Genomic DNA, 57226 nt, shown 5'->3' on the forward strand with positions numbered 1-57226 from the left:
ATTAGGCTATTCGGCCCATTGAGTCTGTTCTGCCATTTAGTCATGGCTGATAAGTTCCTCAACCCCATTCTCCTGCTTTCTCCCCATAGCCCTTGATCCCCTTGATAATCAGGCACCTATCTGTCTCAGTTTTAAATTTCCTGGCCTCCACAGCATTCTGTGGCAGTGAATTTCACAGATTTAAAACTCTCTGGCTGAAGAAGTTTCTGCAAATCTCCAATTTAAAAGGTCTTGTCTTCATTCTAAGGCTGTGCCCTCGGGGCCTCGTCTCTCCTACCAATGGAAGCATCTTCCCAACAACCATTCTGTCGAGGCCATTCAGTGTTCTGAAAGTTTCAATTCGATCACCCCTCATCCTTCTAAACTCCAAATGAGTATAGTCTCAGAGTCATCAACCGTTCCTCATATTTTAAGGTTTCCATTCCCTGGACCATTCTCGTGAACCTCCTCTGAACATGTTCCAGGGACAGGACATCCTTCCTGAGATATGGGCCCAAGTCTGCACGCAGTACTCCAAGTACGGCCAGACCAGAGCCTTATAAAGCCTCAGAGGTACAGCCCTGTTTTTAGATTCATATCTTTTCACAATAAATGCCAACATTGCATTTGCCTTCCTGACTATATAAGGCAAAAATTAAAGACATTTCAAACAAGCACTTGCACCCAGAAGTGGCTTCATCACAAAAGGACCATTGAAATATTTAGTGTCAAATCCATAAGACCATAAGATATAGGGGCAGAATTAGCTCATTCGACCTCCTCAGTCTGCTTTGCCATTCAATTCTGGCTGTGATGTTTCTGAAGCCCAATCGCCAGCCTTCTTCTGAAACCCTTGATCCCCTTATTAATCAAGAACCCATTTCTCTCTCTATCTTAAATAGTCCGAATGACGTCGGCTTCCTGCAATGTTTTCCTCAGATTAACCACTCCCTGTCTGAAGAAATTCTTTCTTACCTTAGTTCTAAAGGTTGGCCTCTTCACTCCGCGACTGTGCCCGCATGTCCTAATCTCTCCTCCTAGTGGAAACATCTTCTCTGTTCCATGTACAATCCTTCCAGGCCTCTCAGTATTCTGTAAGTGCCAATAAAATTCCCTCCCATCCTTCTAAACTCCATCCTAAACTGAACCAAAACCCTCAACCACTCTTCAGATGACAAGCCCTCTCAAGTTTTCAAGTCCTATTCAACTGGATTTGTTAAACAGGCAACATTTCTGATGTATGTAACTACAATAGATCGAGATTTGTTTTTCCCTTCCAAGCTCTAACAGGTGGTTTGCAAGTGACAGGAGTTGAGTCTGGAAGAGGAGCTGGGGGAGTTGCAAGGAAGAAGGGATTTCAACTTTCACACAAGTTCTCAAAGCACAATGGTCTGGATTTTTTTGGGCGATGCGGGGAGGTGGGACATGCAATAACACTGCAAACAGAGTTAGAGAGTCAAGTTTTTCAATATATTTACCGGCAGTGCACAGTCCAATGTTTGGAAAAGAAATATTCCATTAAAGACTGTGTGTTAATGCATGGCCAATCATTCGCTGACAATTAAATTGGAGGTTGGAGTATTAGGAAAATGGCAGGGAGGGAGTTTACCACCTACACATTGCAAAGCTATGTGACATGGGCCAGTTCTCTTTTTCACCTGGGCTCTCCCTGACATCTAAGGACTGCCTCCCTCACTTTCCTGATGGCGCCCACTTACACAACCTCAGTGACAATCAGCATTAACAGTAGGGCTGAGAAAGGTGCTGATCTGCCATCCCTTTCACTGGACTAGCAGCTGTCAAAACTGAGCCAAACCGTCAACTGGTGAGTAACCCGGCAATGATCTCTTTGTTGGTCACCGCTGGAATCGGCCAAGGCCTCCAGGTTGCAGTTCCAGCAGGAGGCCTGCAGCATGAACCACAATCTTCCATCTAAAATTTCTTTTTACAACACTAAGAACAGAGCAAATATTAGAACAACAGCCAACTGTTTCTTTAATGTAAAAGAACAAACTACAGAAGCCGACAAGCTGAAAGAAAAGCAGACATTGCTGGAGAAACTCAACAGGTTTTGCAGCATCTACAGACAGAAAACAGAGTTCAAGTTGAGCCAAGCGACACGTCTTCAGAGATGCGAAGTTCTGAACATGGGAACCTCAACTCAAAATGCCCACTCTGCTTTCTCACCACAGATGCTGCTAAGTTTCAGGAGAAAGTCTCTAAATAATGTTCCTGAAAATGGCGGCCTCCAGAGTTTGCCCTTCACATAGTTGTATTCTGATTCAAGCATCATTTCCTCACGCATTGGATCAATACTTACTTTCTGATCTCAGCAACTGTCTCTAGAGGAATTGGATTTTCAAGCTCCTCACAGCTCGGAATGTTAGCATTGTTTCCGCTGCTGAAATTAGTTGTGAAGAATGTCATTTTAAACAAACACTTGTACCCAGTAATTCTTAGCTCATCGGTAGTTTCCTTTGTATTCCTTGTGCTCTGAATAAAGCAAACCTTAACCACATATTGTATTCAAATTTACTCTTTCATGACAGATTTTAGAGAGCATGGTTTCCCATCTACCTTGTAGTTTGCACCGTCAGGTGATCTGCAAATGGTCCTAAAAGTGTTATCAAGTAAATTTGAGGAAACATCCACATCCACAAGAAAATTATCTCCATACACCTGAAAGACATTGAGTCGGCATTTCATGCCATTGAGAGCTAATTTTCTAACAACGGGTCAAGACGCAACTACAGAATATGGTCATTGGTCTCCCCAAAACCCTGAACGATAGTTTACAGGATAAGACCGTGAGACTGGAGTGTGGTTGTAAAGACAGAGAGAGGGACAGAAGGATGTAACAGATTCATATCTTCAACATTTTATATTTGTTGTAAAGTCTAAAAATATCTCAAACAAAGAGCTCCTGGCCCAAATATAGAAGGGCAACCAACTTTCCAATGAAGAACTTCAGATACTGTCTGTACATACAGGGCTGAATGTCCCAAGTCAACTGGCCTTGGCCTGAGACATGACATTCCTGGTAAAGTGGAGGGGAGTTCAGGAGGAAAGCTGAACTCTCTTCTGCACCATTATACTGTATTGTCAGCGGTGGGCAAAGTAGCCGGCTTAACGACGCACTGGGCATGAATTAAGTCACCAGCTCAGAGCTGCACATGTCTGTCTCTCTGGCAAATATTGGAGCTCCTCAACTCCTACAGTGGACATTGGCCTGCAGATCTCTTTTGTCTCAGCTCAGCAATACCAACCGTAATGACAGCAAAGAAAAGATTGCAGCTCTGCCTCGATTTCATTCTTGGTCAACTGTTTTTATAAAATAGATCACCCTCCAGATGTACTGCGAGTAGGTTTTTCTTCAAAACCTTCACAGGAGATTTGAAAGACACCACAGGCAGACTGAGGGGAGGGGAGAAGGTAGGAACCTCAATTCTTCAACATGTTGTATCCTTAATTCAGAGCTCAGCTATCTAAATGTTTGGTGACAAATGGAGATCTGAATAGTGAATGGATGAGCAATTTTTCACTGAACACTTTTGGATCTTTTCTGTTGATACAACTTTTCTTTTTAAACAAACAAAATCTGTGTAGATTTTTGATACAATCAAGCAACTTTGTTAATGTGACTGCTGCTGTCCAGTGTTTGCTGCATTGCTGTGGGAGGAAGGCCCTCCATAGATCTTACAGGAAGTGCCAGCAGGTTTTTTAACATTGTTGTATTTTGGATGAAACTTAATTAAGTCACACATTAGACTGAAGCTTACTTTGTGCTCACTGAATCGATTACTGGAATCTCTTCTGCCTCTGAGGTGTCAAAGCTTCCATATCTGCAATTGGTCAGACAGCACAAACTAAGTGATTTTAAACAAGCTTGAATCTACAATTTGCATTCAGCCACTGAAAAACATCTGAAGGTTCAGGATTTCGGCATTTGAAGCCTTGATTACCGAGTTTGTTAATACTTTGCATTGAAACTCCAATTTGGCATTTTACAGCATACCTGCCACTTCCCATACAAGGAGGGAAGAGTAAAGCATTCAATGTGGTTCTGTCTCATCTGATCGTAACTTCAAATCTACATTCCTGCCTCTCCTAATGACCTTTCACCTCCTCTCCCTCAACAAGTATCTGTTTATCTTTGCATTTACAATATTCCAGAGCTCTGCTCTGCATTTAATTGCTTTCCAAATTACTTAACATGTCTGTACACGATCATTTTGTGATTCATGCACGAGGATACCCAGATTCCACTGTATCTCAGAGCAATGCAATCTCCCTCAATAAAAACAAAACTGCTATTCTTTCTGCCAAAATGGACTTCAAATTTACCATATACAACTCTATTTGTCAGATCATTGACGACTTGCTAAACCTATATTTCTCTGCAGTATTCTGAAGTCCTCTAAGGTTAATTTTTGAGCGCATCTTTGTCACGTCACCAAATCTGTCAGTCATAAATTCATTCCTTCAGAAGTCATGGACTGATCGTCAACACTTGGAAAACTTGGGCAGGAACAGATTTTTAAAATTATACTCATACTATACGATCCTAACCATTTTGAACTCAAGTTAATTCTCTGTCTCAAATAAAAACCTCAGTAAATGAGAACACTCAAGTAAAAAGAGATGAATTCCCTGGATCTAATTACAGAACACCAAAATAACTGTAGCATCTAGTCAGACGGTTTCTCCCTTTCACCACGGATAAAGGAAAATTTTGAAATGTAGGGTGCGTGTAAGGTGAACGGATGCTATAAACATCCGTTGAATTATGATGATCTTTTAGCCGAATTAAAATGGTTGGCTCAAACACTAATCTTAAACACAAAATCTGTCCAATTGGTAAAATGGGTTTGAACTTTTGAATGGCATGGAAGCCATTTTGTTGGTGACTTTTTAAAAACTCCAAGAATCTCCCTGCAGATGGAGACTTTCACCAAAAGACAATGGACAAGTTAGAGATCTAAGCAGCCAAAGTAATAAACAGCTACATTGTGAAAGGAGGAGACAGTAAATATAACAGATGATTGTCTTAACCATAGCTACCTTAGAGTTTAATGAGAACCAAACTCCTCAAATTTCAACAAACCACAGTTTGCTGAGATTCCTTGGTTTTACGAAATTTTCGCTTTACCTTTAAAAGAATACCATCATCTAAGATGACCACCAGCCTAACACAAAAGCAAATAAGAAAGTAATAACCTGCGAAGAATCGTTGTCCACTATCTCACCTCTGAGAGATAACATGAGACACATGAGTGAGCTGTGATGTTTCAAATTCTACGGCAAGTATGGGTCATCTTTTTTTAAAAACTCAGAAGCTTATTGCTGGAATTATTCTGCTGGAACATTTATTTAGTTGGGCAAAGAAAGAGAATATTTTGGCAACAGGCATAAAGAAAAACCCAAATTCACTTTTGAAAGGTCCAGCTGGATCGATTTCTGCAACCCATTGGGTTCATGAAAGCCAGCTCATCAGCTTACTGCTTTGAAGAAAAATCTAATCATCTCTGGTTATTTGCTGATTTTCTCAAATTTTATAACCATAGCACATTTGGGAAAATTTTCCTACCCAGGGATATCCCTCTAATGTCAGAGATACATCAATTGAAGGTCAGCAGTGGTGAGAATCGCTTTGTTCCCGAACTGAGTTTTGATAAATTACCCCAAAACATCATTTGTGAAGTACATAAACTGTTCAATCCTCACCCAACATGCAAAAAACTAATGTATAAAAACTGAGGTGACAAGAGAAACCATCACTGATGTCATTTGAAAAACATTTCACCCATTATTACAAAATTGTGGTATTCCTGCATATTTCAGTTGGAAGCAGACATTCATTTGACCAACATTTCAGTTTTGCAATGAAGGTTCCTCACCCTGAACTCAGCTTCCAAACTTTGATTGTTATGCCCAACACAGACTTACAGACAATTGATCAGAGATAATGGGAACTGCAGATGCTGGAGAATCGAATTAACAAAGTGTGGAGCTGGATGAACACAGCAGGCCAAGCAGCATCGTCAGAGCACAAAAGCTGGGTCTAGGCCTGACACGTCAGTGTGTGTGCTCCTAAGATGCTGCTTAGCCTGCTGTGTTCATCCAGCTCCACACTTTGTTACTACAGACAATTGATAGGCTTCTTTCAATTAAAATAACATTTTTCCATTCACTACATGCAGAAACTTAAACATTCCAAACATAGTTGTAGGAAGCTCCAAACTACATAAAAAGCATTGAAGGAAGTCAACGTCACTGTTTATCTTTAATACCAAGGTCTAGACATTGTCCTAATACATTCACCACACTTTTTAATCGTTGTATTGTACTGGTTCTCGATCGCTTCATTATTGCGAAAAAATAATCAAAAATACATTGCCACCTGTCTCAGCATTATGTTTTGTGAGTATGTTTTATTCACTTCTGTCCCAAATCACTAGCGGGTTGCTTAAACATGATTTGTGCCACCATTTGGGATCAGGGATATTGGAAAGCGATGGGGGCACAAAACAGGAGAGCTGAAGGACTGCTTTGCCTTGTTGCAAACAAACAAGCTCATCAGTCCCACTGCAGTCTCTCTTTATGAAGGACTTCAAGTCTAATTACTTTTAATCAAGTTATTCAAACTTATTATGACACATGACATAGGAGATAGAATTTGAATCTGGACCTTTTAGGCAGAAGGTGGAGGATAAAACCATCTGTGTGGAGGATAAAATCCTCCAGAATACTTTAAAAAATGTGGACTTTTCTGATGAAACTGGATGAAAGTTAAAGCCCAAATTTGCAGAGCTTAACGTCCAAGGGATTGGGGTGCAGGTAAGTTCGTGTCTTCAATGAACAAAAAATCGTCTCCCTTACTGAGGGTTGGATGGAGATTCTCAGTTTACTGAGAGTTTGTTTCCATCCGGCTAGTTTCAGCGATTCATTGCCAGAAGGATTAATAACAAAAATTACTCGACAGAACATACTTTTCTATCATTACCATTAAACAAAGGAGATGCTCATAAGATTTATGCTCACTTGTCCAGGAGGATGTACAACACACTTTCAGCAGTGGTATATGCTTTGTATGTCGAAAAGAATGTGCGGATGTAGAAACGCTCCTTGTTCATGAGAGCGATTACAAAATTTTCGACGAGTCTTTTTGAGGTCTCAGAGTTAAGAATTTGAACGTTGGGGGTATCGACAGTGAGATGGGATGGAAGCTCATCTCCTGATGCCTACAGAGAATACAAATTTAAAAAGTAAATGTGATGCAGGAACAATGTTTATTTGTATAGATCTCTGACATGGTAGAAATATTTCAAAATGCTTCACATTTACATAATCATTTAAAAATCGCTCCAAGATTCATGAAGCTAAAACTAGGGCAGGTCACCAAAAGCTTGGTCAGAAAGATTGGTTTTGAGGACAAAGAGGAGATGTTTTGGAACAGTGTCCCAGAACTGGGTAGCTGAACACACCAATGACAGAATAAAGAAGATCAAGCATGCAGGCAAGATCAAAGTGGCCGGAATTAGAAGTGCAAAGATATGAGCATTGAAGGGTTGGAGGGGAATACCATTGATGAGGAGATACAATATGTTCAATCCAATGATAAAGCAGCTGGTCACTTCATGTATTGCTTGAACCATTCAAAAAAAACACAAAGTTAAAGTCAAAACATCACAGAAACATGGCCAGCTAGATTCATGCAAAACAGAAATTTGAGCCTTGGAGTTATTTTGTATCGATCTCAAGAATATTAAACCATCATTTTAAGTAAATAAACATTTAATATTAAATCCCTCCAGCTGACTACCCACTATTTCTCAATTTCTACTTTAATCCAGTCATCAGACGGGCCAGAAAGTTTCCACAACAGAGAAAATGTGGAATTATGTGCAGCAACTTCTGTCTACAGCTCGAGGCCACAGCAAGCAACAGGAAACATGACAGTCTGGCTTCAATCCTGTTTGAATTCTCTGCTAACAATATCACTGACTTCACATTTCTGAACAATATTGTTTTGAGGAATCTAATTACTCTTGAAAGCAAGCTTACATAACTGGAAGGAAAGCAGAGAGGCGTAAAATGTTTGCTGACTTGGCGGAAAATAGAAGGAGGGAGAAACTGAAGAAAAAGGAAACCTCTGTTTTTTTTTGTTCCACAACTCATGCCATGCAAGGTTTCTTCCAATGTGCTGCCTAAGGGTTATCATACTTGATGCTGTGGAGTGTGCAAAAGAAATTAAGAACTCTCACAAAGAACTTCATAGTTCAAATCACATCAAGCACCCCTATATCAAATTCAGTTTCCTTCATGTCAGCAGATGAATATACCTTTGGGATTGGGCAGGGGTCAGGGTGGAGCATGTCAGCAAAGGAGGGAATTGGAGCACTCTTGAAGAAGCCTGATTTGAAATTTGAAATCCAATGTGAACCTCTCAACTTTGCCAGAGTAGCTGGCCGGTTCTGTCAGAATTATGAATCGTCTGTATTCACAGGAAATGTATTTCCAAGACTTGTTCCAAGTCATAGAAAATTGTACAAAATGTGTTTCAATTAAATGAAGTTGCCGTTTTAAGAACTTTACCCCACACAAGTATAAAAATGCATGACTGCAGAAAAGCATAACCTTCAAACAAAGATAACAAAGTGTGGAGCTGGATGAACACAGCAGGCCAGGCAGCATCTTTGGAGCACAAAAGCCGACGTTTCGGGCCTAGACCCTCCATCAGAAAAGGGGGAGGGGGAGAGGGTTCTGAAATAAATGGGGAGAGAGGGGGAGGCGGATCGAAGATGGGTAGAGGAGAATATAGGTGGAGAGGAGACAGACAAGTTTCGAGGCAGGAATGGAGCCAGTAGAGGTGATTGTAGGTGGGGAGGTAGGGAGGGGATAGGTCAGGCTGGGGAGGTCGAATAGGTCAAGGGGGTGGGATGAGGTTAGACAGAAGAAAATGGGTGTGTTGCTTGGGGTGGGAGGAGGGGATAGGTGAGAGGAAGAACAGGTTAGGGAGGCGGGGACCAGGTGGGCTGGTATTGATATGCGGTAGGGGAAGGGGAGATTTTGAAGCTCAAATTGTTTATGTGTCATCATATTTTGATCCAGTTAGACAAATAACATTAAAAATAAATTGATGTTTTATGACCATGATGACAATCTCAGTAAGAGAAATTATGTAATGTCCATCTTTAAATATTAAAAGAGCAAAACTATTGAATGTTTGCAATACATTACTAAAATAAAGGCTACCAGCTGTCAATACATTGCCTTCAACATTTTTAATGGTGAAATTTCTGTTCCTTTCTCTCACCCGACTACTCATTCCTTCCATCTGTTCTGCTGTTGTGGTAAGAGGCTATCAGCTCCCCTACTCAAATTTACTTCATAATCATTCATCCCGCTCCTTTCCTTCCCATTCATTGCACGGTGTAACAGAAGAAAGGGCAGGATATCTATGGAAGGATGTGCCCTCCAGTGTTCTAAGTTTTCACAATGCCAGCAAAAAGGAAACAAAAATACTATCGAGCGCAGTAAATCACGGTCCCTCAACGCACAGTTTTTGCGGCGATAAATCAAAACTGGTGTGTTTTCTCAGTATATTGTACACATGCAGTCAGCAAGCAATCAACAGGCATGGAGGAAATCTCTCAAGCAGATATTAATATGTCAATAAAAGCAGGATGGAAGAGTTGAAGTTAATTATGCAGCGGAGAGAATCAACTGAAATGTGCACATTCAGGTTTCAAATATTAAGTGGAGTTCCACATGAACATTGTTTTATTTTCCTCTCGTAGTCAAAATGCCACAACACACTAGCTTGCCTGACAGATGACATGTTCTTTTCTTGTTTCGAATTCAGGAATTGGTTTGCAAATCTGGTTCAAATTTGGACTTTGTTCACTGAAGGTTGCCAGGCACAGCATGTGGCAGAGCAGTGGAAAGTGGCCAGTGATTGAAACACCATCTAATGCCCACTCTTAACCCCTATTAACACACTCCAGTTTGTGGCTTAAGTTAGTTCTAGTCATGATGATTGTCAAAAATTTATGAAAAACATGACAGTTATTTTCACCACCCCCACTACACTACATCAAGGGACACAATTCCTCTTCATGATTATATCGTTGCTCTATGTTCATCATGAATGTAAATTGGGTGACTATTCTATCTCAGTCTAAAATTGAAAAGAAGAATTTGCACATGTCGCTTACTTAATTAATGCCAATTAGAAAAGTTTGAACAGATCTCTATCCTAGTACATAGCGGACTTTTGTTACTCCATTTGTCTTACAGTTTGCTTGCTGAATATCTCAGAACTTAAACTATATTTTTTGAATTCATAGGAATAAGGTCTCTTGAGCTTGCTCCATTGTATCACATCATGATGTATTTCTCTCTTAACTCCATTTATCCATTTACTGTGAATACACTAGCATAACATAAATGGCAGTCTTGAAGTTCTGAATGAACCCAACAGACTCCAACTTCAGAACCTCCAATGGACAACATTTTTTGGAAAAACGTCTGTCGCCAGATTTCACACCCATCGGACGTAGCTCGGATTTGAAAAGTGCAGCAATAGATATTTCCTGACATAAACAGTCAGTGATTATCACAAAAAAACCCAGCTTGTCTGTTCCAAAGTGACCCACCTTCGAAAAAAAAGTCACCATTACCACACCACATCATTGGGCTGTGCTCACATGAGCAAGAGAGAGACAGACAGCTGGTGATTGTTTAACCAGCATGTCAGGCACGGGGAGAAGTTGATAAGGGCAAACCCTCATGGTGAACACAAATGTTTATTTACTCTTTCAATATCACCTTGCTCTTCCTTAGAACAACTGAAACTTTAAAAGGCCAAGTGAGCAGATGAGAGCATCAGCCTTCAAACATTTCAGCTCCCTCAAAATGAAACGGGACAAATCTGTGACCAAATATATAAAACATCTTGCACATCGTGGAAGAATGTGCGAGTGAGTGAGTGTTGGATGGTATATAGGAATATGAAGAATAAGTAATCAGGGGATTGGAATTTGTTGTGTGTGAAAAAGCAAGGGCAGTACATACCATTTTTATTCTGAGTAGTATGACGGAAATCTGACTGCTTCGGCAAGCTGACTGACCGGAAACAACAGTCAAATCTATAAGATAAATGAAAACATCATGAGAGACAAAACCAAATTCAACATGTAAAGAGAAAGACTGCCATAAAAAAATTAAATACTGGACCAAAAAAGATAAAATGCTGACTTCAGTGTAGTTACATGTGTCCATGATCTGTTTGATCTTCTGATATCATGTTGCTCTTGCTCAGAAAACACAACTTTAAAATCCTAACTGAGCCAACATGGACGTCAGGATTCAGACTTTTTCGGCCACTCAAAATAAAAATCAACAAAGCTTTCACATCAATATATGAATAAAAATCACTCTACACACCCTGGAAGCACTGTCTCAGAATCTAAAGGGAGTAACCCAGAGTCAAAGCAAGGGAGGCTGCCTTCATGCAGGATAGGTTCACCAAGAGCAGTCTCTGGCATTAATACAGGGTAATGGGCTCTGCCAGATGGACACCCAAGGCAGTCAGCTTCTCAGAGTCCACACTTCTGCAGTCCAGTGAGTGGGACACAGTCAGCCCAGTGGGAGACCGAACCCGGTGTGGGGAGTGGGGAGAAAACAGCTGGGAAACTGTAGAGACATCAGTTAGATGTCGGGTCACCTATTGCTCAGTCTGTCAAGGTCGCAAAAGGGGGCTGCCACATCAGTCCTCATTGTGCTCAGTGATATTACACTGAGAACTGTCTGACTCCAGGGTCAGGCTGCTGTCATTGATGCAAGGCTGACAACTACTACTTTTCACAGGTGTCATGGACCGCTGCTGTTTTAATCTCGTCGGATACGGGAGGCACGGTGGCTCAGTGATTAGCACTGCAGCCTCACAGTGCCAGGAACCCGGGCTCGATTCCAGGCTCAGGCTGACTGTGTGGAGTTTGCATATTCTCCCCGTGTCTGCATGGGTTTCCCCTGGGTGCTCCCACAGTCCAAAGATGTGTCGGCTAGGTGGATTGGCCATGCTAATTTGCCCGTAGTGTTGAGGGGTGTGTGGGTGAAAGGAAGATGGGTCTGGGTGGGATGCTTCAAGGGGCGGTTTGGACTTGTTGGGCTGAAGGGCCTGTTTCCACACCGCAGGGAATCTAATCTAATTTAATATGTCACAGATGAGTATGAGAAAATGGAACAAAGGAGCAGGAATATTTCCAAGAAAACAAAGTGTGGGGCTGGATGAACACAGCAGGCCAAGCAGCTGCAGTTCCCTGCTGTGTTCATCCAGCTCCACACTTTGTTATCTTGGATTCTCCAGCATCTGCAGTTCCCATTGTCTCGAAAGGCAAATTTCCATGTGAGGTCTGGAATAAGTGAGTCGATGCCTGACTGAACACAGGGAGACAAGGAACTGGATTGAAGCTTGTGCTTTGTGAAAAATTAATGATAACTCATACCTTTCAGAATCAAAGTGGGTTGGAGTCTGAGGAATGAGAAAGGTGAAGTATCGTCAAACCTAAAAGACAAATGAAAACACCATAAAAGTAAAAACCAAATTCAACATGAAAAGAGAAAGAGTACGATCACACTTAAATACTAGACCAAAAAATATGCTGACTTCAGCCTCATTACATATGTCAAATATTCATTTGCGCCTTCACTGTCTACTTGGTCTTCCTTCAACAATTTAACATTTTAACTTGTCTGCTGAGCAGCCAGGACATCACCCTTCAGATACTTCAGTTCAAAATGAAACTCAACAAAGCTTTGCTCTAATCCAACACCTTGAACATCTGGAATGATTTCCCAAAGGGCCTTTTTCATCTAAATACTATTTTTTGGCTGCTGTAATGTCGGAAAGGCACTGGTTAATGTGCAGAAAGCACGTTTTCATCAATAACAATTGGTAATGATTAGCTTTTCCATTGAAACAACATTCACTGAGGGATAAGTAGTAGATGATTTATACGGGAGAATTCCATTCTTGTTTTTTTTTGCGAATTGTTGTGATAATGGGATCTTGTGGTCATCGAGATGAACATTTTTCCTGCTAATATCACCTTCAGCAAAGACCAGAAGAAACATTTTGCTCCATCAAAGAGCGGACACAAAAATGTGGCCAATATAATTTTGGTTTTGGCAAGTACTGGAACCATTGCGACCCACAACATACACACATTAATTCAATCGGGTTACCCCAAATTCACATCATTTTTCCAGTTTTCCCGTCTTTGAAATTCGTACTAAAATCCAATTTCTTTACAAATAGTGTCCAGTATATATTGAATTCAAATTACCTCAAAACTCTTCTCACAACCAAGAGTGATACCACGAAGGTATTGCTCCTTTCCCTCCGCTTCAATTCGTGTTAGTTCTAATTACACTGATGAGGGAGAGAAAAGAAATAAGCGATTCGCACTTGAAACTGCAGAGCTACAAGTCTGCAATGTTCACCTCACGTTGTCTCAACATGAAGTGAAGACACACAGCAGTTATTGTTTATTCTTGTTTGTGTTTATGACATCACAGGCAAACCATTGTGACGTCACTGGGCTTATTCTTTTTTGAAAGAAAACCTTCCTGAGAAAGAACACAAAACCTGTTCGAGCAGTTACCTGCTGTTTTCCACTTCATCTCCGTGTACGCGGTTGTCATGTGGGGAGGGCTTGTTTGTAAACGTGGGCATCATGTCATGGATGCAGTTTCCCATCTTCACCATCTTCCCTGAACAGCCTTCCTGGTATATTGCCCATGGAGGTGAAGGCACCAGGAGGCCTGCCCACATGTGACCAATACATCTATTAATTTATTTGGTGGCCAGACTGGCTGGTCAGCTGTCAAGAGGATGGATGGTCTCATCTGTCCTGAAAGTCCCTTAAAAACATCCCTGAAGTTAATTTAACCTTTATATTCACCTTCGAATCCTTTGCACTCCTCTCATCACAGTCACAACAACACTTCCTGTTATGTCCTGCATGTTCACCAACTCTCTATTCATGCTCATACATTACCTTCAGTTCCAGAGCCCTTCTCTTATCTATTAGCCACCAGTGTGACACCCTACAAAATGCCTCTTGGGAATCCAGGTGTTATGCAGCTGTTGGTTTCCTCTTTGCGACCTCACTTGTTTGACTATCAAAAAGGAATGAAATTGTCAAACATGCCTGGCCCCAGGGTGACCTTGAACTTACCTGCAACTGCCCTGTCTCCATCATGGAATGTCTTCTTCTGGATTGACCACGTTGATTTAATCAGATGATACGATTTTTGTTTTAAGTGCATTGCTGAAACATACTTAATGAAGAGACATTATTAAGCACTTTCCCAACTGATTGAAATCATGTTAACTGGCTTTATTCCTTATTTTTGCTCCTCCTTCTTTCTTACATAGCAGTGTTACAACTGCTAATTTCTACTGAACTCAGATTTTTCCAGAATCCAGGATGTTTTGGTAAATCAGAAACCAAAATATCTACAATGTCTGAAGCTGGGCTCCAGGCATATTCAGTTTCTTGGAAGGACTGACAAGAAGGAGGAGGTAGGTTAGCATTACTGGCTACGGAATAAAATTAATATGGTAATGACAATGGATATTAGTTCTGGTGAAATGGAGTCTGGGTACAGTTTAGAAACATCAAGGGACAGAAATTGACAGTGGTCGATGTATATACACCCCAGTTAACTCGTGTGGTAATTTTAGCAGAAGGCACTAAAAAGGAAATTGAAGACACCAGCAGAAAGGGAGAGCTCTAATTATGATAAAAGGTCACTGACTTCAAGAGTCCAGTGACTTCAGTCTGCATAAAGATTGGGCAAAGCAAATCAGTTATCATTGCATACAGGAGGAATTCCTGACGTACTTTTTAAATTCATTCACGGGATGAGGGCATCACTGGCTAGGGTAACATTTATTACACATTCCTAAATGTCCAGAGAGCAGTTAAGAGTCAACCACATTGCTGTGGGTCAGGAGTTACATGTAAGCAAGAATGCCAATTTACTTCCCTTAAAGGACAACAGATTCATGCTCATCATTAGACGCTTAATTCCAGGTTTGTATTGAATTCAAATTCCGCCGTCTGCTGCAACTGGATTCAAACACAAGTCCCCAAAGTACTATCTGGGTCTCTGGATTAACTGTCCAGTGATAACAACCTCAGGCCATTGTCTCCCCAATGAAGTGTGTGCTGTGCGGGTTTCTGGGTCAACACTTTGAGGAATCAACAAGCAAAACTGAAGTTTGAGGTGTGAAGACTGTGCTCATGCCCCCTCGGGGAAGTGAACCTCATTTTCACCCACAGAAGGAAACTAACAAGGACACCTTCCACCGAGAGTGCCAGAGGCTTTCGGAGAGAGCAACCCCCAGAAAGCAGAACTTCACTCACTTGGCTCTATTGTCCCACTCCAGACTCCAAAACTAGAACCTATTTACAGCAACAAATGGAAGTATTTGATGGATGCCCTGGGTTTGTGCTCCTCCCCCATTGCTCACCTACAGTTTTCCTGCTTCACCTTGTACTTCCAGCCAAACATCACTGATGCCAGCTGCTTCCTGCCATTCCAAATGCTCCTCCTCAAGTGGAAGGACAAACAGCAATGTGGAAATTCACACATATTTCTGGTCTGTGGAGGAAATGATACTGTTATAATTTCAGATAATTTTTAAAGGGCTCTTTTTGCCCTTTGAAGCAGGGGATGCACAAACACTATCACAGGCTCGAACTCACAACCACTTGTTTCTGAGAACAGTGCTCTGACCACTGAGCTGTGCAGCCAGGCACAAGACATGGAAAGAGGGTCTCATGTATTGGAAATAACAAAAGAATAGATAACTGGAGACTATTATATATCAAGACGTAACAAAACCGCAACAGAGCAGAGGGGCATCATGTGCAGAAGGTTGGGAGAATGCAAGGCCGAATCAGACAGTGTCCTGAGTGCCATAAACTGATCTTTCCTGCTGGTCCAGAGATTACGATTCAGTGCCTTCACTGTCGTAGCCTGTTCATGGTTATCATTTAAAGTAATAAATCTGAAATATTGACTGATCTTGAGAAGCAGAATTATGTCATTGATCAGTCAAAATCAATTCACTCCATGTTACAGTTCCACAGCAGCAATGCCAGCTGAAACTGCCTGAAGTGCAATCAGTTTAAAACAAGAATAGAGGGGAGGTCAGGAAAAGTGAAGGGCAATGGTAGTTTGTGAGAGGTGACTGGAGGCCAAGTGGAGCCAGGTTCAATGTGGGTGTTGAAGACCAGTCTTCACTGTTACCCTGGCATACAGATCACATTGGATCAATCACACAAGGATCCTCCTTTGTGTGTTGTCCTTTGCACATCACAACTCGGGTCAGTGCCTTGAGGGGCTCGGATATTTTTAATTTGGCAACTAACTCAGGTCAGTGGAACACAAACTAAGCTGTGTTGGGACACTATTTAAATGGGTCACCACTCATTGCAATGACCCAGAACTATGCAGAAAGAGGAAGAACACCAATACAAAATCTTCGCTTTGAATGGCTATCCCTGCAATTTCATCCACAGGTACTGACTAAACAGCAACACGAAGAGGACACATTATGCCCGAACACACTGGACACACTGCCACACATCAAGAACATATCAGAACTGACAACTCCTATGACCACTAGGAATTACGGTAGCACACAAGCCCAAAGCCATGCTACGACAAACATTCTCAAGGATTAAAGACACCATACCCACGACATGCAGAACTGACAGTGTTTACAAAATACTGTGCAACGATTGCCACAAACATTATATCAGACAGACAGGAAGGAAACTAGCCGTCAGTGTACATGAACATCAGCCGGCAGCAAAATGACATGACAAACTTTCCCTAATATCAGTACACCCGGATAATGAAGGCCATCAGTTTAACTGGGACAACATAACCGTAGTAGTGCAATCCAAACATAGCCACACATGGGAATTCCTAGAGGCATGGTTCTCAATCCATAATGCAGTCGGCAAACATAAAGAATTGGACCCCATATACAACCCATACAGAACAGAATGCGAAATGACAGAAGTTGCCAGAACAGACCGGGCAGGATAAATTTCAAGTGGAGGAGAACAACATCGCTTCTTCGGAAGTCTCACTCATGACGTTACCTTGCGTGGTGACGAAAAGTCTGAACGAAAACAAGCCAGCTGGGCGAGCAAGTTTCCAACTTTACTTGTTATCTTTACCGTTTAATGTGTGGCTCAGTGTCAGTCTTATACACACAGTGTTCTACCCGCTTCTCCTGCTGTACACAAGGTTTCCCAGCAAAAGGCAGCTTTGTGTGGAACACATGCAGTTTCTCCTGACAATGGGTACTGTTGCCATGAGGTGGGATATGAAATATACAATGAGCTGAAGTAGCCCCACACTCAAGTTACTCATTTACCTTTTAATTTCAATTTTCAATTTCCAAAACCCAGCAATCCATTCACTTAAGCTGCTGGGAACCTGACAAAAACAGCGTTGGCCAGACATTCCTCTTCGGGAGTGTCTGTCAATTTGCAAGGGTAGAAAAGCTGTCAACTTCACTCGAGTGAGAGAGGATACAATATTCCAAACTTCCAATTCAAAATCAGATGCCGTATCAATTACACCACTGGCTCCACACGTCTTGCTGCAGCTTTCATCCTGTCGATTGCGATGTAATCAGGGATACTGGCGGAAAAACCATTTGCAAGGTGAATATCCTGCAAAATAATCACCGTCGCTGCTGTACTTCAACGTTCTCCACTTTGTGAAGCGGTGAATGTCACTTGCAAACGAAACACATTAGCCCTCACATGCCTGGCTGTCACCTGTTTCTTTGCCACCTGTTTCTCTGCTGGAACTTGCCATTGCTTTGTTCACAGTCACTGCAAAGTTCTGCCTTGCATTTTTTTTTATTAAATTATCTCCTCCCAACTTAAAAACATTCCCTAGTCTTGAAATCTCCCATCCTTGGGAAATGACGACCACAATTCATACTATCTACATGTCTCATTATTTTATGAACTTCTAACAGGCCGCCTCTCAACCTCCTAAGCACCAGCAAGAAAAGTCAAAGTCTATCCAACCTTTCTTTATAAATCAAAGCTTCCATACCAGGCAACATCCTGGTAAACCTCTTCTTAACGCTCGCCAGCTTCATGATATGCCTCCTGTAATTGTGTGACAGAAACCGCACATTGTATTCCAGAAGAGGTCTCATCAACATCCTGTGCAACCTCAATATGACTTCCCAACTCCGAAACTGAAACAATTGAGCAATGAAGGCTGCCGTGCCAAAAGACTGTTTAACCACTGTTTAAATGGGATGGAAACTTCAAATAATCATGTACCTGGATCCCCTAAGTCCATGAGTAGGCACCTTAACAGTGAGAGAAAGTCTGTGGGAGGATGAGGAATAGTTTAGAATTTCTTTGACCTCACATCTGAAGAAATTTATTGGACACATGCAGCTGAATAAGTTCAACAATTCATACTCCGTGAAGAACTATAAATGAACCTGAAGATTTTTCAATTAAAAAGTAAAGTTAGACCCTCTCGAGTCAGAAGGAAGCCATCGCTGTTCTGTTTCTGAACTTCTCCTACCCAACAGGTTCTGCAACATGTCCATATGAAGATGGATAAGGGAGAACCAGTGGATGTAGTGTACCTGGACTTTCAGAAAGCCTTTGATAAAGTCCCACATAGGAGATTGGTGAATAAAATTAGGGCACATGGTACTGGGGGCAAAATGCTGAGTTGGATTGAAAATTGGCTGGCTGACAGGAAGCAAAATGTAGTGATAAACGGGTCCCTTTCAGAATGGCAGGCAGTGGCCAGTGGGGTACCACAAGGTTCAGTGCTGGGACCGCAGCTGTTTACGATATATATTAATGATATAGACGAAGGCATTAGAAGTAATATTAGCAAATTTGCTGATGACACAAAATTGGGTGGCAGTGTGAAATGTGAGGAGGATGTTATGAGAATACAGGGTGAGTTGGACAAGCTAGGTGAGTGGACGGATACGTGGCAGATGCAGTTTAATGTGGATAAATGTGTGGTTATACACTTTGGTGGCAAGAACAGGAAGGCAGATTACTATCTCAATGCAGTCAAGTTCGGTAAAAGGGAAGTACAACGAGATCTAGGTGTTCTTGTACATCAGTCAATGAAAGCAAGCATGCACGTACAGCAAGCAGTGAAGAAAGCTAATAGCATGCTGGCCTCATAACAAGAGGAATTGAGTACAGGAGCAAAGAGGACCTTCTGCAGCTGTACAGGGCCCTGGTGAGACCGCACCTGGAGTATTGTGTGCTGCTTTGGTCTCCAAATTTGAGGAAGGACATTCTGGCTATTCAGGGAGTGCAGCGTAGGTTCACGAGCTCAATTCCTGGAATGGCGTCCGGGACTATCATATGTTGAAAGATTGGAGCGACTGGGCTTGTATACACTTGAGTTTACAAGGATGAGAGGGGATCTGATTGAGGCGTATAAGATTATTAAGGGATTGGACACTCTGGAGGCAGGAAGCATGTTTCCGCTGATGGGTGAGTCCAGAACAGAAGACACAGTTTAAAAATAAGGGGTAGGCCATTTAGAGCAGAGTCGAGGAAAAACTTCTTCACCCAGAGAGCGATGGATATATGGAATGCACTGCCCCAGAAGGCAGTGGAGGCCAACTCTCTGGATACTTTCAAGAAAGAGATAGATAGAGCACTTAAAGATAGTGGAATCAAGGGTTATGAGAATAAGGCAGGAACAGGATACTGATTGTGGATGATCAGCCATGATCGTAATGAATGGTGGTGCTGGCTCGAAGGGTCGAACGGCCTACTCCAGCACCTATTGTCTATTCATTCACCATATCCAGATACATGAACGTTGGATCACTCTCCAAAGGTATCAGTAACTATTGCCAATCCTCAGTTACATCTGGAGAACTTGATGTTTGACCTTTCTGAACCAGTGCAGGTCATGTGGTGAAGTCGCACTTGCAATGATATTAGGTAACGAGTTCCCAAATGATCGTGAAGGATTAGTGATGTTTTCCAAAAGAACAATTTAAATGTTTTCACATTTTTGATTCAATCCAATGATCTGACATATTACACAAGGTTGTCACAAAACAATATTTGATACCAGGTACTTATTAGGACAAGTGACCCAAAACTGGCCAAAGAAGTAGGTTTCAAGGAATATCCTGAACAAACAAGGGGACTTTGAAAACCACGGATGTTTAGGGAGTAAATTCAAGAGCTTATGGCCTTAGGAACTGAAAACATGAAAAAGGTGGGAGTTAAAACCAGAAATCCACAGGAGGTTGGAAGTCAGGGAGAACAAATGTCTTGAAGGAAAAAGCAAAATGACAGTAGATGCTTGAAAGTTGTAACACAAGCAGAAATTGATGTAAAACTCAGCTTATCTGGCAGTGCTTGTGGAGAGAGAGAGCAGCATTACTGTTTTGTGTCCAGTGACCCTTCTTCAGATAAATCTCAGAGGGGTTTGCAGCTGGAGGGACTATCAAACGAAAGTGGTGTGATGCCAAAATTTCAAAATAAGGATATGAATTTCAAAACCTTGGTGCTTTGCCACTGAGAAAATGTTTATGTTAGTGAGCACAGAATGACAAAACTTGAAGATGTTAAAATCGGTGAGAATAAACACATGGGCAGCAGATTTTTGGATCAGTTCAAGATTTCAGGGAAGTAGTATTAAGAAGCCGGCCGGGAGTGTGTTTGGGGAGTTAAGTCGAGAGGTAGCAAAGGAATGGATGAGAGTTTCAGCAGCAGATGACCTGAGATGCTGTTGAGGTTGAAATTGTATGTGGTCTTTGTGATAATGAGTGTGGGGGTGAGTAATGTGGTTAGAAGCTCATCTTGGGGTGAAATATTGCACCCTGACTGTGACCAGTGTGTTACCTGCCAGTTACCTGGGGCAGGGATGGAGTCAGTGGCGAGGGAGTAGAATTTTGCTCCCAGCCTGGATTGACATTTTTCATTGTCTATTTAAATGTGATCTATACCCCTTTTCAAACAAGAACGGACTTGGCAGCAGAACTAATTGGTGAACCAACTGTCAGCTTTATTGAGACAAAGTGTGGAGTTTATCTGTTATGAAGTAAACTACAGTGACAAACTCAGACAGCTACTTAGAGTTGAATGTGGATTATACTGCTTAAGTCAATAACTAGGCAGTAGAGCAGTGAAACAACTTATTGGAGTTTCTGCAGCCACGGTCTTCAAACTTTTTCTTGTGTTGGGCTTTTATCTTCTGATTCTCGTTGCTTTCCATTGCACAGACCTTTCTTGAGAATCTCTTTTCTGCTTGTTCTTTTTTGATTAACCTCCCTCTCTGCCCAATCACAGTTCATATGAACAACACTCACCTCACTTCACCACGTGATGTTCTTCATATTCATAATTATTCCCTTTACATCTTACCTGAGGACTGCTAGACCTGTATTTATTACCCTTATTTCACCGCTATTTCTCTATTGGCTGACAGAGCGGTATCAAGAGTACCTTTAGCTTTGAGCTGCAGGAAGCCTTTTCAATCGCGACTTATTAAAAAATAACAAAAGAACTGGGATGTTGTCAATCAGGAACAAAAACAAAGTTGCTGGAAAAGCTCAGCAGGTCTGGCAGCATCTGTGAAGGTAAAAAGACAGATCCGGTTTTCAGTCTCATTCGTCTCAAAATGCAACATTGCGACGACGTTCATTTGCTTCCAACAATAACACAAAGCACTGCGCATGCTCCAGCTCACGGTGAAGTCTGGCTGATTGATGTCAGTGCGCGACCAATAGGAGCACAGGTGTGCCGTGCATGACCGGACGGATATCGCCCAATCGGAATGAAGGGAGGGCGGGATCAGTGAAAACCACGTGATCATCCACGAGTGCGGTGCAGAGTCGCTGAGATAACCGGAACTGCAGATGCTGGAGAATCCGAGATAACACGGTGTGCAGCTGGATGTGCACAGCAGGTCAAGCAGCATCAGAGGAGCAGGAAAGCTGACGTTTCGGGCCTAGATCCTTCGCTGAGACCAAGATTTGTGCAATTGAGGTAAGAGCAGGCCACAGTAAAGAAAGCAAAACGGTAGAAAGCTGGAGGGAAGTGATATTCGTATGGGTTTGGAAGTTTTACAAACAGTTAGTGCACGTCGGAAAACACACCCATTTGAAACTCCCAGACTCACGTTTGCAGAAAACAAATCAACGCCTCAGATGGCGATCGGCCCGTGTGACCGTCACCATCTTTATTGGGGGCAGTGATCCGCGGGGCGCATGCGCGACAGCTTTGAAACTTTAAAAGGGCCGGGGGTGAAGCTGGAGGAACACAACAGGACAGGCAGCATCAGAGAAACAGGAAAACTGACGTATTCGGGCCCACACCCTTCAGAAATGGGGGAGGGGAAGGGGATGCTGAAACAAACAGGGAGAGAGTGGGAGACAAGTGGAGAGGAGACAGACAAGTTAAAGAGGTGGGGATGGAGCAGGTAAAGGTGAGTGTAGGTGGGGAGGGGATGGGTCAGTCTATGGAGGACCAACAAGTCAAAGGGGTGGGATGAGGTTAGCAAGTAGGAAATGGGGGTGTGGCTTGAGATGGGAGGAGGGGATAGGTGAGAGGAAGAGTAGGTTAGGGAGGTGGGGATGAGCAATTGTTTATTGCGAACTGAGTGTAGGTGTTCTGTAAAGTGGTCCCCAAGCCTCTGCTTGGTTTCCCTGATATAGAGGAGGCCAGAACGGGTGCAGCGGTGCAGTATACCACATTAGCACCTGCATACCCCATACAGATGGCCTCAAAGCCCTACGCTATTTCCTGTCCTGCAGGTCTGACCAGTTCCCCTCCACTGACCCCATTATGTGCTTCGGTGAACTCGTCCCACTGCCTACAGACAAAGGGGGTGGCCATGGGTACCTGCATGGGCCCAAGCTTTGCCTGTCTCTTTGTTGGAACAATCCCTCTTCCGTACCTCTTCCTCCAGTACATGGATGACTGTATCGGCGCTGCCTCGTGCTCCTATGAGGAGCTCGAACAGTTTGCCCACTTCACCAACACCTTCCACCCCAACCTTAAGTTCACCTGGACCATCTCTAACCACCTCTCTCACCTTCCTGGTCCTCTATTTCCATCTTGGGGAACAATCTCAAAACCGATATATATTTCAAGCCCACTGACTCCCACAGCTACCTAGAATACACCTCCTCCCACCTGTCAAGTTTGTTTTCGGAGACCCTCACGGACGTGCTGCAATAACAAGACACTGACCTGTTTAGAAAAACACAAATCATTTTCTTACCAAGCAAGTACAAGCTGTGAAGAATCACTGTACTCAACCCGGCACACAGTGCAAAGTCTCACAAGGAGTTCTCCCCGGACAGTCCCTGCTTTTTATACTTTACAAAAGACATGATACAGAAAACGATTTCACAACCTCCAATGACATGATACATAAAACAATTACTACAACAGACAAAAACAGGATACCAAGCAATTATTACATGGACAACATAAAAGACCAGGATATAGTATCGATTGCTTGTGAAGTAGCTGCTCATGGCAGGAGGTGATTTTGAGTTGTTGTCCGGGACAGATTGTGATTTCAAGTTGCCAGTGTGTCTGGCTAGGACAAAGTCAGTGCCCTGGCCCCTTAGTCAGCGACAGAAGTTACATGCTTTAGAGGTTTCACACCTTTACAAAATTTCCCCACCTAACCCTATTTGATACAGATTGATTCTAATTTCAGTTCAGTCAGGAAACGTAAGACAGTGTCTGCATGCCGATGTGTGAGAAGATGAGTTACAAAAGCTTTACACTGAATTCCTAGCTGGGCAGGAAGCTTCAGGGCAGTGTCTGCATACCGATGTGAGTAGATAAAAGACTTTACTTCTATAAGTCAAAGTCTCTGTATAGGAATCAAATGCAGATGAAAGACTTTGATTTCTATACTTCTTTAAATTAATGGGATGTTATCACATTAACATCTCACACCCACCCACCGTCCTGCAAAAGTGCCATCTCCTATTCCCAATTGCTTCACCTCTGCCGCATCTGCTCCCAGGATTCCACTCCCGTACATCTATGATGTCCTTGTTTTTCAAGGACCGCAACTCCACTCCCCACCTCCCCACCGGAGTGGTCAAGAACACCCTTGACCGTGTCTCCTGCATTTTTCTACAACTCCTCCCTCGCACCCTATCCCTGCAATAACAACTGAAAAAGAATCCCCCTCATCCTCACATACCACTCCACCAATCTCCGGATCGAACACGTCATCCTCTGACACTTCCGCCATCAGCAATCCGACCTCACCATCAAAGACATTTTTCCCTCCCCACCCTTGCTTGCCTGCCGGAGAGACCAGTCTCTCCGTGACTCCCTTGTCCGCTCCACGCTGCCCTCCAACCCCACTACTCCCAGCACCTTCCCCTGCAACCAAAGGAAGTGCTACACTTGCCTCCACACCTCCTCCCTCTTCTCTTTTCCCCCCCCCCATCCCAGGCCCCAAGAAGACTTTCTACATCGAGCAGATGTTCACCTGCACATCTGCCAATGTGGTATACTGCATCCCCTGTACCCGTTGTGGCCTCCTCTACATTGCGGAAACCAAGCGGAGGCTTGGGGACTGCTTTGCAGAACACCTACGCTCAGTTCGCAAGAAACAACTGCACCTCCCAGTTGCGAACCATTTCAACTCCCCATCCCATTCCTCAGATGACATGTCCATCCTGGGCCACCTGCAGTGCCACAATGATGCCACCCAAGGGTTGCAGGAATAGCAACACATATTCTGCCTGGGAACCCTGCAGCCCAATGGTGTCCATGTGGATTTCAGAAGCCTCAAAATCTCCCCTCCCCCAACTGCCTCCCAAAACTAGCCCAGCTTGTCCCTGCCTCCCTAACCTGTTCTTCCTCTCTCCTATCGCCTCCTCCCACCTCAAGCTGCACCCCTATTTCCTGCTTACTAACTTCATCCCACCCCCTTGACCTGTCTGTCCTCCCTGGACTGACCTATCACCTCCCTACCTCCCCACCTCTCCTCATCTTTACCTGCTCCATGCCCGCCTCTTTAACTTGTCTGTCTCCTCTCCAAATATCTTTTCTCTCCATCTTTGATCTGTCTCCCCCCTCTCCCTATTTCGTTCAGAATCCTCTTCCCCTCCCCCATTTCTGAAGTGGTGTCCAGGCCCAAAACGTCAGCTTTCCTGCTCCGAAGATGCTCCTTGGCCTGCTGTGTTCATCCAGCTCCACACCTTGTTATCTTGGATTCTCCAGCATCTGCAGTTCCTATTATCTCTTATCCAAGAGAAATGTTTGTTTCTTATGGATTTTTTTTCCCAGACTGTTGGATCATAGCAGCTCACACTGCTCTTGCTCACTTCTGTGCTCCCTGATCACCTTTGTCGGTGTCTAATCTCTTCAGTCTCTAATGATGGATAGATTTGATCTCTGTAGTATTTTACTGTAATTTCCTTGTACCTTTTTTGTAAATAAATTTTCCACTGCTGCCCACCCCCTGACCATGTGCTGCTCTCTTACCAGATTAATTTTTGAATGGTATCTTTCACAGTCAGGAAATATTTTCCCAGAAAGAGAGTGTATTTTTCTTCCATTTCAGACCACCAAATTCTACAGCGTTTTTATCTGTCATTCATTTTGCACTTCTGCAACATTTACTGTGTGTTTCTCCTTCCACAGATACCAGCGATCGTTGCCAAAGCCCTGTTCCCTGTGGAGAAGGTGATGTTTAACTTTCGTGTGCTGCTTCAGTTTGTATGATAAAGGTGCTCTCACAATGCTCCATTTGAGAAGTTACAGATCATTCATCTAGCGATACTGAAGAGCTAATGGTGTATGTCCAAATCAACAAACTATTTGTATTTTTATCATGTTTTATAATTTCACAAAAATATTATCAACAAACTTTTGACGTAAGGCCATATTAGGTCAGGTGACCAAAAAGTTACCATATCTACAGGTTTTCCTGACTCTCTCAAGGAAAGCAAACCTAAGAGGTTTATCAGGGGAATTCCAGATCACGTTTTCTGGCAACTGTAGAAACAGCCTCCAATAGTGAAGGGATGATTAAACACATTGTTGGAGTCTGGAACTAAATGAGTTATCGAACTCTTGAAGGTTGTGTGTGCAGGGAGATAGGGCTCGTCACAGCCAGGAATTAAATCACGGGTGAGAATTTTAAATTAGTATCAGAGATAATGGGAACTGCAGATGCTGGAGATTCCAAGATAATAAAATGTGAGGCTGGATGAACACAGCAGGCCAAGCAGCATCTCAGGAGCACAAAAGCTCACAGCAGGCCAAGCAGCATCTCAGGAGCACAAAAGCTCACAGCAGGCCAAGCAGCATCTCAGGAGCACAAAAGCTCACAGCAGGCCAAGCAGCATCTCAGGAGCACAAAAGCTCACAGCAGGCCAAGCAGCATCTCAGGAGCACAAAAGCTCACAGCAGGCCAAGCAGCATCTCAGGAGCACAAAAGCTCACAGCAGGCCAAGCAGCATCTCAGGAGCACAAAAGCTCACAGCAGGCCAAGCAGCATCTCAGGAGCACAAAAGCTCACAGCAGGCCAAGCAGCATCTCAGGAGCACAAAAGCTTCACAGCAGGCCAATGTGCTCCTGAGATGCTGCTTGGCCTGCTGTGTTCATCCAGCCTCACATTTTATTATCTGAGAATTTTAAATTGTTGCTTATAAACAGGAGCCTTTGTGGGTCAGGGAGCACAGCAGTGATGGGTGAACAGGTCTTGGTACAAATGTACTTGTGTGCAGCAGAACTTTAGGTATTCTTGAGGTTACAGGGACATTGAATGTGGGAGGCCGACTGGCAGTGAGTTTGGATAGTTAAGCCTAGAGGTAACACAGGAATAGATGAGAGGTTCAGCAGATGAGCTGAAACTAAGGTGTCACTGTCAGTCATTGTCACTGAAGTGGAAGTACGTGGTTTTTGTGCAGGGCTCTGCTGTTTACCCTCACCTCACCTCAGGAATTCAGCTGTTTGTGAATTTGCGGATCAAGTCTGTAATAAGATCAGGAACTGAGTGCCCACCATGGCCCATGCTGGGTGTCACTGAGCAGGTTACTGCTGAGTAAGTGCTGTTTAATACTGCTGTTGACAACACCTTCCAGTACTTTACTGATGATAGAGAGTAGATTGCTTGAGGGGAAATTGGTCGGGTTGGATTTTCAATGTTTTTGTGCTGAACAGACCTGGGCAGTTTTCCAAATTGTTAGGAGATGCCAGCGCCGTAGCAGGACTGAAATAGTTTGGCTTGGATGCTAGCAAGCTCTAGAGCACTAGTCATCGCTACTATTGTCAGAGTGTTGCCAGGGCCCATAACCTTTGCACTGTTCATTCATTTCTTTAATATTATGTGAAATGAATCAAATTGGATGAAAACTCACATCTCTGATGTTGGGGACCTCTGGAGAAGGCTGAGATGGATCATCCAGTTGGCACTTCTGGCTGAAGATTGCTGCAGACTTGTCTTTTGCAAGGAGAGGTTGGGCTCCTGTGTCGGGTAAAGATGGGGATTTTTGGCATTCTTCCTCCAGTGAGTTGTTTAATTGTCCATCACTGTTCACGACTGGGTGTGGTAGAACTGCAGAGCTTGCATCTGATCTATTGGTTATGGGGTGGCTTAGCTCTAACTCTTGCTGCTTATGCTATTTTGCATGCAGATAGTCCTGTTTGGTGGTTTTACCAGGTTGGCACCTTATTTTTAGGTATGCCTGGTGCTGCCCTTGGCATGCCCTCCAATACTCTCCGTTCAAGCAGTGTTGGTCCCCTGGATCAATGGCAATGGGTGTCTCTAGGATATGCTGGGCCATGAGGTTACAGATTGTGCTGGAGAAGGTCTGCTACTGTTGCAGTCTCTCTCAAAGCCTCATAGATACCTGGTTTTGAGCTCCTGTGTCTGTTCCAAGTCTGTCCCTTTTAGCCGAAGTTAGTGCCACCCAATGCAATGGGGGGTATTCTCAAGTTTAAGATGAGGCTTTGTCTCCACAGGACTGTGCGGTGGTTGCTGTTAACAATCCTGTCATGGACAGATGCCTCTGCAGCTGGGAAATTGGTGATGATGAGATCAGCTATATTTTCCCCCTTTGGTGCGTCAGCACCTGCTGCAGTCCCAGCCAAGCAGCTTTGTCCTTCAGGACCCGACCAGCCTGATTGGTAATCCTCCTGCAAACTACTCCTGATGTGGACATTGAGTACATTTAGTGCTATTCACACTCGCAGTGCTTCCTCCAAGTGCTGTTCAACATGATGGAGTTTTTTGTTTCTTAAAATTCCCTCTTGGGATGTGGAAATCGCTGGCTGGACCAGCGTTTATTACCTGGAAGGCAGTTAAGAGTCAAGCACATCACTATGGGTTTGGAGTCACATGTCATCCAGACCAGGTAAGGATGGCACATTTCCGGAAAGGGCATAAGTGAACCAGATGGGTCTTTCCTGATAATTGGCAATGGTTTCATGGTCATCATGAGAATCTTAGTTCCAGATCATTATTTAATTCATGTTTCACCATCTGCCATGGCAGGATGCGAACCCAGGTCCCCAGAATGTTATCTGGGTCTCTGGATTAATAATCTAGCGATAATACTACTGCTGATTTATCAACCAAGGGAGGATGGTACATGGTAATCAGCAGGAGCCATGAGACTTCCAGGCGTCAGAGTCAATGTTGAGTACTCCCAGGTCAAATAATCTGGTCAGAATAGCACTGTGCTGTCACGTCTGCTGGGACAGGGCTTCACTAAGGACAATGATAGTGGTGTGTGTCATTGTTTGCCAGGTATGTTTCCATGAGTCTGACACTGTTCCTTGACTCGTCTTTGAAGCGGCTCTCCAAATTTTGCCACTAGCCCCCAGATATTATTAAGCAGGAGTTTGGGGGGCCGATAGGGCTGATTCTGCAGTTGTCTTTCCTAGTTCCCTGGTGGATGCCAAATGGGCCACCCAGCTTCATTCCTTTGTTGAAACTTTGCAGTGATTTGCAACTGAGTGGCTTGCTGAGGTTGGCAAATTTCTTTCCCCGAAGGACATTAGATTTTTTTTTCACTCTGTCATCAGCAATTGTTGCCATGGCAACCAGTTGATTCCTCCAGTTTTTTTTTATTGAATTCAAATTCCACCATCTGCTGAGATAGGATTTGAACCTGGACTTCTGTTGTACATTTTAACATTCTGGATAAAAGTTAGTCATCAGGTTTGTTCACTCATTTTTAAATATCACTAACACAGGCATTGTTTCTTTGCAAAACACTGTCCATCATCCTGTCTCCTCCATCCTCCGCTCCAACAGCAAGTGAAGGAGACACATGCAGTTTCTATGTCACTAAGATTGAGACAATCCAATCAGCTGCCTCTGCTGCTTCCCTCTCTTCCACAAGCCCACCAAACCAAATTGCTTAGCATGTTGCTCCTCGTTTTAGGCTTAAACTTGCATCTTTGTCCAGTTTCATGTCAAGCCTTATCAGAGCTCATCTTAACACTTTGCCCTATTCTCACTAAACTACAAATATTCCAACTCTTATTTCTCCTCCTCCTCCTCCTCCCTGCCTCTTCCCCCATGCCAATTCACAGATATTGTTACTTGTTCTGTCTGTTTCTCTTTTCCGGTTATGTCCTTCTCACCCATTCTGTTTAAAACCAATGTTCGACCTCACCGTCATTGGAAAATCCCACTCCATCTCTCTTTCCTGTCTGAAATCCATGTCGTAAATGTCCCTCCAGGATCTATCCTTGGCCCATGCTGTTTCTCACCAACATACTTCCAGGAGGTGAGATCTTCCACAAGCACTGTGTTAACTTTCACATGTATTCTACAATGTTCAGATCGAACTCGTCTCCATCACTTTGCTCCACTGTTACTCAGTTATAAAACTGCTTATCATGCTTCCACTACTTGATTAGTTGAAATTTCCTCCAATAACACTTTGTGATAGTAAAACACATTGCCTTCAGTTATTATTACAAATTATTTTTCCTTACTATTGTACTGAATCCATCCCTCTCATTGGGAACTGTCTGAGGCTGAACTGCACCCTTCTCAATAATGCTGTCATATCTGGTCTCAAGATGAACATCTTACCGTACATTTCAATCACAAATGCCAGAAATTTCAATCTCTAAAATGCTCCTTCTCTCCACCTCACTCCAGCTCATTCGCGACTGAAACCCCTTACCCATGTCTGTGTTGCCTTAAGCTTGACAATTCCAAAAGAGAACCCTCTCTTCTCTGCCTTATCGAGAATCTGCTCCCACGATGAGAAATATTTCCTCAGCATTTATCCTGTCAACTCCCTTGAGAATCCTCTATTTTTAATTAGAACATCTCTCATTCTTCAAAAAAATCTAGTTAGTATATTCCAGACCTGTTTCGTCTTAGCTTAAAACATAATCCCTCCAAACCAATGATCATCTTAGTTCATCTTCTTTGAAATGCCTCCAGTGAAGTTATATACTTGCTCAAATAAGTGGACCAAAAAAGCTGCTCACATTCTTCCAGATGTGGTCTTGCCAGCAAGTTGTACATTTGTCCTAAGACATGTATTCCAAACTCTTCTACTGCAAACACCTTGACATAAGGATAACATCCCATGACCCTTCCCGATTACCTGTTGCAACTGTATGCTCGCTTCATGCTTCCTGCACAATTATTCCTGAATCCCTTTTGTGTTGCAGTTTTCCACAGTTTTTACATTTTTAAATAACACTGTTCTTTGGTCATCTCCTCAAAAATTAGCAACTTCACGTTTTCCCAAATTATACTCCATTTGCCGACTTGTCGCCCATTTATCAATATCTCTCCATAAACTCTAACCCTCATGGAACTTGACTGTTATCCCTTTTTATGAGATCCTTCCTCATTCTTCTCATCTTTTTGTTGGGAGCACTGGGCAACATGACACATACGTAATTGCTGCCTTTTTAAGGGGTGTTTTTTCAAATGACTGGGAGAAGCTTACTGCCCATTTCTCAGAATCGAGACAACTTGTTCATCAAGTTGCATTGGGCCGGAAAAGCTGATGTCTCATTGTGGCAGTGCAGCAGCACAGAAGGAAAGAAAAGGAAGCAAATCCTGCTGCCTGCATCTCACTAAATCTTGGCCATTCTTTGCCTTGTGTCAAACACCTGTTGTTCTGTTCAGTGACATGAAGCCCCAATGTGGAAATTCCTAGAAACCCAAATAGAAATCCCTCGAATCAGCTGCTGACTCCCACAAGGAATAATGTGCAGCAGGAACAATGCACAGTTACCCTCGGCCAGGAGGAGGGGATGTTGTGGATTCCTACTCTGACAGTGATGGATTTTATGAATTTGTGTTACAGGATATTACAAGTGGACTTTCAGGTAGGAAGCTCAATAATTGTAACACCAAACTCTGACAGAATTACTCAATTCAATCAGGACCTGGATATTCGCATTGTGTGTGAGTATTGTGTTCCTGCTCATTCCCATTTGCCATGTAAAATTTCTTTCTTATTACCCCATTCTCTCAATAGATCTTTCCTACGACTTTTAATATATGTCCTGTAGCCCTTTTTTATGGCCAGTTGAGTGTACATTTTGCCGTCCTAATGTTTATCTTTTGTAAACACCTCCTATCAAAGGTCCCCTCAAAATCCTTTGTTACAAGGAGATCAATCTTAGTTTCCCCAAGCACCTGATTACCCAATGACAGTTTGTTTCCTGTGTGTAAGGCACTCATCCGGATTGTGTTGGAACATTTTCCACTTCCCTGCATGAGTACAGCCCCAACAATATTAAAGAAAGGTAACATCCTCCAGATGAAGCAGTGTCAGAGTGGTGTCCCATCCACCACATGCAACATTCCCCTCTACACCACCGAGGCACAGTGGCATCACTATGCCTAAGGTAAAGTCACCATTGTCCTACCTGACCATAGGGCTGGTTTAACCTGAAGATTACTGCACCCCAGGCGAGGAGAGAGATTGAGAGGAAGTCCATCTATTGTAGATGGATATTCTCAATATGTACCAGAAATGTCTAAGTCACACAAAATTATAATAAAAACAGCCCTAACCATGCAACTAAAAACCCTCTCCCTACAAACCATTCTGTTAAATCTCCTCTGCCTCCGATCAGGCACCCTCCCGTCTTTCACAGTGTGTGGGGGATCTTTGGTTTGCACAGACTCAGCTCGTCTCTTTTCCTGTCTGTAATGTCATCATGCTGTGACAATGGCACTGAACCTCACTGTCTGTGAGGGTGGTAGGCACAGAGATCCTCATAGCGTTTAAGATATATATAGATGCACACTTGTGATGCCAATGCAGAGTCTATGGGCCAAGTTCTGGAAAATTAGATTAGAATAGTTAGGTGGTGGTTTTTAACTGGCACAGGCTGGATGGGCCACAAAGACTTTTTCTGTGCTGTAGACCTCCGAGACTCTTCACATAGGAGGATACCCAGCAATATGTCAAGTCATTTCAGAATATGAGATATTAGAACAAATGACTCATGATTGGTCAGTATTTTCGGGAGAAAAGTGAGGTATAGACGTAATGCGGTTTACCTCGAAATTCAGGGGCCTGAAGCCCAGGAAATTGAAAGTACCGCCATCAAGTGGATGTATAAAAATAAGGATTGTATTAGAGGAAAGAAATATCATTCTTGTATCATCCATTTGTGAGGCTGGACGATATTAGAGACAGGAAGGGTTCTGAGACCGGAGAAGATTCCAAAAATAGGGAAAAGTGAGCTTGGATGAGATTACAGAAATGGGGAAGATTGTGAGGCTGGAGGAGACCTCAGACAAAGGGAGGTTTGTGAGGCTGAAGACAATTATAGAGCTAAAGAAGTTTGTGGGCTGGAGGAGATTAGAGATGAGGTGGTTTGTGAGACTGGAGGAATCTGAATAGATGGTGTGAGTTATGTGGCTAGTGGGGGATTCCAACGATAGGCAGGTAGTGAGGCTGGAGAGGGATTCCAGAGATGTGAAGCGTGTTGAGGCTCGATGGTAATGCCTGCAGTAATGCAGGTAGTGAGGCTCGAGGGCATGATCAGGTGGGTAGTGAAGTTTGAGGTATGATTCCTGCAATCGGGAGGGTAGTGAGGCTCCAGGGTGGATTATCATCATAACAACACAGTGGTGTACTTACAGCACATGGAGTGCAGCAGTCATAGAAAGTACCACTTTCTCCAAATCCAATAAAAATGGGCAATCAATATTAGTTTGTGCAGGAAAGACCACATCCCATAAGTCAATTAAAATTATGGTGGGTCTCTGGCTTGGAGAGAGCTAACAGAAGCCGAGATAATTCTCCATTGTAGCAATGTTTGGTAACCGTAGAATACAACATTCAGCTAATTGGCAAATAATGCAGGGTGAAAATGTGAAGATTGTTTGTTTGACTCAGCAAGTTCCCAGGATCTGGAACAGTCTGAATGGTAGCTGGATGCAGATTTAGCAGTTATTCTCAGAAGAGAGTTGGGATTTAACTTTTCAAGGAATGATGGACAAATAGCGGGGGAATTGGGTCAGATTTGCAGCACCTCCCAGAGTGAGAGTGAAGCCTTTGACCGGGTTCCACGTGGTAGACTAATGAGTAAAGTTAGATCACACGTGATTCAGGAAGAGCTCGCTTATTGGAAGCGGAATTGGCTTAGTTGTCGGAGAGAATGTGGTGTTGGGGATTTTTCAGAGTGGAGTTCTGTGACCAGTGTGTTCCACAGCAATCTGTGCAGGGGCCACTTTTGTTTCTCATTTATATTAATGATTTGGATGCGAATTTAAGGGACAAGATTAGTAAGTTTGCAGACGATACGAGAATTAGTGGTTAGTGAAGGTTATCTAAGATGACAGTGAGATCTTGATCAATTATGTCAATGGGTTGAGAAGTGGAGGATGAAGTTCAATTTGAATAAATGTGAGATATTGTATTTTGGTAAAATGAACAGGGTAGGACCAACAATTGATGGTTGCACCCAGGGTAGAGTTGTGAAACAGAGAAATGCTGAGATTCAGGTACATAATTCTTTGAAGTTTATGTAGACAAGTAGTCAGGGTGGTTAATATGTTGTTTAGCACACTTGCTTTCATTGCTCAGACCTCTGAGTCTCAGAGTTGGGATGTTATGTTGAGGTTGTATAGGACATTGAGGCTTCATTTGAGGTATTGTGTGCAGCTCTGGTTGCCCTGTTACAGGAAGGACATTATTATTGAACTGGAGACAGTTCAGAACAGACTTGCTGGGATGTTGCCAGGATTGGAGAGCTTGATTATCAAATAGACAGACAAAGCTAGGACTTTTCTCACTGGAGTATAATGGGTTAAGGAGTGACCTTAGAGGTTGATAAAATCATGAGGGCACAGATTATGCGAATAGCAAGGGTTTATTCCCAAGGTTGGGTGATTTCAAGACAAGGGGACATGTATGTAAGGTGAGAGGAGAAATACATATTTAAAAAGACATGGATTTTTTTATTTTTACGAACTTGTCCACGTGTGGAACAAACTCAGAGGAAGTGGCAGATACAGGTACAGTCACATTGTTTAAAAGACACTTGAATAGGGACATAGATAAGAGAGCTTTAGAGGAGTATATGCCAGATGCAGGCAGATGTGATCAGTTTACATATAAAACTTATACATTTCAAAATTCTAAATATGCATTAAATTGAAGTAAGGCCAACTTTGACATTATTGGGCAAGAACTTCCAAAAGATGATCGGGAGAGGTAATATGTAGGTCAAGGAATGCTTGGAAAGTGGGAGGCCCTCAAAACTAAAATAAGGAGAGCCAGGCACATGTTCCTGTTCACGTGAAGGGCAAGGCTGGTAAATGTAGGGGATACTGGCTGACTGGAGAAATTGAGGCTCTGGTCAAGAAAAAGAAGGCAGCACATGTTGGGTACTGACATCAGGATTTGGGTCAATCCTTCAAAGTATAGGGGCAGTAGGAGTATACTTGAGGGAAATCAGGACGGCAAAAAGGAGACATGAGCTATCTTTGGCAAATTGAGTTAAGGGGAATCCCAAGAGATTCTGAAACTTCATTTGGGACATAAAAACAACAAGGGAAAAAATAGGGGCCCCTTTAAAGATCAACAAGGCTGTCTGTGTGGAACTGCAGGCTGAGATAGTGAATGAGTATTCGCATTAGTATTTACTGCAGAGAAGGATATGGCAGTGAGAGAGCTTGGAATCATAAATAATGAGTCGTGAGAAGTGTCTATATTACAGAGATCTAGGTGCTGGATGTCTTAAAATGCATAAAGGTGGATAGGTTCCTGGCACCTGATCAGGTGTTACCCACAAACTCTGGGAGAAGCTGGGGAAGTAATTGCTGGCCCCTTGCTGAGGTATTTGTATCACTGACACTAGTGAAGTGCCAGAAGGCCGGGTGGCTAATGTGGTGCCATTCTTTAAGGAAAAGCCAGAGGACCATCGACCGTTGAGCCTGATGTCAGTGGTGGGTAAATTGCTGGAGGGGATTCTGAGGGACAGGATTTGCATGTGGTTAGAGAAGCAAAGACTGATTAGGGATGGTAGACATGGCTTTGTGAGTAGGAAATCTTGTCTCACTAACTTGATTGAGTTTTTTGAAGAAGTGACAAAGAAGATTGAAGAAGGCAAAGCAGTGGACACTGTCTATTATGGACTTCAGCAAGGCATTCACCAAAGCTCCACATGACAGACTGGTTAGCAAGATTAGATCAAATGGAACCCAGGGAGAGTTAGCTATTTGAAACAAAATTGGCTTGAAGGTAGGAAACAGGATCATGGTGGGGGGCGGGGAGCGGGTTCAGTCTGGAAGACTATGAACAGCAGTGTGCTGCAAGGATTGGTGCTGGGTCCACTGCTTTTTTTATCATTGATGCAAATCATGTGGAATGAATATTGGAGGAATGGTTAGTAAGTTTGCAGATGACACTAAAATTATTGTTGTTGTAGTAGACAGCAAAGGAGTTTACTTCCCAAGTACAATGGGAACGTAATCAATGGGTTGATGGGCCAAGGAGTGATAGAAATACACTTAGTTCAGATAAATGTGAGCGATTTGCATTATGGCAATGACAAATCAGGGCAGGACTTAAACAGTTACTGATGAGGCCCTCGGGGCTGTTATGCAACAGAGACTCCTTGGGGTGCAGGTGCACAGTTCCTTGAAGGTGGATTGCAGGTACAGAAGGTAGTGAAGATGATATTTGCTGTGCTGGCATTTATTGGTCAGTGCATTGAGTGTAGGAGTTGGGAGGTCATGTTATAGGCTGAACAAGACATTGATTATGCTGCTTTTGGAATATTGTGTTCAGTTCTGGTCTCCCTGCTATAGGAATGATGCTGTTAAACTTGGCAGGGTGCAGAAAAGATTTATAAGGATGTTGCAGGAGGTGGAAGTTTTGAGATGTAGGGAGAGGTTGAATATGCTGGGGCTATTTTACCTGGAGCATTGAAGGCTGAGGGGTGACCTTATAGAGGTTAATAAAATTATGGTGGGTGTAGGGTGAATGGCCAAGATTGTTTTCCCAGGTTAGGGAAGAACTAACCTGAATTAGAGACTAGAACTAATAACATTGGCTTAAGCTGAGAGGGAAAGTCTTTAAAAGGGAGCCAAAAGAACTGCAGATGCTGTAAATCTGAAAAGAAAACAAAGTTGCTGGAAAAGCTCAGCAGGTTTGGCAGCATCTGTGGAGGAGAGAAGAGTTTCGGGTTCTGAGGAAGGGTCACCGGTCCCGAAATGTTAACTTTTTTCCCCCTCCTCCACAGATGCCACCAGGCCTGCTGAGCTTTTCCAGCAAATTTCCTTTTTTTAAAGGGAAAGTGGGTGGTGCCTGTGCAGAATGAGGTGCCAGAGGAAGCTGGTACAGTTACAACATTTAAAAGGTATGTGAATAGGAAGCGTGTAGCAGAATATAGGTCAAATGCTTGCAAATGGGATTAGATTAATTTGGGATATCTGGTCAGCGTGGACAACTGGGACCAAAGGGATTGTTTTGTGCTGTACAACGCTGACGAAGCATTTTTTGTTTTCATTTCAGATTTCCACAATTTTACTTCTGCACTGCTCTTACTCTTTCAGAGGGATTGAAAGGTGGAGTTACAGATCTATACAATGACTGTCCTTCCTCGCTGGCTCTCCCAATTCTCTCTTTTGGTAGTTTGATGCAAACACTGACTGGATCCCTTACCTGGAGGATATTTATGAATGAATTTGTTCTAATGGTGATCCAGCATATTCCCCAAGTGTTGCTGTACACATGTCCAGAGAATTTCTCAGTTTCACAATCTGTGTCCTTCTGGTTTCTTACTTACTTTCTCTTTGAAAGTATAGTCTGCAGTTGGAGAATTTAAACAGGCCCACATCCAGGTCTGACGGTCACTTTGTTTATCACAACCCAATTTTCTCAGGATTTTGAACATTGAAGGAAAAAGCAGCACTCACATTGGGGAGAAATGCACATGGTGTGTGTGTTGAAGAGTCTGTGAAGATTCATCTGAAATGTCCAAACACCAGTGCAGTGACACTGGGAGACAGTGTGGAAATGTGCAGATTGCAGGAAGGAATTTCTTCATCCATCCCAGCTAGAAACTGACCACCAGAGTCACACTGGAGAGAGACCATTGACCTGTTCTGCGTGAGGGAAAGGCTTTGCTGACTCGAATTCCCCGCTGATACACCAGCGAGTTCACTCTGGGGAGAGACCTTTCATGAGCTCTGTGTGGGAAGGGATTCATTGTCATCCAAACTGTTAACACACCAGCGAGTTCGCAGACAACCACAGTTGAAGAACATTGCTGTCACTCTCACTATCAAATAAACCATGGTGTTGGGCTGTTTGTACAGATGTTACCGATACCTGCTCAATTAAAGGTGCTGGTATTGTGAATAAAATGTCACACTAACAGTTGTGTAAGGTAGAGCTTGGAAATAGTCACGTTGTCACAACACATCGACACATTCACACTGACTAAAGCCTATCCACCTGCATGATATGTGAAAAGGGATTTCCTGGTACGTTCCTGGTTCCTGGTTAACGACCAGCAAATTTCTGAATAAGTTGATTGGTTTGAATATAGCTAACAGTAGAATCAAAAATAGTATCAGTGATAATGGGAACTGCAGATGCTGGAGAATCCAAGATAACAAAAAGTGTGGAGCTGGATGAACATAGCAGGCCAAGCAGCATCTCAGGAGCACAAAAGCTGACTTTTCGGGCCTAGAGAAGGGTCAAGGCCTGAAACGTCAGCTTTTGTGCTCCTGAGATGCTGCTTGGCCTGCTGTGTTCATCCAGCTCCACACTTTGTTATAGTCGATTCAAAAACCATGTGTTTTGGGCTTGTTTCTGGAGATCATAGAATCCCTCCACTGTGGGAGCAGACCACTTAGCCCATCAAGTCCGCACTGACCTGACGAAGATTGTCTTACCCAGACACTGTCTGCGTGAGTTTCCTCCAGATGCTCTGGTTTCCTCCCACAGTCCAAAAATGTGCAAATTATGTAGATTCACTATGCTAAATTGCCCATAGTATCTTGTGTGCAAAATGCAGGGATAGGGTAGGGTGTGAGACTGGTTGGGATGCTCTTTGCAGGGTTGATATTGACTGAATGGCCATCTTCCACACTGTAGGAATTCTGTGATGATCTCGATGGCCCTTTATTTGTTAGATAGGTCTGCACACCTTTACAATGACAGATTCTGTTGCTCTCCCACAGACATTTGTTTATTGGAAACAATGTAATCTTTCAGTTTGTGGATAAAAATCAAAGGAATGTTTTAAATCCAAACATAGGATTGGGTTGAGTCATGTCCTATAATCCCTGATTTGCATTTTCCCCGTCGGCTATGAAACCTGGTGACCGCTGTGACTCTGCCTGGGAGCATTGCAGTCTCGTCAGCTCTTTACCTGGTGTCCATAGCAGTGATGGATCTCATGACGGAAACATAAACCAAAACATTGTGTGATTTCTAGTACATATTTTCTATTTAGTCTTCTGTCCATCACTTCCCTAGAGGCTGAGATACTGGTCTGGGGACCTAGGTGTGAATCCATCTGGAAATAAGAATGTGATGATGACTGTCAATCCATTGCCTTTGTTGGAAAAACCCATCTGTTCACCGATGGCCTACAGGGAAGGAAACTGCCATTCTTATCCAGTGATGTGATCATCCCATGAATGAATTTTTTAAAAAAATTAAAAACTCCTGCAAATACGTTAAACTGTCTTAATTTATTTGACAGCTGACAGTTCAAACTGCTTGATGGTCACTTTCTCTTTTGATCAAGTTGTGGCCATTTCATAGTTGAAACCATAGTTATTCTCGTACAAACAGTGCATGCTCTGACATGCCACTTATGAACCAGACATCCACGTTGACCATATCCTGATGCTGTGTACCACGAAAGCAAAATTCTTCACCATCTTATCTACTTGTGTTGCAATTTCAGAGAGCTATGGACTTGAACCTCCCAAACTCCCGAACACTTTTTGAGAATTTCATCAAACTGACCTCCAATGGCAGGAATGGACAGGGTCAGCTTGGATTGATGATCATAATTCAGGCTCAACAAATCTACTGGAGCATTTTGAAGATGTAACTGGTGACCATCTGCTGACTCGCCCTTGACTGACTGCTGGTAATAACAGTGATAAGCTGCATGGCTTATGCCTGCAGTAAACAGCCAGGCAAGACAGGAGCACTGTGAGACATTAGGTTCTAGTTGAGACATCAAAGTGCTAAAATGCCAGGGAAAGGCAGAGATATTGTGGCAGGCCCTAAGCAGAACATGCCTCAGGTGCTGAAAAGCATGTAGAGTTCTGACAGCAAGAATGTACTTTGTGGACAGGCAATTCTGCATCTTGATGTAACATTTTTATTTCACTCTGGCTCATTTTGCTAGATCTGCAAATATCTATTGGTCTGGCTAATTTGAGAATTGGCTTTCGGTGTAATGTGCTGATTCATTTCTGGAGAAACTCAGCAGGTCTAGATGCATCTTTGGAGACAGAGAAACAGAGTTAAGGCTTTAAGTCCAGCGAGGCCCTTCTTCAGAACTGAACAGGTTCAGAAAATGGCCTTTTTAATACCTTACCAGAGGTGGAGGAGGGCTAACAGAAAACAGAGGGTGTTGGGATGCGGTGCAAAATACAAATGGGCTTTTAATTGTGTTGAAAGAGAAGCAGATGTACAATGAGAGTAAATAAAGTTGTGAATGGGGGAGATGGGTTCCCTCCACTGAATGCAATGTTAACAAGACACAAACAAGACAAGGTCACATCGTCTGTGCCATATTGTGTTCATCATATCTCCAATAATAACCCTGAATGTGTTGAGCATATGTGAACAATCTTATATGTCTACACACATACGCTGATTAAACAGTGTATATAAAATCATTTCTCCTCCGTTCCGTTGCAACCTATCGTGTTTTTTTCACCTGTCAGTCGCCATTCCTTCAGCCAAATTTATTCTGTCTCTTTCTCTGCATTTTATTTTATTCCATCTATGAAGAAGAAATTGCCTAATGGGCGATATCATGTTAGTCCTGTCCAGTCTGCACAGCCACTGTCCCCTCTTCCTTACTGTTCCTTAATCACTCACATAGATATTGTCTCTGACCCTTTACTCCCAATAAGCAAAGCAATTGGAAATGTAATGTTTAGTTTTGGGCTCAGGCTAAAAAATTGGTCAGGAAAGGCTGTATAAACTGCAAAAAATTTGTTTGCAACTTTAGAAGCAAATTATTGAAAATATTGTGTTAAGGATAAAATGTTCATTTATTAGTGCAGTGAGAGGAAAGTTCAGCAAAACCCACATTTCCTGCCTTTCTCCAGGCAGTTGTGGCCAGAGATGTGTTTGGATTGGCAGTTGTTGTGGTGGAGGAGACTTCGGTGAAATAACAACCTCTCATTTGGCTCTGAGGAAAATGGTTACATACGTCATCACATGTGGATAACACAGCAGAATCATCGAGCCTGTGCAGAGAAAGTATCAACTTTCTCCTCTGTCTCTATCATTGTGAGATGAATTGGAGATGGGCATTGAGACCAATAGCAGGCAATGTCACCCAAACCAGGTATTGTTGTTACATTAAAAGTGTCAGAGTGGAAGGGGTTAACTGGAGCTGTTTGTTCAGTGACTCGAATTAATGTCAGTCTCCATGGATACTAACTGTGTCACTGGAGGGTTTCCCTCTTCTATTAATAAGGGGTTTCTCCCAATGCGTTATCCCACAGTATCTGTGGCTGTGGCATATTCAACACAATTGGGATCAGCAGCTCCAGAGATGTGGAGAGATCAGAATCTGTGACCAGCAGATTGGGATGTTCCAAATGATGGATCAGAATCTCAGAACCACAGCCGGGAATGTGACAACAATGTATAAGAAACTGAGAGGAATAGATTGGAATGTTCCAACAATGGACAGGAGTTTATCCTCTGGCCTTTACTATCTTTCTATCAATTGGTTACCATTAACATTGTGGATACAAGCTGTACTGATGGTTATTCAGGCGGGTTACTATCCCATCCTCGCTATTGTTGGTGTTCCCGGTAAGTCTCTCTATCTCTGCCCATTCATTTATTCTGTGACCAGCGACTCAATTTCTAAGCTCTGTATTTGGCAACGAAGGAAACTATTGTATTCACTTTCAGTGACAAACTCAACTCTTATTCCAGGGTTTTTTTCACCTTCACTTACAAACACCCGAGGAGGAAGAAAAGTGTTCATAACCACCATTGGCCCATTTTGTCCTGATCTGATTTATATCACAATATTCCCTTTATCACTAATAATATCCTCAGTTTTCACTTCCGCTTCAGTGCTGTTTCTGATTAAATCATAATCTGCTCCTTTCCAGTTGCAGCTCTCTTCTGGCCACACTTGCAGTTACTAATATTTTGATTGTATTCTTATTTTTATCTCTACCTCGACCTATGCCAGTTGCAAAGTGTGAAGCCAGTTTGATTCTAAAATGAGGAGGTTACAGCTTTGTGTCAGTGGTTTCAGCATAACCCGTCGATGGCCATCAAATGACAGTTCATTGAACTGTTTAGATTCTAGAACTTTCCAAGTAGCAGTGGTGCCATGTCCATTATCTCCTAAGTGCAGTGTTCCGATGTGTTCACTTGTTGACAGAGGCCGTGTCTCTTCACCCCAACCCCCACTGACCCACTGCTGAGTGGGATACATTACTCTGTCTCCACAGAATAAGATATAGGAAATCTTCCAGAAATTCTACAGGACTGTGACTGTGAAAATGAGAAACTGTGGGAGATTAGAATTAATAAAGCGGAACTGCTCAAAACTAATTGAACTGAAGTTTGGTACTTTGCTCTGGTATGTCCCAGAGATTACATGGAGGTGGGAATAGAGCTTGTGAAAGAGTTACAGGGTCAGACAGCTCTTCAGTCCAACCAGTCCATGTCAAACATAATCCCAAACTATCCTAGTCCCACCTGCCTGGGCTTGGCCCATATCTCTCCAACTGTTTCCTGTTCATGAACTTGTCCAAATGTCATTTAAAACTTGTAACTACGAGAAAGAATTATTGATTACCATTCAGAATTCTTCAGATTCAGGAATTGCCAGTTCCTGCAGAATGGAAGTAGCTGTTGTAACGCACATTAAAAAAAAACTGGAGTGAGAGGGAAATCAAAATAAAAATAAATTTTGGACAACTTGATATCTGTTATGAGAAAAATATGGAACCTTTTTTGAGGGCTGTAAAAACTAGACACTTGGGAAATCATGATATGACTTGGCAGAGTCAACTTCGATTCAGGAAAGGGAAGTTATCTTTGGTAAACCTGTGCAGTTTATGTTAATTGAAACATCCAAAAATTTCAGATGTGTGTCCAAATTATCCCCAGAAATGTCTTCCATTGCTACTCCACCATCTTCCCTAAGATTCTATTCCTAATAACTCCAGCCCGTTCCTTCCTCATGATGTTTTTTTAGTTTCATCACTCAGTTGTAATTGTGTCACATCCAAATGCAAACAATACATTTAAACTGAAAGAGGGAGCTTTGAGAGATAAAACATGGAGAAAGATTGGAGTATTCATTAACTTGATTTATGTCATGTATGTATGAGATAGAGAGAGAGAGAATATGGGTGATGAGATGTGAAAATAGAGAAAACTGCATTATCGACTGAAGTTGATGTACTTTCCAACTTGTTTTGGCAATTCCTGTGTGTTGTGATCCTTTGCCCAGTGCATGTACGACTGAGTAATATGTATATAATAGTTGAAGTATCCACACATGAGAACCAGTGAGAGCGGTGTATTTGAATTTACAGAGTACTTTTGATATGGTTGCACACAGGTGAGTGAATAAAATTAGAGTTGAGAGGTAAGGTGGAATATACTACATGGATTGAGAATTGTTTAGTTGACGCAATACAGAGAGTGGAGCCCTTTTCCAGGCTGAATGCTGCTCGTTATGGGGTATCACATGAATCAGTGTTTGGACCACAGTAATTTAAAAGGCATACAAACTATTTGGATGTGGCCAGCAACAGCATACATCTCATTTTGTAATGATTAAATGATGTGAGGTTGGGAAGTGTTGTGGTCACAAAAGGGCCTGCATGTCCTTGATCATAGGTCACCAAAATTAGTACATGCAGCGCTATCAGTCATGTGGGAAGTAAATGGTATGTTGTCCTTCATTGTAAGATGATTCATGTACATGAATAAAACCATATGTCTGCACATGTACAGCCTTGATGAAAGACTATTTATGGGCACTGTGCATAGGCTTGATCCCTTTTGTAATGAAAGAACTCCTTGCCACAGACACGGTACAAATGGTCATCACCAGTCTAATCCCTGAGATGATGGTACCATGAGGAGCGAGTGAAGAAAGTGAGTGTTTAATATGTTGTGCTGTGAGAGAATCAGAGATTACTGCATTAAAATTACAAAGTTGGTGATGAACTCTTTTATCCACAAAAGAAATTGATAGGGTGAGAAATCCCATACGTGACCCATGTAAATACATGTGGATTTTACATATAAAATGACATAGAGCCCCACAGTGATTCAGAGAGAAGCACAGGCTCTGAATGAACTCTCCCCACATTAATCTGTGACCTTACACTGAACCCGATGTTGTTCACAATCCTGACAGCAGCCCAAATACCCTCTTTGTGACATTAGCCAGACCAACCAGATTCTGATCTCCATAGAGAACGGAAGCATGTATTTTCAGAGGATGCCACTTGTGATTTTGCACAAAACATTAGTCTTCCCACCACACTACTGTAAAACTGCATTAAAGTACTGCATGTGTACCATGAACAATGGAGGCATGTTGACCAGCGTGAAGCAGACTATCTGTACAGCCTAGCTCCATTTGCTTGTCATGTTACCTAAGTCTGTTTACATGTAAGTGACTGTAGGGTCTCAATGGCCTTCTCCTTTTCATATGTAGGGACGCAAGGGGCTGTAGAGCAGGGCCAAATGCTGAATTGATCCACCCTGGGCTCCTGAGGAACAGTTCGATGTGTTCATGTGACATTGCTGTAACTGTAAGATATTATTTTATTTTGGTTTCTTTTAAGAGAAGGATTGAACGAGAGGCACAAAGCTGTCTAGTTAAGACCATTGAGTAAACAGTCTTGAGAGGGTTCGGGTTTTTTTTAAATGCAGCCTGAATGAGTGCGACGAGCTCTCACAGATCAGAATTTCTGAGTTTTGCTTTTCTGTTGCATCAGAAGCTATTGGTGTCTCAATGGAGTTGGAAGCTTCAGTGAATGTCTCCTGACTGCAGAATTTTCTTTGGATGATTATTTTCTCCTCCTGAATTGGAGAACCGCATGTGAGAACCTTCTCTGAATTTTATTTCTGACCAAAGTGTCTGTTTATGGGCTGCTACTATGCTGGAACAGTTAATTAGTAATATTTGCTATAGCTATTATACTATAAGTTTATCCACCAGAGCGAGGTTATTCTAAATTCCTTTTTTTTGGTTCTACTTTGACTACAGTGTTTAAATAAATTGTGTTTTGTTTAACATCTGTCAACTATTTCATTAATGTATCTCTGAATAAATGTCAACACAAAGGCAGCACAGACCTCTAGGGAAGAGAATTCCCACTCCAAATGCCCTTTTCAAATTTCTTCTCATCTACCTGATGGAATCAGAAAGTCACACAACGCAGAAACAGATTATTTGCCCCCACTGACTTGATATGTAATCTGATCTATTCCCATTTGCCAATATTTGGTCCATATCCCCCTCAACTTTTCCTATTCTTGTACCAATCCAGATACTTTTTTAGCTGTGTAATTGCACACACCTTCACCACTTCTGACAGCACTTTCTGATCACACACCTCTCTCTGCGTGAAAATGTTGCCCGAAGTTTCCTTCTAAGTCGCTCCCCTCTCACCTTCAACATCAGTACTTTACTTTTGGCCTCCCCTCTCCTGGGAAACCGACCTTGGCTATTCAGGCTATTCATGCCCCTCATGATCTTATAAACATCTGTCATGTCACCCCTCAGCCTCCACACTCCGGGGAAAACACTTCAAATTGTTCAGCCTCTCCCTACAGTTCAGACCCTCCTGTCCTTGAACATCCTTGTAAATCTGTTTTTTTCTGCACCTCTCAAGGTTAACAACATCTTTCCTTTAGCAGAGCCAACCGATGTGTGCGCAGTATTCTTAAAGTGGCCTCATCAATGTCCTGTACAGAAGCAACATGCCATCCCAACCCCTATACCCAATGCTCTGACTGATTAGGGCAACCATGACAAATGTGAGACATTTTTCCATCCCCATCCCTGTCTGCTTTCCGGAGAGACCACTCTCTCTGTGACTCCCTTGTTTGCTCCACACTGCCCTCCAACCCCACAACACCCAGCACCTTCCCCTTAAACAGCAGGAAATGCTACACTTGCCCCCACACCTCCTCCCTCACCCCTATCCGAGGCCCCAGGATGACTTTCCATACTAAGCAGAGGTTCACCTGCACATGTGCCAATGTGGTATACTGCATCCACTGTACCCGGTGTGGCTTCCTCTACATTGGGGAAACCAAGCGGAGGCTTGGGGACCGCTTTGCAGAACACCTCCAATCGGTTTGCAACAAACAACTGCACCTCCCACTCGCGAACCATTTCCACTCCCCCTCCCATTCTTTAGATGACATGTCCATCATGGGCCTCCTGCAGTGCCACAATGATGCCACCCGAAGATTGCAGGAACAGCAACGCATATTCCGCTTGGGAACCCTGCAGCGCAATGGTATCAATGTGGACTTGACCAGCTTCAAAATCTCCTCTTCCCCCACCGCATCCCAAAACCAGCCCAGTTCGTCCCCTCCCCACACTGCACCACACAACCAGCCCAGCTCTTCCCCTCCACCCACTGCATCCCAAAACCAGTCCAACCTGTCTCTGCCTCCCTAACCTGTTCTTCCTCTCACCCATCCCTTCCTCCCACCCCAAGCCGCACCCCCATCTCCTACCTACTAACCTCATCCCACCTCCTTGACCTGTCCGTCTTCCCTGGACTGACCTATCCCCTCCCTACCTCCACACCTATACTCTCCTCTCCACCTATCTTCTTTACTCTCCATCTTTGGTCCGCCTCCCCCCTCTCCCTATTTATTCCAGAACCCTCACCCCATCCCCCTCTCTGATGAAGGGTCTAGGCCCGAAACGTCAGCTATTGTGCTCCTGAGATGCTGCTGGGCCTGCTGTGGTCGTCCAGCCTCACATTTTATTATCTTGGATTCTCCAGCATCTGCAGTTCCCACTATCACTGTCCTTCCCTACCCTGTCTCACATGCTACTCCACCTTCAAGGAACTATGTGTGTGCACTAAAGGTCTCTTTATTCAGTAACAGTCCCCAGGGCTGTCTAAGTCCTGCCCAGCATCACCTTACCAAATGCAAAGCCTCTCATTTATCTAAATTAAACTCCATCCGCCATTCCTTGGCCCATTGGCCCATTTGATCAATGTCCCATTGCACTCTGAGATAATCTTCACCACTGTCCACTGCATCACATTTTAATATCATCTGTAAACTTACTAACCATGCCTCTGATATTCACACCCAAACCCTTTATATTAATGATGGACAGCAGTGAACTCAGCACTGATACTTGCAGCACGCCGCTGGTCACTGGTCTCCAGTCTGTAAAACAATCCTCTGCCTTCAAGCCAATTTTGAATTCAATTGGCTATCTCCCCCCGGATCCCATGTGATTACCCATTACTAATCTGCCTACCATTCGGAACGTTACCGAACACCTTCCTGAAGCCCATATAGAAAATGTCTGCCACACTGCCTTCATCAAACTTCTTTATCACCTCTTCAAAATAATCAAGTTAGTGAGACACGATTTTCACTGCGCAAAGCAATGTTTACTATCCCGAATCAATACTTGCCTTTCCAAATGCATGTAAATCCTATCCCTCAGAATCCCCTCCAACAACTTACCCAGCTCTCATGTCAGCCTCACTGGTCTATGGTTCACTGGCTTGGCTGATCATTGTTTCCTTTTCGAGTCCCACTCCTCCACTGGTCACAGCAAATTTTAAATGCAACCAGGTTGGTGATGTGGCCGATGATATAGGGCTCAGACTGTGTCAGCATCAGTGTAAGGAGCAAGTCAGGCAGTTTACTTTGATCTGCGAAAACAACATGTTTATGATCAAAACAAATTTACTCAAACTATGATGGAATGAAGAATGACACATGCAGTTCACAAACACACACACACGCACACACAAAGAAATGTGATCAATTCTCACAAATGTTATTCTGGTGCAAAATTTATTCTGTTCGCACAAGTTGTTGGCAATGGGATTACTTCCTGCAGCCCTTAGATTTGGCTGAATTCCCTTTGCTACAGCTGGTGGGAGATTACAATTAATCCTCATCATGAATCCTCCATGAGTGGTAAAGATGATTGGTGCATTTTCAGCTCTCATACATTGATGTGATGAGGAACAAGGAAATAGAGACGGAGCAACAGGCTGTTGCTTTCGAGGCAGGTTACTTTTTTTTCCTCTGAGTTGAATCGCACAATAACACTATCCAACCCACAAACTGGAACATGTGAGGTCTCCTTGAACATTGTCTCCATTATATGCGTACATCACATTCCCTGCTCCACGTAGATGTATCATTGCTGCTGTAATACACAGAGCCACATATGACCGCACTCGTTATAAAGGTATGTTTATATGTGCCTGCATAATATAAAAATAACATGTTTAATATATGTTTAATACATATATAATCTGTGTTAACAAGAATGTGTCTTATTCCTAAAGAAATACAAAAATTACTGGAAAAGCTCAGCAGCCTGGCGGCATCCATGAAGAGAAATGAGAATTAATGTTTCAGGTTCAGTGATCCTTCCTCAGAAACTGTTTTATTTTTAAAATTATTTCCCCAGTTTTATTCTCCCATACAAGAGGAAATATCAGTCAGGTCTTCACCATTAACACTCACCTCAAGCTCTTACATAGTCAAGAACATTTCTCGTTCTCAGGCCTAAACTGTTAATCCTCCAGGAACTGAATGCCTTCATCACAGGACGGTATATACAAGTTAGCAAGGAAGGAGCTGAAGGAAGGGCTTAGGAGAGCTATAAAGGGGCATGAGAAACCCTTGGTGGATAGCATCAAGGAAAACCCCAAGGCTTTTTGCACGTATGTGCAGAACAAGAGAATGAACAGAGGAATGGTAGGGCCGATCAAGAATTGTAAAGGGAATTTGTGCACAGAGCCGAAAGAGATAGGAGGGGTCCTTAATGAATACTTTTCTTCAGTATTCACAACTGAGAGGGACCTCATTGTAGAGGAGGACATTGTGAAACAGGTAGGCTAGAGGACGTGGATGTTCGTAAAGAAGATGTACTATGAATTCTGAGGAAGTTGAAGGTAGATATGTCATGCAGCCCTGATGGGATTTATCCAAGGATTCTGTGGGAAGTGAAGGACAAGATCACAGGGCCTGTGGCAATGATCTTTTCATCCTCACTGTCCATGGTTATATTGCTGGAAGATTGGAAAGAGGCAAACATCATTCCCTTGTTCATAAAAGGGAACAGGGATAACCCCAGAAATTACAGAACACTTAGTCTTACTTCAGTGCTGGGCAAGTTATTGGAAAGGGCTCTGAGAGATAGAGTTTATGATCACTTGGACAGGCACAGTTTGATTCGTGATATGCAGCATGGACTTGTAAGGGTTAGATCATGCCTCACAAACCTTACTGAATTCTTTGAAGTGGTGACCAAACACATGGATGAAGGTGGAGCAGTGGATGTGGTATCTGCGGATTTGACCCAGGCCTTTGATAAGGTTCCCCAGGGTAGGCTTATGCAGAAGGTAAGGAGACATGGGATATGGGGAAATGTGGCAGATTGGCTGACCCTTATAGGACAAAGGGTGGTAATGGATGGGAAATATTCAACATGGTGCTCTGTCACAAGTGGTGTACTACAAGGATCTGTTCTGGGTGTTCTTCTGTTTGTGACGTTTGTAAATGATTTGGATGAAGGGGTGGAATGATGGATTAGTAAGTTTGTGGATGATATAAAGGTGGGTAACTGTGGACAGTGTGGACGGCTGCTGTAGGTTACAAAGCGACATTGATAGGATGCAGAGCTGGGCTGAGAAGTGGCAAATGGATTATAACCCTGAAAAGTGTGACGTGATTCATTTCTGAAGGACAAATTTGAAAGCAGAATACAGGGTTAACGGAAAGATTCTTGGCAGTGTGGAGGAGTAGGGGGATCTTGGGCTTCATGTCCACAGTTCCCTGAAAGATGCCACCCAGGTGGATAGAGTTGTTAAGAAGGCACATGGTGTGTTAGCTTTCATTAATAGAGGGATTATGTTCAAGTGCCATGAAGTTTATGCTCCAGCTGTACAAAAGCTTGGTTCTGCCACATCTGGAGTAATGTGTTCAGTTCTGATCACCTCATTACAGGGAAGATCTGGAAGCATTGTAAAAAGGTGCAGAGGAGATTTTCCAGGATGTCGCCTGGAATGGAGGGAAGGTCTTCTGAGGAACGGTTGAGAGAGCTAGGGCTTTCCTCCCTAGAATGACAAAGGATGAGAGGTGACTTGATAGAAGTGTACAAAATGATCGGAGGTGTAGATAGAGTGGAGAGCCAGAGACTTTTCCTAGGGTGGAGGTAGCTTTTATGAGGGGACATAGTTTTAATGTGAGTGGAAGTAGATATAGTGGAGACGTCAGAGGTAGGTTCTTTACTCAGAGAGTGGTAGGGGCTTGGAATGCATTGCCAGAGAGGGTAGTGGAGTCAGCCTCATTAGGGGCATTTAAGTGGCTATTAGACATGTAAAAATGTGATAGTATAAGGTGGGGGTGGAGGTTAGATAGACCTTAGGTTTAGGGTAAAGGTCTGGCACAACATTGTGGGCCGAAAACCCTACACTGTGCTGCACTGTTCTGTTCTATATAGAGACCCTTCTTTGAAAAGTTTCAAAGGCCATCATTTTTTATTAGTTTAGGGCATGATACCTACAGACAGTGCATTGGGTAGAATCTCAGCAATGTCCTGTAGAAATGCAGGGAAATATGCCTAAGATCATACCCAGCACCCTTTGCAGGAAACAGCACCATTCCATTTCCTTTCCAAATCACTTGTGACATCTTCAGATTAACTTTATCTGATTTATGTACCAGGACCCACAACTCCCTCTTTCGCACGCAAACTCTGTGTTCTCCCTCCAGTTAAATAATTTACTGCCGTTTTACCCTTTCCCCAAAACACAAACTTCCCATAACCCACACTGTACTGTTTTATTTGCAATGCTGAAAGTTCGCTCATTATCATCCCCTGTCTACAGCCCGTTATAGATGCTCCGCCTCCACTTGACATCTTATTGAATGACTGTACTGGTGTACTAGCAAATTGAGCTCCAATCTTGTCAGACCTTCGTCCAAATCGTTAATCTAGATTGTGAACTGTTGATGACCTCGCACTCATCCCCAAGGAATTCCAGTCGCTGCAGCTTTTCAAACTGAAAATAAATAATTATCTCTACTCTGCATTTCCTGTTAGCGAACCAGGGCTTGCTGTGTAGCAGCCAAGAAAGGTTGCAGGGCCTCTACTGCAGTGTGTAACTCGTAGACGAGGTGTATTTGAGCTCAGCAACACACCATTAGGGCTATTTGTTGTCAGATCATCAGGTAGAGGTTGTATTGTCAATGATTCCGATCCTTGAGCATTTAAAAAATCAAGCATAGAATATAGACTGACATTTGAGTAGAATGCTGTACGGTCAAAAATGCTGTCTTTTAGATGCAGCAATAAATCTAGTCTACCCTCTCAATCAGGTGCTCAATTTTCCCTGGACACATATTGAGGAGGAGCGGAGATTTCCTATCAGCCTGGTTAACATTCGCCCCTTTACAAACACCACAAATACAGATAATCTTCTTAATTAATTTCATTTCTGGCTGTAGGTGCTGTGTGGAAAATTTCCCATAACAAAATAGAACAAAGTCTTTGACGAGTGACCTTGCAGACGTTTGCAAAGTCATAAGGGGCACAGATGTGCAAAGAGCCAAGGTCTTTTCCCTGGGGTGGGGGAGTACAAACCGAGAGGGCACAGCTTTAAGGAGAGAGGGGAAAGGTTTAAAAGGGACTTAAGGGACAACATTTTCATGCAGAGGGTGATGTGTTTATGGAATGAGCTGCCAGAGGAAGTGGTGGAGGCTGGTCCAATTACAACATTTAAAATTATCAGGATGAGTATATGTTTCGGAACAGTTTAAAGATGTATGAACCAAGTGCTGCCAAATGGGCCTAGATTTATTTGGGATATCTGTATGGCATGGACGAGTTGGACCGAAGGGTCTGTTTGGATGCTGTCTATCTCGATGTCTCTCTGAATCCATGTTTGACTGCTCCATTTGTGTAACTCCTGAGAGGGGAAGAATGATCCCCTATCTCATTATAACTTCCTTTCCCTTTGTAACAGCTTTGAGGGGTGGAGTGAGAGAACAACACACAGGATAGGAACTGCAGTTGGCCATTCAGACCCTCGAGCCTGCTGCTCAACTTAGAAAGATCATGGCTGATCTGTTTGTGGCTGAACACCCGTTTCCTGTTTATTCCCAATAATGGACTCTCTTGTCCATTAAAGGTCAGTTGATCTCTGCATTGAATATCTTCACTAACCCAGTCTTCACTGTTCCCTGCGGATGAAAACACCACAGACAGCACAATATTAAAGAGAAAGATAAATTCTTATCTCAATCTTAATTGGGCAACTCCTTAAAGTGGGTTACCCTCACAGCAAGTTACCTCCTCTTTAAAGAGCACAACAAATAGGAGCAGATGTAGGCCATTCATTCCCTCAAACCTATTCCATATTCCGATTGGCTCTGTTCAGTAAAGTATTTATCAATCTCAGCCATCACTGCTCTCTTGGGAAAACATTCCCGATACCTTCAGACCAGACAGCAGAAGAAGTTCGAGCAGAATTAGCCATTTGGCCCGTCAGGTCTGCTCTACTGTTCGATCCTGCTTGCCAAGTTTCTCAAAATAATTCTCTTGCCTTCTCACCATAACCCTCAATCTGCTCATTGATCAAAACGTATCTATCTTTATCTTAAAGACGCGAGTGTGTCTGTGTCTCTGTGTGTGTGTGTGTGTGTGTGTGTGTGTGTGTGTGTGTGTGTGTGTGTGTCTGTCTGTGTGTCTGTGTATTTCTGCTTTATGGCAGGAAATATCATGGTCATGTGGGATTGTCCATCAGACTGGAAGCCTGTGATTCGCTGTGATCCACAGGGATTGGTGCTGGATTTATTTTTGGTTGTCATTTCAATAAATGATTTAGATGAAAATGATAGAAGGCATGGGTAGCAAGTTTACATATAACACTGAGATTATTTCAACTGTCAACAGGGAAGGCTTTCCAAGATTACAAAGTGAACTTGATTAATTGAATGAATGAATCATAAAGATGTACAGTATGGGAACAAATCCTTTGGCCCAACATGTCCATGCTGACCAGGTATCTGAAATTAATCTAGTCCCATTTTCCAGTGTTTGGCCTATATTCCTCTGAACCATTCCAATTCATATACCTATCCAGATACCTTTAAAATGGTGTTTCAACAAGCCTCTAGCATGTCATCTGGCAGTTCAATCAAATGTTTTTAAAATCTTTCCCCTCGCACCTTAAACCTGTGCCTTCTAATGTTTGACTCCCCATACTCTGGGAAAAAGACCCTGACTATTCACCCTATCCATGCCCTTCATGATTTTATAAACATATATAAGGTGCACATTTTACTCCAGTCCACACGAATGGCTGTGCTTTCTGTTATCCCGGGCCTGAATGCTGAAATTCAACACTGATCCTTCTCAATCAAGTCACAATTCTGGAAAAAAGTTGAACCAATTTGTTCAGACATTTTATGAAACACTGCTGTGGGAATTGAACCCAGACCTTTGGGCCCAAAGGTGGAGACACTGCCACCACACTGCAAAGGCCCCTGAATCTGCAACATTACTCTCCTGTAAATTTGCTCATCAGCCTGTTCTGACAGGCTGTGACACACCTCTGTGACTGGCAGCACTTGAATCCAGAACTTTTGCTCCGGGGCTAGTGACATTGCCACAGGTTCAAGGACGGAAATCGAATCCAGAGCTGTAGCACAGAGGCATTGGCACTACCCATTACACAAGGCCTAAGTCATGTTCAGATTTTGAGTCACATTTTGCCTGCCAGCTGTCAACTGAGTTTTGGTTTATCAAATCCTGGTTAACTTTTCTGAAGTACACAGGGAAGATTTTTCAGTGTTGACCAAATGCAAGGTACTTGCCTCAACTATTAGCATGTTGAGTGCATTTCTGTGCCATTGAGATCAACTAATAACATCTTGAATTGCTTGGCTATGATTTCCAACTTTCATGGTTATTATCTGAAACCCTCCCTCCACTGACCCCTTCTCTCTCTCCTCCTGGACACCACCCCAAGGCCTCTTACTCTCCCTTGACCTCTTCATTTCCAACTGCCATTGAGACATCAAACACCTCAACCTCTCCAGCCTCTCACCCACTCCAACGTCTCCCCCACAGAGCATTCAGCCCTTTGCACCCTCCGCTCCAATCCTAACCTCAGTATAAAACCCACGGACAAGGGAGGTGCCGTTGTAATATGGCGCACTGACCTCTCCATCACCGAGGCCAGGACCAGCTCTCTGAAATCTCCTCCTACCGCCCCCTGGATCATGACGCCACCCCCGACCACCAAAACATCATCCCCCAGACCATCCACAACCTCATCGCTTCAGGTGGCCTCCCACCCACAGCCTCCAACTTCATGGTTCCCCAACCCCGCACCACCCGCTTCTATCTCCTTCCCAAAATCCACAAACCGGACTGACCTAGTCGACCAATTGTCTCTGCCTGCTCCAGCCCCACCGACGTTGTCTCCACCCTTGTAGACTCAACTTTCTCCCCCTTGGTCTGGGAACTCCCTACCAACGTCTGTGACACCACCCACGCCTTCCACTGCCTCCAAAACTTCCAACTCCCTGGTCCCCAACACCTCATCTTCAGAATGGACGCCCGATTCCTACATACTTGCAGTCCCCATGCAGACGGCCTGCAGACCCTCTGCTCCTTCATGTCCCGCAGGCCCGACCAGTCCCCCTCCACTGACAGCCTTGTCTGTTTAGCTGAACTCATCCTCAACCTTAACAACTTCTCTTTCAATTTCTCCCACTTCCTACAGACAAAGGGGGTGGCCATGGGTAGCCGCATGGGCCCCAGCTATGCCTGCCTCTGTGTAGGGTACGTGGAACAGTCCCTCTTCTGAAGCTACACCGGCCCTATCCCCCACCTCTTCCTCCGGTACATTGATGACTGTATCGGTGCCGCCTCATGCTCCCACGAGGAACTCGAACAGTTCATCCACTTCAACAACTCCTTCCACTCCAACCTTAAAATTATCTGGACCACCTCTGACACCTCTCTCTCCATCCAGGACCTCTCTGTTTCCATCTCTGGCAACCACCTGGAAACCAATATCCATTTCAAGCCTACTGACTCCCACAGCTACCTAGAATACACCTCCTCCCACCCACCTTCCTTGCAAAAATGCCATCCCCTATTCCCAATTCCTTCGCCTCCGCCGCATCTGCTCCCGAGATGAGGCATTCCACTCCCGTACATCTCAGATGTCCTCGTTTTTCAAGGGCTGCAACTTCCCCTCCAAGTGGTCAAAAACCCTGTCGACCGGACCTCCTGTGTTTCCCACAACTCATCCCTCACACCCCCTCCACGCAATAACAACAAAAACAGAATCCCCCTTCTCCTCACGTACCACACCACGAACATCCGGACCCATTGCATCATCCTCCGGCACTTCCGCCACCTGCAATCGGACCCCACTACCAAATCTGCTTTCCAGAGGGACCACTCTTCCCCCTGACTCCCTTGTCCGCTCCACACTCCCCACCAGCCCCACCATCCCCGGCACTTTTCCCTGCAACCGCAAGAAGTGCAACAGCTGCCCCCACACCTCCTCCCTCACCCCCATCCCAGGCCTCATGGAAACCTTCCACATCAAATAGATGATCACCTGCACATCTGCTAATGTGGTATATTGTATCCCCTGTTCCTGATGGGGCATCCTCTACGTTGGGAAACCAAGCGGAGGCTTGGAGACCACTTTGTGGATCACCTACGCTTGGTCTGCAACAAACAATTACACCTCCCAGTTGCAAACCACTTCAACTTACCCTCCCACTCTTTGGACGACATGTCCATCATGGGCCTCCTCCAGTGCCACACGATGCCATCTGAAGGCTGCAGGAACAGCACCTCATATTTCGCTTGGGAACCCTGCAGCCTAATGGCATCAATGTGGACTTCACAAGCTTCAAAATCTCCCCTCACGCTACTGCATCCCAAAACCAGCCCAGCTTGTCCCTGCCCCTGTAACCTGTCTGCTCTTTCTCCCACCCATCCACTCCTCCCACCTCAACTCCTACCCCCACCTCATACCTACCGGCCTCATCACTGTCTCCTTGAGCTGTCCTTCTCCTCTGCATCTATCTGATCCTTTATCCATCTTCCATGTGACTTCCCCTCTCTCTCTATTTATTCTAGAATCCCGTTCCCCTCTCCCATTTCTGAAGAAGGGCCCAGACCTGAAACGTCAGCTTTCCTGCTCCTCTGATGCTGCTTGGCCTGCTGTGTCCATCCGGCTCTAAACCTTATTATCTCCGATTCTCCAGCATTGGCAGTTCCGACTCTGTCTGTAAACTTCAATGTTAGCGAAACAAACTCTGCAGACATATTCTGCACTATAGAGAATCTCGATTAGACATTACTGAACACCAGACATGACCAAAGAGCATAATTTCCAACCCCGAAAGAGCATATTGCAGATCACGATTTCCTGTCTCTAATGTGTGGCTGCCCTACCCTAAAACCATTAAATGTTACAAGGCAACAAACTATATTCGAGGAACAAAAGCAAAGTTGCTGGAAAAGCTCAGCAGGTCTGGCAGCATCTGTGAAGGCCAAAGAAAACAGAGCTAATGTTTGGGGTCCAGTGACCCTTCCCCAGAAGTTATGGCTGCTGGGAAAATGTCAGTTTGTCTGCCGAAAATAGGGAGGTGGGTCGGGTAGGGAGTAAACAATAGGATAGGGCGCAAAGAGCGAGAAAGAAGTTGGACAGACAAAGGAGTTAATAACGATCAGGCTGGGAGGGTGAGTAGTTGCTAATAGGGACTGTTAGTGACTGACAACAGGGAGTGTGTAATGGCAGGGTATGTGGTAACAAGGCCTGGTGTGTGCAGTGGGGTGTGGGACATGGGAGAGTTTAGGCCCTAAAATTATTGAACTCAATACTGAGTCCGGAGGGCTGCAGGGTCCCCAAGTGGAAAATGAGGTGTTGTTCCTCCAGCTTGCATTGGACTTTGCTGGAACAGTGCAGCAAGCCAGAGACAGAGATGTTGGCCAGGGAGCTGGATGGTGCATTGATGTGGCAGGCAACAGGTAATTCAGGGATAATAAAATGTGAGGCTGGATGAACACAGCAGGCCAAGCAGCATCTCAGGAGCACAAAAGCTGACGTTTCGGGCCTAGACCCTTCATCAGAGATCTCTGATGAAGGGTCTAGGCCCGAAACGTCAGCTTTTGTGCTCCTGAGATGCTGCTTGGCCTGCTGTGTTCACCCAGCCTCA

The 57226-nt window shown here is 43.5% G+C and overlaps 2 long non-coding RNA genes across 5 annotated transcripts; one reads left to right on the plus strand and one right to left on the minus strand.

The window, feature by feature from the left end:
* Positions 1-18: 18 nt before the first annotated feature.
* LOC132208707 (uncharacterized) lies at positions 19-22300 on the minus strand. Its single transcript, XR_009444829.1, has 5 exons — positions 21549-22300; positions 12489-12547; positions 11056-11129; positions 7021-7220; positions 19-3821 (listed from the first exon to the last, which is right to left on the minus strand). It is a non-coding gene; the product is annotated as an uncharacterized LOC132208707 (long non-coding RNA).
* On the plus strand, positions 21887-45006 carry LOC132208706 (uncharacterized). Of its 4 annotated transcripts, none has more exons than XR_009444826.1 (5): positions 21887-22091; positions 25728-25769; positions 31379-31479; positions 37055-44553; positions 44740-45006. It is a non-coding gene; the product is annotated as an uncharacterized LOC132208706 (long non-coding RNA). The 4 variants fall into 4 exon arrangements; XR_009444828.1 differs by having other exon boundaries at positions 21890-22091; positions 37055-41569; XR_009444827.1 differs by lacking the exon at positions 44740-45006 and having other exon boundaries at positions 25728-25813; positions 37055-39236.
* The last annotated feature ends 12220 nt before the right edge of the window (positions 45007-57226 follow it).

The sequence above is a fragment of the Stegostoma tigrinum genome, unplaced genomic scaffold, assembly GCF_030684315.1.
Source record: "Stegostoma tigrinum isolate sSteTig4 unplaced genomic scaffold, sSteTig4.hap1 scaffold_502, whole genome shotgun sequence".
NCBI classification, from domain to species: domain Eukaryota; kingdom Metazoa; phylum Chordata; class Chondrichthyes; order Orectolobiformes; family Stegostomatidae; genus Stegostoma; species Stegostoma tigrinum.